General features: G+C 40.0%; 1 protein-coding gene and 2 non-coding genes across 3 annotated transcripts; 1 reads left to right on the forward strand and 2 right to left on the reverse strand.

Annotated features, from left to right (window-relative positions):
- Positions 1–21311: 21311 nt before the first annotated feature.
- On the reverse strand, positions 21312–41081 carry LOC141637236 (uncharacterized). The gene is made up of 4 exons (XM_074446801.1): positions 40884–41081; positions 22362–22698; positions 21941–22164; positions 21312–21719 (listed from the first exon to the last, which is right to left on the reverse strand). The coding sequence occupies exons 1-4, from the start codon at positions 41079–41081 to the stop codon at positions 21312–21314; spliced, it is 1167 nt and encodes a 388-aa protein (XP_074302902.1).
- On the reverse strand, positions 31641–31748 carry LOC141637338 (small nucleolar RNA R71). The gene has a single exon (XR_012541724.1). It is a non-coding gene; the product is annotated as a small nucleolar RNA R71 (small nucleolar RNA).
- Positions 41082–44429: 3348 nt separating the features above from the next.
- Positions 44430–44536, forward strand: LOC141637390 (small nucleolar RNA R71). Its single transcript, XR_012541774.1, has one exon. It is a non-coding gene; the product is annotated as a small nucleolar RNA R71 (small nucleolar RNA).
- The last annotated feature ends 27553 nt before the right edge of the window (positions 44537–72089 follow it).

Genomic DNA, 72089 nt, shown 5'->3' on the forward strand with positions numbered 1-72089 from the left:
TAGTTACCTTTACTATTGACTCCTTTAATCTCACACCTCGTCATGTTCATGTATCCCCTTGAAATTTCCTATCATTTCTTGACCTAGTTATTACTCTTTGTCTCTTTAGTGGAGTGATGGCATTGTTGGCTATGTTGTAGAGTGAGTGAGATGCTCTTCGAGGATTCTTTGTGAACCTTGATTTCGTCAAAATTGGTTTAGTGGAACTTGAGTTGAGTTGAGTTGAGTAGGAAAAATCGTATAACAAACCTATTTACTTTTGGTTGGTGGTCTTTATGATTTGGAGAAATGTGATAATCTATGCTTGTGAATTCGGGTGTGAATAAGATTTTGGTTTGGAGTGTTAGAAAGTATAAAGACCTTGAGATTTTGACCTTTGATTTAGGATTTTACCATAGTGAGAACTCCTAGTAGTCGATAGTTGGTTATGTGTGTAACTCTTTTAGTAGTTTGGATCTTTCGTGGAAATCGTTTATAGATGATTTATATTTGAGAGTTATGGAATATAATCACAATTGTGGTGGAGTGACTTGACCGACGGGGTAGCTTAGGAGTAAAGTGTGAGTATTTTGAGGAAATTATTGGAAGTTATGTGGTTATGAGTTTTGTGGTTAGGAAGTTTTCGGAACCGTTCAGGATGACTTTGTTGTTCGAGATTTAAGTATCTGGCGTTTCCTTGTTGCCAAATTTCCCGTCCCCTTTGACCATAAGTGTTACCGTTCATACCTCTCTTTCTCGTTTATGCTTGCTCCTCCTTTATAATTTGATGTTAACCTATGAAATTCAATCTTTGATATCCTTGTGGATTCGATTTCAACTCTTCTCCTAGGAAGTTTATCATAGCTCTTTTGTTGGTTAAGTTTGAACCCTCTTAGCGTACCTTGTTTTCATGATATCTCAGTTCTCTTCATTTCGTACTATTTCTAAACATTTCAAGCTACCACTTTTGACCCATTGCTAAAAGTTTATGTTACTTTTACAAAACCCTACCTATTTTAAAGGTTTGAAAATGGGAATTTGATTTAGTTCTCCTTTTGTTCTATAAGTATGACTTCTTTTTATTGATTTTTAATTACTAAACCCGAGTTACTTTTAATTTGCTTAATTTCTAACTAACTTTGATCTACTTATGATTTCCTTGTCAGAGTTTAATATTATGTTTTCAGGAATTTGACTTCCTTTTGAATTTAGAAATGAAACCTCTATTTCTATTTTGACCTTTGCAAAAGAAAATTTGAATGAATTGCCTTTCCTTTTGATTTTGACGTTGATCGGATGTTAGAACTCGTTATTTGAAACGTTTAATAACTTGTTCTATGCTTGTCGACGAGTGACTTTTGTCTTAGATTTGTCTTTGACTTGGAAAGTTAGCGTTCTTGTGTGCACGACAAGAGCAATTTCGTTCCATGAATGAGACTTATACCTTTGAAAACTCTTCATTAATGTTTTTGAAAGTATTTTAATTTTCGATTTATACAAATGATTTGCTTTTGACCATATCTTCGATTTGGAATGTGATGTTCTTGAATGCGCAACGAGAGCATTTTCGTTCCTTTGATGAGAATCAGTTTCGGAAAATTTTATTTGAGACTTCTGAAAGGATTTTGATTCTTACGATAAGTAGCCTTTTATTGTTTTGGTTACCAATTTTAAAAGTTCAGTTTTACTTTTTATAACCTTTCTTTTCTACCTTCAAGTTTCGAGGACGAAACTTTTTAAAAGATGGGGTGATTGTAACACCCGCGAATTTTCCATTTTAACATTTATAATTTAATTAACCATTCTATGTCTTATTTATATTTTAAATTATTTAATTTAATTAATTTCATTATTAAACATGATTTTTATAAATATTATATTTTTAAAGCTTAAGTTATACAAAATAAATATTTTGGTCGGATAATAATGATAATAATAATAATAATATTTCCCGTCTTGAGTTATAGTAAGCTTGAGACGAAAATTCTAGTGGAAACCGACTCAATTTGAATTGTTGGGCTTTATATAACTCATGGGCTTTTCCCTTCTCTTTTCCCTTCACAAAACCTCCAACTAAACCCTCACAACTCCATCTCCCTCACTCCTAAATTCTGAAATTTCCCAACAAACACACAACTACAACACCATTGTTACACAACTTCCACCTTCTTCACCAAATTGGCCATAAAACCTTCATTTCTCATCGGTTTTCAACGATTTTCGCGTCTATCTCTTCCTCTCATCGCCCTCCATCTTTCTAGGTAAGAAAAGAACCATCTTTCCTCCATTAATGGGGCTGTCGAGCCATTCTCTACATGGTACCCTTTTTCTAGTTTCGATTCTTAGTCTTATTTTGTGTTTTCTTATGTTTAGGAGAAAGTTTAGTTGACCCGGAAGTGGATTCTTGAAAGGTAGACGAGTATATTGTGGATTTAAGTGCAAAAAGGTAACGGTGATGGGTTACTCGACTTACATGTCAAATTTGTGTGTTTTATGTGTGGTTGGATGCATATAGATGTTAAAGTTGGTAACTTTCATGTTTCATCCCATTGTTGTGTTGAATGAAGTAGTTTATGAGGATCTTCATATGTTTGAGTGGAATGCTATCTTATTTTAAGGTTCATGGTTGATGTCATATGTTTAAATTACCCTAACATGCCAAATTTCTTTGAGTATTCATCATATTAGAAAGAGTATGAAGTGATTAAATGAAAGATAGTTGAATTTGAAGGACTTTGGATGTCGTTTAATGGAATTTGCGTGTATAAAGTAATCCGCCGGTGGGGTGGCAGCCGGCCTACCCAACCGGCAGCGAGTATATGCGAGTTTGATGTCTTTTATTATAGGGTGTACTCCTGTAGGTGGGGTAATCAACAGTCGGTCAACCGGCAGAGAATACATAATGTGCAAAGTTGAGCTTGTTTGGCTATAGGGTGTATTCCTGGTGGGTGGCAAGGCCGGTGGACCGGCAGAGAATACACATTGAGCATTGTTGACCTTGTTTACCTTGACCTGTATTCCCTGCCGGTGGGCCGGCAGCCGGTGGACCGGCAGAGAATACACTTCCAACTATTTTGGCTTTGTTTTACCTTGGCTTGAATCCTCCGCTGGGGCAGGTGGGCGGCAGCCGCCACCCGGCAGAGAATACACCTACTTCTATTTTTGGCCTTGTTTCACCTAGCATGAATCCTCGCCGGTGGGGCGGCAAATGGTGTGCCCACGCCCAGAGAGCACCGGTAATCATTATACTCTTATGTTCATACATGCTTCACATGAATTGTTTACGTTATGTTTGTGCAATCATTGTTACTCGTATTTGTGACCGGAGTGTGACGGTTTACATTGTGTGACTACTCGACATTCCTTATTTATTTGCCCTCGGACATTGGGTCACGATTATGTGCCATTGTTTCCGAGTTGGGCTATCTTCCTTCCGCCCCTTCGGACCTTGGGGTACGGATAGGTACCATGGTTCCGATTTGGGGTTACTCGACCTTGGGGCACGGCTAGGTGTCATGGATCGAGTCTTGGATACGATTTGGGATTGTATGTCGAATCGGGTGTCGTCCATCCCGAGAGTCTGGCCAGATTTAGACTAGGACCGTATTATGATCGTCGTCCTACCAGGAGGTTGGAGTCTACGGATTTGTCTTGTTTGATTCAAAGCCTTTGTAAAGGTCTTGCTTGTTACGGTCATTGGCTTGTTCTTATATACGAGAGTGCACGTCTTTTATGATTGTTTGTGAGAGTCTTGGTCCTATCGGATACTAGTGGTGAGATGCAAGCCCCTAGTTGCGATATGATTGCCGGGATTGATGTTCCCATCCGTTCTTATGGTGAGATGCAAGCCATAAGTATGAATGTGACATTAGTAGCCACGTCCCGTGCTATGATTGTTAAGAGATTTTCAAAGTAATGGCTATTGGTTTCCATCCATATATTTTCTATTTAATTGATCCGTTATTTACCCTCTTCATATGATTCGATGCCTAATCTCATATCCATGTTTTGTTCCCTTGAATGCATGTTTAATATAAGGTACCATGCCTATCTCATTATGATTATCATTTATATCCCCTTGTTCATTATTATTCAAGTATGATGTATGATCTATATGTTCAAATAAGTTCTTGCTTACGTGTATTTTGACATATAGTGGCTGGGAGAACCCTGAGTTACTCCCCACTGACTGTGGCGTTCATGTTTACATGAATGACAGGTTTGTGATGCAGATTATGGGGAAGACGTGTGAGCTAGCGAGAACGTTGACCCTTGGACCTTAGTTATAGGTTGCTTAGACTCACCTATCGTTAGACTTGTGTTTATTCGTGGGATATCTTTTCCCCAACGCACTTGTTTTAATTGTAAAACTTAATTATCTTTCTTTTCATTTTGTTTGATCACTTATGGTGGATTTCGCACTTTAAACTTTTAAAGGTTTTAAAAATCTCGTATTTTCCGCTTTGAATTAATAGTTCTTTTGATGCCCTATCGAGGGGTGTCACAGAGTGGGCCTGGTGAGACTAGTGGCTCACAGGGCAAGGCAAAGAGAAAGGGCGGTGACATTGAATGCCACCATTGTCACAAGACTGGGCATTGGAGGAGGAACTGTCCCGTGTACCGTGAGGACATAAAAGCAGGCCCGTCGTTCCTGTTGGTATGTCATCTTATATTCATATGATTGAGACTAACCATGCAAGTTTCGGAACTTGGGTACTTGATACTGGTTGTGGTTCTCATCCGTGTAATCATTTGGAGGGCCTAAAAACCATCACACCTCTCGGAAAGGGTGATGTGGACCTGCGAGTCGGGAATGGAGCTAGAGTTGCGGCAGTCTCGAAGGGAACATACATAATCCAACTCCCTAGTGGTTTTGAGTTATTTTTATATAACTGTTGCTATGTACCCAGTTTGTCTAAGAACATTATTTCAGTTTCCGTACTTGATAAGGACGGTTTTTAATTTTTAATAAAGGATAATAGCTGTATTTTCTATTTCAATGAAATGATTTATGGCAAAGCAGTTTCCATGAATGGAATTTACATCTTAGATCAAACCACGGAAATATTACACGTGAATAATAAGAAATTAAAGGTTGGTGACAAAGATCAAACCTATCTATGGCATTGTCGAATGGGACATATAAATGAAAAACGTGTAAAGAAACTCGTCGATAATGGGACTATTCCCGCATTCGATTTTTCTACAGTTGGCACGTGTGAATCATGTCTTATCAGCAAAATGACTCGAATTTCCTTCAAAGGTGTTGGAATACGCGCTAGTGACCTATTAGGACTCATACATACTGATGTTTGTGGACCTATGTCAATTACAGCTAGAGATGGCTATAGATATTTTATCACTTTCACAGACGATTTAAGTAGATACGGATATGTCTACTTGATGAACCATAAAAGTGAGTCCTTTGAGAAATTCAAGGAATACCAGAACATGGTTGAGTACCAACTGGGTAGAAAGGTTAAAGCACTCCGTTCGGATCGGAGTTGCGAATATTTTTCAAATGAGTTTGATCAACACCATAAAGACTGTGGAATCGTTTTACAGTTAACTCCACCTGGAACACCTCAATTAAATGGTGTGTCCGAACGGAGAAATCGAATCTTACTTGATATGGTTCGATCCATGATAAGTCACACGGTAGTACCTGATTCATTATGGGGTTTTGCTCTTTTGTCGGTTGCTCTTATACTTAACCGAAGTCCGACTAAAGCTCTCGACAAGACTCCATATGAAATGTGGAAGGGAACGGTCCCTAACTTGTCCTTTATTCGGGTTTGGGGCTGCGAGGCTTATGTCAAGTGGAGACACGAGGATAAGCTCGGCCCGCGATCGGTCAAGACATACTTTATTGGTTATCCAAAAGGAACGTTTGGTCATTACTTTTATTCGTCTATCGAACATCGAGTTTTTATTGCGGCTAGTGCGACGTTCTTAGAGAAAGAATTTCCCGAGAACAAGACAAGTAATAGAATCTTCGAGCCGTCGGAGATTCCAGAACCAACAACCGAGGAACAGATGGAGGAAGTTGTTCCTCCAACTGATGATACGGTTAATATTCCTCAGGAACCTAGGAGGTCGGGTAGAGTCTCTAATCCTCCGGACAGATACATTGGTATGGTCGAGGAAAGTGACGTTTTGCTCCTACAGAGTAATGAACCCGCTATCTATAAAGGTGCCATGACCTGTTCCAACTCAAAGCTATGGCTTGAAGCCATGCAATACAAGATGGACTCCATGTATGAGACTGACGTATGGGATCTTGTTGATTTACCTAATAAGGTAAAACCTCTACAGTGCAAATGGCTTTACAAAATAAAGCGTTCTGTAGACGGGCAACGAGATACCTACAAGGCACGACTAGTGGCAAAAGGTTTCAATCAAGTGCACGGATTGCATTATGATGAAATTTTGCACCAGTAGTTATGCTGCGTTCCATTCGGATTATCTTAGCGATTGCAGCTTTTCATGACTATGAAATTTGGCAAATGGATGTGAAAACCGCCTTCTTAAATGGTTATTTGGAGGAAGAGTTGTACATGGTGCAACCCGAAGGTTTCATAGATCCTGAGAATCCTAAGAAAGTGTGCAACCTTAAGCGTTCCATTTATGGACTTAAGCAAGCTTCTCGGAGTTTCCATCGCTTCGACCAGGTGATAAAAGAGGATGGTTTCACTCGATCGGTCGAAGAACCATGCTTATATATCAAGTCGAGTGGGAGCAAGATTGTATTCTTGATATTGTATGTCGATAACATACTCTTGATTGGGAATGACATTCCTCTCTTATCTTCGGTTAAAGGATGGTTGATGAACCATTTCCAGATGAAAGATCTGGGTGAGGCACAACGCATATTGGGAATCCGTATCTACCGAGATAGATCACAATGGACGTTATCACTTAGTCAGAAGTCTTATTTGGATAAGATTCTTAAAAGGTTCAGCATGACCAACTCCAAGAAGGGGAACCTTCCAATGACGTCTGGGATGCAGTTGAGCAAGTCTCAGTCACCCACGATGCCTGATGGGATTGAGCGCATGAGTCGTGTTCCTTATGCATCTGCAATAGGATCAATCAAGTATGCCATGATATACACACATCCAGACGTGGCATATGCATTGAGTATGACGTGTCGATACCAAAAGAATCCAGGTGAAACACACTGGATAGCTGTTAAAAACATCCTCAGGTACCTACGGAGGACTAAGGATAGGGTATTGACTTATGGAGGAGATACTAAGCTATGCGCAATCGGTTACGCAGATGCTAGCTTCCAAACGGATCGAGATGATTCAAAATCTCAGTCCGGGTTCGTCTTCACTCTTAATGGTGCTGCGGTCAGCTGGAAGAGTTCCAAACAGGCTGTTGTAGCAGATTCTACCACTGAATCCGAGTACTATGCCGCTTCGAAAGCAGCAAAGGAAGCTATATGGATGCATCAATTCCTACAAGGACTTACGATAGTTCCTACTTCGAATGACCCGATCACCATCTATTGTGATAATAGAGGTGCCATCTTCCAGGCTAAGGAGCCACAGTCTAGCAACAAATCTAGACATGTACATCGGAAAGCTCACCTGATCCGTGATTACGTGGAGCAAGAAGAGATAGTGATTGACAAGATAGCTTCGGATGATAACATCGCGGACCCTCTCACTAAACCATTGAATTTTGATAAGCATGAAGGGCACGTTATTTCCATGGGAATTAAATGTGTTCCTGAGTTGTTGTAGTTGATTATGGATTTGATACATTATCTTTTTCGTATACTATTTATAACTTCATCGTTTTTATAATATTTTGTTTTTCATGTGGATTGTACCGACAACATTGAACGCCACAAAGTGAACTGAATTACATTATATTTGTTTTGGTCCGTAATCGCCTTAATGAGCTGATAACTCTGGCTATTATATTGTGCAGTCGATTGATGGTGGGTTCAACGAGCCATAAGTCAAACGGTTGACTGATCGATCACAGATGCGAGATTATAATGAAACCTCGTAGGACAAATTTTTGGTGACAACGTAATGGAGTCCTAAATGTTTAAAAACATTCGGTGCCAGGTCGTGGATTGGACGTCCATTGTGTTCCTAGGGTCGATTCTTTTGACTATCGACTGTCTCTTGAGATTAAGACAGTTTTTGGGAGACTTTGGTTTCTTTCTCATGGTCTGCCGTACCTGGAGACTAAGTAGATTTTTTCTGGGTCATTTCATACTGTGCTTACATCTGTAGGATTCGAGTTGAAGAAAATATCCAACCCTTATCAGGTATAGTTATTTCTCAGGGCCACTTGAGGAGTTGTAACTGAAATGCATGGCCATGCTCGAATGATGATTCATTTATCAGTTAAGTTACTCTCTAGTCGGGGAAACCACTCTTGATATTGATCACTTGTAAAATACGACCTTTGTGAATACGGATTTTACAAATTGTTTTACATTGAGTGGGAGAAATTTTAGGATATGAGAATCGGTTATCGCAAATACACTTGTGAGGACAAGTGGGAGTTTGTTAGAGCTTGTGTCCTCCACAAGTTAGTGTGATAACATTTATAAATTTATTATAGGTTCACAGGGGTATACTTCGTATTTTATCAATTGATTAACGATTACCTAACAACGGTTGGCTTGCTAGAAAGTTTGACGTTATTATCATACAGATGGCGGTGATCAACTGGTCCCTAAAAGTCACACCTAAAGAATGTGTTTGAGAGATGTGGTTATGGAAATATAATCACATTGATGCCTTATATGACTAAACAGTTAGTTAATGTGATGATGAGACGATTATTTAATGCCGATTAAACAATATTAGCTGAGACGAATTAACTGTCAATTCATAAATTGAATATAATATGTTGTATTTAATTAATGTATATAATGTTAGCTTGGACGAATTAATATGTTAATTCGTAATTAAATGTAATCGGTTATATTTAATTAGCAAATTATAAATATGCGATATTTATAGTTAAAGTATATATTATACGATATTGTCATAATAAATTATTACAGACCGGCATTAATAAATCGACTGCAAGCTATTGTATGTAGACTTATTAATACCGAATAAAATAAATGACTATTTATAAAGTATACACTTTATATACATTTTGTAAGCTACCAAAAATAAGAAGATTTAATCACCTTATCCTGGTAGGTAGGAAAACCGAAAGTAAGGAGAGAATACTCCTTATTATTTCGGTGATAAATAAAAGAAAAAGAAAGAAAAATATCTCCCCTTTTCCTCTAATATTTCGGTTATATTAGGGTTCAAAGGAGATCATTTTCCTAACTCTCTTTTGACCTAGCATTTCTCTCATCAAAGAAAAAAACACAAAACCCTAAAAATTAATCAGTTAATTGGGGGATCTATTCTAGCAAGAACAAAGGCATATCTCATATCATCTTGGGTGCAACGATTAGGCGAATATCATTGTGATATTGTTCTTAGGCCGATTTTGTTAGGACCAAAGGTTGATTTCTTAATCTCTTTATTTTGTTTATGCAAATTTCATTTATGACTAGTTTTCATATTAATAATTTCGTTATAATTCTTATAATGTTAATGGAAGTATACCGATATTTCCTACACGTTCGTGTACCAAAAAAAGACGGGAGAATTCGGGTTTGCGTCGACTTCAAGAATCTGAATAAGGCGAGTCAAAGGACGACTTCCCTTTGCGACATGTTGACATTCAACAAATGCCTCGGCCTAAGAACGAGAAGGAGATTCGGGGATTTCTCGGTCATGTTCAATACATCAGCCGCTTCATAGCCAAGCTCACCATGATTTGTGAACCAATATTCAAGAAACTCCGCACCTCCGATCACACCGATTGGGACGACGACTGCCAAAAGGCCTTCGACAGGATAAAGGAAATCCTATCCAAACCTCCTGTCCTCATTCCACCTCAATAAGGGATTCCTTTATCCCTATACCTGACTGTCACCGACACAGCCATGGGAGCAATGCTAGCACAAACAGTCGAGGTTGAAGAACGAGCCATCTACTACATCAACAAGAAGTTCATCGAGTATAAGACAAGGTACACCCAACTGGAAAAGACATGCCTTGCCCTTGTATGGTCAACAAAGAAGCTGCGACATTACATGCTCAGCTACATGGTCCACATCTATTCCAAGATGGACACGGTCAAGAATATCTTCGAAAAACCCATACTAAACGGAAGGCTGTCTAGGTGGACACTCATGCTGTCCGAGTTTGACCTCAAGTTTGTACCCCTCAAGGTTATCAAGGGAAGGGCAGTTGCCGATTTCCTAGCAGAAAATCCCGTCAACGAGGATCCAACGACCGACACATGGTCACTTCCTGACAAGGACATCCTTTATGCCGACACCGACGTATGGGATCTATACTTCGACGACGCATCTAACCTGAGAGGCTTCGGGGTAAGAATCCTTCTAATATCACCAGAGGCAGAACATGTTCTGATCTCAGACAAGCTAGATTTTGCCTTTACCAACAATGCCGCCGAATATGAAGCATGCCTCATCGGCCTACAAGCAGCCATAACACTTGGCATCAAGAGACTGAGGGTCCATGGCGATTCCTCAATCATCATCAATCAGGTGTCCGGATCATGGATAATCCGGAGTGGCAGCTTAGCTCCCTACCGAGCAAAGATCAATCAGGAGGCCGAGTTCTTCGACCAAGTCGACTACTTCCACTTGCCACGAGAGGAAAATAGATTTGCTGATGCCCTGGCAAAACTTGCCGCGCTCGTCAATACACCTAACGACATGACATCGACGCCCCTATGTGTCCAGAGAAGGAGCGAGCCAGCTCACATTTGCGCCATTAACAACGACGAGGAAAAGCATGATGAGCCCTGGTACCAAGCCATCCTCAACTAGAAAACCAAAACCGAATTCCCTCCTAACTCTGATCAAAGAGGACAAAGAGACATCCGTTTACTTGCATCACAATTCGTGATAAACCAAGATCAACTATACAAAAGGACACCCCAAGAGATTCTCCTCCTTTGCATCGACCATCACAAAGCCAAAAAAGTCATAGGAGAGGTCCACGACGGAGAATGTTGCCCTCACATGAGCGCAATGATACTTACCCGGAAGATCATGTGCCTAGGCTACTATTGGACGACCATGGAAGCCGATTGTCGTAACTACGTCAAACATTGCAACAATTGAAAAATCTTCGCCAACATACAACATATACCACCATCCCTTTTATACACCATGACATCACCCTCGCCTTTCTCAACCTGGGGCATCAACATCATCGGGATAGTCAACCCGATAGGCACCAAGGGGCATTGCTTCGTCCTCGTCGTCATCGACTATTTCACCAAATGGGTGGAAGCACATTCATATGCAGTCTTGACCGCCAAACAAGTGGCCAAGTTCATCCAGAACAGCATCATCTGCCGATATGGGGTACCTCATGAGATCATCAGCGATCAAGGCTCTCACTTTCGGGCGGAAACACAAACCTTGCTGGACAAATACAAGATCAAACGACATCGATCATCCCCCTACCGTCCCTAAACAACGGAGCGGTGGAGGCAGCTAATAAAACTCTTGTCACCATTATCAAGAAAATGCAATACAACTACCGCGATTGGCCTAGCAAACTCCCATTCGCACTCTAGGGATACCGAACCTCCATTCGAACACCGACAGGCACCACACCCTTCTACCTAGCATACTGTATGGAGGCGGTTCAACCGACAGAGTTAGAGGTCCCTTCTCTATGCATCCAACTGGAGAGTCATGTCCCTGAGGCGGAATGGACCCGTCGAAGGTACGAACAACTCACTCTTCTAGACGAGCGGTGGCTCAACGCCTTGCACAATGTCCAGCTATACTAACGACGTATACAATGGGCATTCAACAAGAAGTTTAAACCCAGGAACATCCAGGAGGGCGACTTGGTCCTCAAGTCGGTTTGAGCACCACTAGCCGTCGATCCGAGGGGAAAATTAAAACCCAACTAGGTCGGGTCATACCTGGTCAAGAAAATACTTTCGGGGGCGCAGTGAGACTCAGTGACCTAGACTGGGAGGAATTTACAAACCCGACCAACCTAGACCAACTCGAGAAATACTACTCTTGAACCGTAGAAACCAACGACCTCACCCTAGTTTTACAACTAGAAACCACCTTAACCCTTTCAAGTCAAGTTCCTCAACGCATTCTGATTTGAAATTACATGTTTTATCGACTCTAAGTTGCGACACCTTGCCCGTTTTGAATGCCCTTTGATCTGTCAAAGGCAACATCCATTTGCACTTAACAAAAACCCCTGAACTACGAGCATGGTTTGATTTCACCTCTTCTGGTGGATACGTAAGCAGTCCCTTTCATTAATGAGGGATACAACCACAAAACCCAATCAAATTTACAAAACATTTCGAACTACGATCATGGTTTGATTTCACCTCTTCAGGTGGATACGTAGGCAGTCCTTTCTTACACAAGAAGGATACAACCATCCCCATAATAAAATAAAAACATTCCCATCAAAAAAAGGAGAAAAGAAAGAACATTCCCTTTCCCCACAAAATACAAAAAAGAAGGCCTTCTCCCTTCCTATAAAGATCCCGCTTTTCCAAGTGCAAATGTTTAGGAAGATTCAAACCGAATTGCCTTTAAAAAATGGATGGAAGAAACAAGCATTCACAATTTTGACACGAGCAATCCTCTTATTTAATTAATAACGGGAGGGATTACAATTTCAACAACAAATAAAGCTCGGCGAGTCTACAACTTGTCAAAGCTAAGGGGTCGACTAAAACACCTCACATAGTAAAACTAGCACAAAACACACAAAACATAGCTAGTACAACATAATAAAAACTTACAACGCTAATACAACATAATAATAAAATGGGTAATGGAGGTCTTCATTCTTCCATTCTACCCTTGCCTTTTCCCTCGGGGTACATCTTCCCCTTGTTCTTCCTGTTGGCCCGCCTAGCATGGACTTCCTCCTCAGAACGGATCCTTAACGGATCTACAATGGCGACGACCTCCAGTCTATTGCAAGACCCCATGTTAGCCCAAAATGTGCCCATGCACGACCCACTGCATTTTTGCGACCCAAGCTTCTTCTCTTTAGTGGCCTCATAACATCCGGGGTAAATCCATCAACATAATCCTCAAAGAAGGCACGGTTGGCCTTGCCAACCTCTCGATAATTCAAGTCGACGACCTCGTCCTTACGGTATTTGGACCTCTTCGCCAAGGATGAAGCTCTTGACCACTTGACAAAAGCGGGAGTCACCCATGTCGTGGTAACGGGGTTTGGTACCTCCTAAAGAGGCCGAGTGGCCCACCAACTTTCGAAGACCTCCACAAGCTTGGAGTTCCGGAAAACATTCTCTTGGACAAGGGTATCTTGAGCAGGGCACCTTTTGTTGACGCCCCATTTGCCTCATGAGCCTTTCGGGATAAATGAATGAAGCAACCTTCAAACCCACCACCATCAAAGAACGAGGACTAACACCCGAAGCGGGCAACCCCGTGAAGGACCTCAAGTGCCACCATTGTACCACTCAACGGATATGAGGACCACCCTCCTCCGCCAATCTTGCGGCCCAATAGGCCTCAGTGGAAGCAAAACTATCCAAGTACAACTTCTTCCTCATAGTAAGGTGGCGGAAGGAATAAGAAGAAGTATCAACCGGAGACTCTACATACCTTAGCCTCTCCAATAGCCACACTTGGAGGATCCTTGGAGATCCAAACGAGGGAGCTTCTCCACAAGAGCCCTTATTGTCCAAGGATTGGATGAGCTCGCGCCTCTTTGGGCCTGTTCTCAGGATTCCCACCTTGAATTATCCCTTTCAAGTTGTGTTTTCTCCTGACAACTCAAACCTCCCGCCGGAATGCTCGGGCCTCTTCGGGATGGCCCAGGACATTTTGTGTTTTCTCACACTCACATTTCCTTGTTTTCGCGTTTTACGAAATCCAACACGAATTCCATGACACAGCTTTAAACATACGGATTTTTCTTTCTTTTTTTAAAAGGGGAAGGGCTAGTCGCCCCGATCCGCGACGGATCGTTTCCATGTCAATCGAAATTCCGAAATTTGTTCACTTTTTCGCACTTTTTCCAGCAAAAAATAAAATCGAAAATTGATAACATGACATCAGTTTTCCTCAAAAATTCAAGCACTCACAAATCCGCGTCTTGATCTCACAAAAATCAAAAAATCAAATACACTCGCGAAAAAAAATCTATTCTAAAATTCACCCCTGGCGGTTTGAGTTTGAATTTTTTCGAGTCACAAATCAATTTCAACAATTTCTATGCAATTTAATTCATGACACGAGTTAATTGCTCAATTTTCAAATAACTGTGATTAACGCGGTGGGGTTGAAGCGATCGTCTTGAAGTATCATGGTAATGATCTCATCCTGCGCGGCCTTAACGAATCGATCTTCTCCAAACAATAGGCTAACGACTTGCTCGTCTAAGCAAGGTGCTTGACGGGTTTTGACGGTAGGAACCGTTTCTGGAGGGATAAAGTAGCAATCGTGAAAGATCTCGATTACGGCTAGCTTCCTCTTGAGATAATGCCAAGGTTCGGGAAATCCGTGAAAGAGTTCCAGACTTCCTTCTTGAACAAAATACCCATTTAAAGTAGGGCGATAGGTTCGCATTTTGACTCCTACGTGCTTACGGTTTTGGACTTGGGCAAGAATTTCGAGAACCTCCTCTTTTGTGGGTTTGTACCCTAGTCCCAGTGGTATCCTCGTTGAGTTGCCTTCCTTGTATGGTGCGAAGGTGTTTCTTCGAGTAAGGTTTAAAGGCATTCCAGGGAAGTATCCCTGGGTTTTGAGTATGTGGTTGACCACCAAGTTGGAGTAGGGATTATAGTATAAGGGTGCCAGTTCGCTTTCTATGACACTTACACTTTGGAAGCCCCAAAGTTCGTACACGGGATCCGCAAGGACTTGATTGTTTGACTGTTTTTCGATTATTGCCTTGATGGGTGACGAAGTGATCGTCACTACTTTGCCATTTAGTGGGATCTTGATCTTTTGATGAAGGGTGGATGTTACCGCTTTGGAAGCGTGAATCCACGGCCTTCCCAGAAGTATGTTGAAGGAAGCTTCGATGTCCACTATTTGGAAGTTAACCTTTCGTTCGATTGGCCCTGTCGCTATGGTTAAGTTAGTAAGTCCTACCACCTTTCGTCGTGTACCGTCATATTCACGCACACCTTGATTGGTAGGGGTCCAATCCGACTCTTTCATGCCTAGCTTGTATGCCGTTTTGAGAGGTATGACGTTGACTGCAGAGCCATCGTCCACCAAGGTCATTGGCACATTCTTCTTTAGACAAATGACAGTGATGTATAGAGCAAGGTTGTGACCAGCGCAAAAAGGTGGCAAATCTTCGTCCGAGAAAGTAATAATATTACTTAACTTTGGTGATTCTTGGAAGACTAAGTTGACTACATCTTCAGGAGTGGAGTTATGTGCTACATTTAGTTTGGCCAAAGCTTGCAGTTAATTGCCAGACTGAAAGATCAGCCTTTGTCTTCTGTAATTGCTTGAGCAAATGATCAGTGGAGTCCTCTTCGTTGTCACTTGGTGTGATGACGTTGGTTGGACTATTTTGAGTAGTGCTTTGATATGGACGACCCGAACGAGTTAGGTGGTCCCCATCTTGGTCTTCGCCATTTTGGACTATTTCTTTGACTAGGGAGTTTTCAATGAGATACTCGTCCTCGTCATCGTCGGCCCAAAATCCATTGATTGCAGTTAGTTCCCTCATTCTCATGATATCACTTTCTAGTCGTATGATTTGGTCAACTAGTTTGTCAACCACGGCGATTACTTCTTGCATAGTAGCATTATGAGAGAAGATTAGTGGCACATATTCTTCGGGTGTTGCATTGGGATCGCATAAGGTTGTCACCACATTTTCTAATTCCCAAACTTGTCTATCCACGCTCCTTGCCCATGTGATGAAGTCGGAAATGGTAGGGGAGATAGTAGAGTAGAGCCCTTCATTCTCGATTGCATAAATTTCATCTTCACATGGAGAAATGAGGTGTGATCAATCTAAGGTAGATTCATCACTTGTGATCACTTGAACTCCAAGAGGATTATGAGTGTTGTTGGGCTTTCCTCCTGGTGGTATTGGTAGTCGACCGTCCTCAATCATGTCTTGAAGCACGTTTTTCAACTTGTTGCATTTTCCTATGTCGTGCCCCTTGCCCCTATGGTATTCACAGTACGAGCTCTCGTCCCAGAATTTGGACTTTCTTTCGGGTTCGGGAGTAGGTCCAATGGGTTGGAGTTTACCTTGCTTCATTAACCTTTTTAGAGCGTTAGAGTAAGTGTCCCCAAGATTTGTGAATTTTCTTGGTGGGGTACTTTTCTTGGATGGCTCGAGAAGATTAACTTCATCGGTTTTGCTAGTAGAGCCGTATGAATGACTTGTGGACCCTTGATATCCTCGACCTACCGTTTTGGACAAGAGTCCTTTACGGATGTCATCTTCAATCCTTGTCTCTAGTACGGTTAAGTCCTTGAAAGTTTTGATGTTTTGGTATCTCAAATGATTGGCATAGATGGGTTTGAGATTTTCCACAAACTTTTCCACAAGGGTAGCCTCATCCGGGCGTTCAACTAGTTGGGTGCTAGTATTCCTCCACCTACGTAGGAAGTCGGTGAATCCTTCTTTGTCATTTTGGGTAAGAACCTCTAGAGTACGCATGTTGACTTGGATCTCGGCATTATCCGCATATTGTTTAGAGAACTCGATTGCGGCGTCTTCCCAAGTAGCGACCTTCTTGTGATCTAAGGAGTAGAACCATTGCTTTGGGATAGTGTCAAGAGATGAAGGAAAGATCCTTAAGAACATCTCGGGTTTGATGCCTTTGATAGACATGTAATCCTTGAAGGCACGGATGTGGTTCAAAGGGTTCTCGTGTCCCTTGAACTTAGGGATATCCGTCATATTGAAGTTAGTTGGCAATTTGGAATTGACGGCCGCATACTTGCGATTGTTCTCCCTATAAATGTCATCCCCCTTAAGGTACATCAATTGCTCCTCTAAGTATTGGAGTCTTTTCTTAGCTACAGTCATCCCCATGGGAGTATTTTCATCCTTGGATTCATTGTCAGAGTCACGTAGTACTTCACTTTTATGAGGAGGCAACCTTCCCTCTACGGTATAGATACGGCCTTCAATGAGTTCAAGGCGGTCATAGACTTGGTCTTGGGTGACTTGCGTTTGGGCTAGCGTGGCTAGGATTCGATCATTACCATCTTGAAGTTGGTGGAGGTTTGTTTCATCACTTGATCCGGGCATCTTGAAAACTGGATAAGAGATCGGCGACGAATCAAAACACGATCGACCTTTCTAACACACTTGCTAAAAGAAGAAATGTTTTGACTCGTGAAGTGGGTGTGTGCCACTTGTGTTGAGTGAGCTTTGAAGAAAGACAAAGGTTTTTTGAAAATGTGTGTCCTAGCCAACTGTAGTGTAGTTGTAGGAGTGGACTCGAAGTGAGGTTTTGAAATGGGCTTGTGGCCCGAATTTTGACACGACAAACGGACAGAGTTTTGACCGGATCTTGCGCTAATTGAAAGTCTATTTCGAAATTTTTGTTTGAAAATGGGTTTTGATTTTTGAAAAAATCGTCATGGTTTTTTTTTAGAAGCGGTGATCACGTAAGGTAAAAACATTTATACAAGCATTATAACGGGATGCTGAGTGCATTTAAAAGGGTTTTGGTTTAAAGGGTGGGTTGCCATACCGAACCATCAAACCCGAAGTCTGTGGAGAGGCTCGTACCAAACAAGAGTAAGGCCGATTCCTAGTCCATTTCCTCAAGTAGTGAAGGCCCTTGATACAAACAAGAGTAAGCATCATGGTATGGATGACGTCAATCGCTATCCATCCTTAGGCCCAAATAAGAATTAGGACCGTTTAGACGGGACGATTGGTCGAATGGGTTGGGTTGGGCCTAGGAAGGCCGAATAAAACGTTCTAGGAAGACCGAGTTATGAAAACCGACAATTGTCTTGTACAAACTATTCCCTAACCTTGTTCAAGTTTCACCCTTGCTACACGTAAGTGTATTATCCCCAGCGGAGTCGCCAAACTGTGGACAGCGGGCCGCCCACGGGGGCGCTTGGGAGGAAAAGAGAAACAAGCGTTTGCATTTTTTGTATGGAGTCGCCACCAATTTTTATGGGAAATCGGAACCGTTCGTATACCTCGTGTCATGTCTAGACACAAAGTAAAGACATGAACACTAAGCAATCGTTACCCTTAGCATTCTATGTCTAGAATGACTCTCGTGGATGCCAATGAACACGGGTGTTCACAGATATCTGGAGTAAGGGGTGAGGGTACGTATTAGGAAGCTCTTTTGATCGAACACCTAATCCCGCCCGCCTCGATAGCGGCCTCTACTAATGATTAGGGAAGTTATTCATACTTGATATATCGTCGGCTATATGCATGCAATGCAACATCCAAGTTTTTATCCTAGCATGTGAGAATTAATACTAAGTCGGTTGACACGTAATTAGCATACAATTGGGTCGAAGTAGGATTTAATGCTCATTTACATGTGAAAACATTCAAGCAAATAAAAGAAACACAATAATTATGAATTACAATAATGAAAATTAAATTAATTACTAAGGAATAGGTGATTTATGTCGAAAATACCTTTAAAAAATGGATAATTTGGGAAAAAGAAACAAAAGAAAGAATCAAATAAACTAACGAACATGAATTAGCGTGATATTACGGATAATAGTTGATTAATACGTAAACTAATTAAACTAGGTCAAGGCAACAATGGAGTTCAGAGACAGAACTCAGCCAGGAACAGGCGCAGCAGAGCTGCGTCCCTTGGAATAGGCGCAGCAGTTGCTGCGTCTGTTCCTTGGCTCAGTTCTGGCTGTGAAGCCGTAATTGCAAGCCGTTAATGTTAATTGGTGAATTTAATGATCGATTGATGATATTTACTCGGATGAAAGTGATTAATAGGTTATTTAACATATAAATGAGTCATAAAAGCAATAAACATGGATGAGACGGAATTAAACGAATTAACATAAGATGGATTAATGATAGAAGTGAAAAATATTAACAAACTAAACAAATTAAATCAATCAATTAAGTTAGATACGGTGGATTAATGACGAATACGCGGTAAATGTGACAAATAACAGATGAAAACTATATCAAAGACGAATTCCAGAAACCCAATATTGATGAATTGAATCTCTACAACCCGGAATTGAATTTAATGACGAAAACCCGCAAATATTGGATTATAAGGGATTTAAGTCGGATTTGTGATGATTAAAACATACTAATGATGATGAATAATATACATGTGAAATGATAAACTATCATGACGAAGAATTAACAAACAAACGAAACAAAAGAAAGAAACTTGACGAATAACAGAGGACGAACGAAGAAGAAAGGAAGCAGGAACTGCGGCAGCCTCACGAAGAGGCGCAGCAGGAACTGCGCTCCTTCGAAGAGGCGCAACAGTTGCTGCGTCCTTTCTCGACGGTTATCTACTGGAAATCCGTAAAAAAGAGGTTTTTAAAGCATGGTTTTAGAAATCGGTTTTAATGGTATTTTCGACTTACATGTTGACGAAACGATAAGGACTAAGATATCGATTAGTGATGCTCGACGCGAATGCAAAGAAAGTGCCCTCGTAAGAGGAAAACGATTAGATTAATTAAGTTGATTGATGTGGATTTGGTCAAATTGGTCGGTCATGCAAACGGGGAGGCTGGTACTCAGAAGGATCCGAGCTTACGTGGTCGAAAGTTCAAGCACGTAGACGCCAAAAAGTAAGAACAAAGTCTAGAATGCAAAGGGAGAAGAGAAGGGCGGACACTCGCGTGAGAAATATGAGGAGTGAAGGCTCTTATTTATACTAATCACGTGAAGGAATTAGGGTTTCGGAGACTCTTTGGAAGTGAATCTCGGAAAGATATGAAAAAGATACGATAAATACGCAGAAAAGGGCCTGGGAAGAGGCGCAGCAGCCACTGCGTCTCTTGGAAGAGGCGCAGCACCTGCTGCGCCTGGGAAGAGGCGCAGCACCTGCTGCGTCTGTTCCCAAGGGGTTTCCGTGTTTGAGTTATGGTAGGACGAAAATAATTCGGTTTTCCTTAATATCTTATGTGAATATTACGGGAAATTGTTTGCCAAAAGATAAAATTTATGAAATATGGAATAGAAATATCCGGAACATTTCGTAACATTCGATTTCGGGATTTAACGGTTATCAGAAAATGGAGACGGTTTTAGGCCCGGACTCCGAATGTACTCTAATTACTGTCAAAACGACCGCATCGGGACGTAGATGACAACTAAGAGGTAGACATTAATATTTGAGCAATCACTTGACGATAATCTTACGAATTGTCACAAATCGTTCCGCGTAGCAAACATGCGGCCCAATCATCACCGGGTGGTTTGCAAGAGGTGCAGAAATGAGGTATCTACCCTTTATATAAAATAAATAGGTCAATATATGATAAAAATATTTTTTTATAAATTTATATAATATATGTCTACACATGAAAATATGTAAATGTATTTAACCCGTGCAACTTTGCACGGGTTCTAAACTAGTATGTGATATAAACCCACAAATTCGGTGTTGTGACATGAAACATAGTATATAAAATATAATAAATGTAATGTATGAGAAATAATAAAAAGCAAACAAAATAAATATCGCTATAAAATGGAAATAGTTATCAAATTTGAAAAGCATTTACAATCAAATTGAAGAAACATAACTATAAAATAAACGAAAATAGTCTATTGGAAAATTTCATGGTAGACTACATTAGTTGTTGTATTTGATGTAACCTTATTACTATCACAAATCAAAAGTTTCAAACCTTCTTTTCTTGTAACTCTGGAAATCGCTACGTAAAGCTGTCCATGACTAAAAACTAGTCTTGGAAGGTAGATGCTGACCTGAGATAATGATTATCCTTGACTTTTGTTTATAGTCATGGCAAAACAGACCACGATGGGGAATTGCCTTCTGCTAAAACGTAACGGGAATTTACTGGAGTCCGACGGAGTTAGTGTTAGTCGAGCAATATGCACGTGATCACCTTTATGACTACCTGTTAAAACCGTACATCTAATCACGTGCGACGCTAAATCAATCACAATTAATCGTGTTCTATTACACAAACCGCGTGATTGATCAATGTTCCTGAGAAGCATCACCATAGCACAGAACTTCAACTTCGGCTGATGATTTGGGAGTCCAGAACATTTAATACTATTGATGTATTAAGTAGAATGAAGGTCAGGGTCACCTATGCCTCTATCATCATTAGAAACTTCATCGGTGCTTAGAAATATAACCTCTTCCTCATCGATTTTCGACAACACGTAGTCATTTACCGCTTCAACTATCTCATGAGTAGGGCCGAGAATTGCCCTTTCTTGGAGGTAATCTGGGTTCCACAACTGATTTTGTAGATCTGGATATGTGACATTTACTATTGATGCAATCGGATCTGCCACATGTTGAATGAGTAAGTCGTCTGGGAATTGAAGATCGACTTCCCCATCATTTTCACCGCCCGCTAAACCATCTCCAATTTCCGAGATCCACTCTGAGAATTTCCTTATATCGTCAACATTGTCGCTTGTCCTTTCACCTTGCAAACTCATGTTCTTTGTCAGTCTAAGCACCTACACAAATTCAAATGTTAGCATATTTATATATTTACTTTTTAAGAACCGTAGTAACTAATAACGTTGGTAGACATATATATTGCTATGGTAATTAAGGAAGAATACCTTGCAGGAACGCCACAAATACGATGAACGAAGAGATGCACGCACAACGTGTCCTCTATTTCCTTTGGAGACAACCGGTAGAGTTTGGCGAAAATCTCCCCAAATACTACCACCTTAGCACCAAACGGTAGTTCAACATTTCTCGCGTTCACAACGCTCATTACATCTTTCAAACTTTTGTCAACAGCCTCAAAGCTTTGTTTGTGAGTCATAGGTGCTTCATCCCATATTATGAGTTTGGCCCTTATCAAAAGTTCAGTTAAATAACTACCAGGCTTAATTCGAGAGCAAGTAGAGTCCTCATTCACGTTGAACGGAATACTTAATCTCGAATGAGCTATTACACCACCAGGTATCAGTCAGTTGTAAGGTTGATATAGGGAAAAAAGGTGCATATATTATTGATAGACAAATCGATGTTGCAGAAGAATAAATATAATGAGACATAGAGTGGAAAACTAAAGAAATCACCCGTTATTTAAAACTTATTATAATCAAGGGAGCCATAAATATATAGTGATATAAAAGACAAACCTGGATTTTTAAGAAGTTTGCGTTGCCTATAAAGTATATCGTCAGAAAGAAGCTGCCAGGTTTCTTCCCAAACTGTAGTCGGCATACACAAAGTACCAGACTGTAATAAAGTAGAAAAAAGGTTCCGAAGGTAGAATCCAGACCCCCAATCTGCAGCTTGTTTTATCGCATCAATATACTCTCTGTCATCACCAATTAAGCCCAATTTGTAACACGCTTCAATAAATGTCGGATATACATTTTCGTCGACGGTCCTGATGTCCTCAAAACACTTGGGGCCTTTAACATGATTCTCATAAAATACATCTCTCCGCAGTTCGGTTGGATGTGAACCAGCCTACCAATCGTAAACCCTTTTTTTTAAGCCTCCAATGACGCACCTTCTTCTTCCAAAAAAAATTAGTTGGGAATTTATAATATAACAATTCTTTTGCAACCTGCATATCCCGTTGTTCGGAACTATTGCGGGACATCCAATTCAAAAACCGCGATACTCCCATTAATGATTTATCTACAACATCATCAATGAAATCATCATCATAAAAAAAACAGACTGCTCATCCGGAAGGTGGTACTGCATCATCTGAAAGATTTGAAGGATTTGATTTATATATAAGGGTCAGCAGGACGTTGGGAGAAACTGCTGGAGAATCTGCTTGAGTCGGTCTCAAGCGAACTCTGCTTCCGAGAAATTCGTGGGATGTAAATGGCAACGAAATATCGCTTGGGGAAACATATAATGTCTTGATTTTCAACAGCAACACTGCAAAATATCGCTGGAGAAGTATATATTGACGACTAGGAACATCTTGATCGTCATGAGCAACCCTGCAAAATATTGCCAGGGGAATATATGGATGACTCTGTCGGGATTGAATCATTCTTGGGGGAATGTGCCTGTGTCTGTTCTCAAACAAACTCTACTTCTCGAGAAGTACATTTGTTACAATTAACTCTCGCGAGGAATATAAATGTATTTGACAAAGGTGCGTCTTAAGCACTGTCGAGGAAAATGAAGAGGCTTGACTGATAGTGGCACGTCCTAAGCACCGTTGGAAATCCGCTCGGTTGTTGCAAGCGAAATCCTGATAATAAAAGATGAGCCCGTGAACTGTGTTTAAAGGATCCTTGCTGGAAAATAAAATACTGTGACGGTTTTACAGTCTGTTAAAAATGCGGGCCTAGACGAAAAGAATGCCCAAGAGAGCTAAGTGTATGATATAAGATGTCGGAGAAGAGGCGCACAAAACTTGGGCCCAAAATAACAAACTTATAAATAATAACTTTCATATTCTGAGCTGAAGACTCCCTAGGGAATAGGCGCAGCAAAAGCTGCGACTTTTGGAAGGGGCGCAGCAAGTGCTGCGTCTTTTCTTGGGCTTGTCCCTGTATGGGTAAAAACCCGATTAAAACCGTTTTTCATTTCTTAAACACAAAACATAATTTTCTCTTAAATCGTCTCAAATTCCCACAAATCTTGGCAAAATTTGATTGAATTGCGCCATAAACCATGACTAATCGAGGAATGTTTCTTATTCTTGCTTTAAATTTGTGTTTTTGCTTGAATTTGATTGAAGAAAATTAGGGGTTTAACTTCCCTTATTTCAAAAATTTGGGGCTTTTGCCTCAAATGGATTTATCTTGCAAAATTAACATTAAAAATGGGTAATTGGCAATGTTAGGAACATAACCATGTATTTTTTTTGAATTTTCGTCAAGTATGCATTTGGGCGAAAAATGAGACGATTTCTCGCTGGTTCGAAAATTGCATCGAAAATGACCATAGGATTGTCCATTTTTTATGAAACTTGGTGTTTTGGAACCCTTGTGTAATGGGTAAACTTGCTATCATGTCGAATTTTCAATTTGTGACAACTCTTTCAGGACACTTTTTAGGGCATAATCGCTATTGTAGCGAAATGCTGCCGAAATTTCGACTCAAACCCGCAATTAGGCTTGAACTTAGACTTGAATTGCCTCAACCTAGCACATGTGTGGTCGGGCTTTGAAAGAAACGGCCAAAGATGGGGAGAAAAACCACTTTTAATGTTCGAAAAATGCTTGAAACGGCATCAAAGAGGCTTGTCGTGGCTTGACATGGCCTTGTTTATCTTGACTTTGCAGGTGACTTGCCCTCTACGTCGGGGAAAGACCCCATGGATGTGGACTTCAACCCTTCCCGTGCTGTCGTGGCTGGGGAGAGTGGTCGTACTCTCTTGGAGCTTAATTTCGGTTACTTGTCGTTAGGAGCACCTAGACCAAAAAATTATTTATATCTCCACAAACAACTCTACTATTAGTAAAGAGGTAAGTAAAGGTCGGATCCCAAGGGACGGGTATTGAAGTAAGATTTTCAATTGTAAGTAACGGTGTTTAGGGGTGTCACAATTTGAGGTTTGAAGTAGAAGATCACTAACCTAAATAGCAATAAAAGTAAACAAGCAAGATGATTAAAAAGGGATGTAAATAATTGATAAAAGGCACTAGGGTGTCATGGGGTCATAGAGGATTCATGGGAATAGATCATACAAACATATTCTCAAATTATAAGCAAGCAATTATTGTTGTGATGGATCGAGTTGGTTTATATCTTACAATCCTAGGAAGGTTTGGGTCCCGGAGCCGAATCGATTAGATTGTACAATACCTACAAGTCGGCTTAATCCTCCCGACTCAACTATATGCATGGTCTAATGAGACTCGAGTTGGTTTATGTTTTACAAGTCACATTAAAAAGGTAAGAGATGGGTAAAAAATGCAAGGATTCATTGGCTCGCATTTCATCAAACATAACATGTGCATAAGTTGAGATCACAACAAGCAAGCAAATAAACTATGAAAACATATTAAATTAGACATGAATCATTCCCCATGTTGATTTCCCCTAATTACCCATTAACCCTAGTTAAGGAAACTACTCACTCATTATCAAGTTTAGCATGTTAACAAGGTTGTCAATCACATTACCAAAGCAAGACATGATGAATAAATGAAGATGATTAACAATAATAGAAGTACTTGATGATTGATTGGAAGGTTGTCAATCTACCAATAATAACCCAAATAATCTTCAATTACCCAAAATAAAAGATGAACGAAAGAGAGATTAAGGAAATGAGATTTGTATTAAGACTTGATTAAAAGTTCATTACAAGATTAAGAAGAGATTAGAATGATATAAACTACACTAGAGATTGATAAGAAGAACATAATTATCTAATTAGACTAATGGGGTATTTATAGTGGGGATTAGGTACACAAATTAGGGTTTACTAACGGCTTAAATGATGATTAAGTCCTTGAGAAATCGCTCCTCTCAAAAGAGATGCTGGTCTCCTTTTTGCTGGTCTTTCCGAAATTTGTGCATCCTTCATAGAACAAGAAGAAAACGGAAGTTGCTGTAACAAAATCCGAGCGTCCAAGGCATTGGAACGAGCGGATTGCCTGGCTGTTGCACGAGCGGATTCCTTGGCCGGACGCTCAGATTCTGGCCGTCTTGGACGAGCGCCCCGAGGGTCAAGCCGCTCGAATTCTAGGTCAGTTTTCTTCTTTTCTTCCTCCTTCTTCCAACAATCCTCGGGGATCTTGTCGGAGATGCAAGGATCTTTCCTCATCATTGCCCATATACTATAATATGTACAAAGGCCTTCTAGTCTTGTCTTCTCTTTGATGCTTGGTCATTGGATTCAATCAATTTAGCTCTATTTTGCCATGAAAAGGCAAGGTTTGCACTCCTTTCCTACCAAGGTAACAAAACCTCAAAGAATATGCAAAACAAAGCACTAAAGATAATAAATAACCTAAATATGCACTAAAAAGCATGGGATCAAGGCTAATTCGGGGACTAAATATGCTCAAATAATGGTCACATCAAATATCCCCAAACCGAACCTTTGCTCGTCCCGAGTAAAGAGGTGACAAAAACTAGGCCCGTTATTTAAACTAACCTAATAGCATAGCCGATATGAGACAATTAGCGGGTCTCACTCCACCCCTTCAACTCACAACAAGACAACCATGATGTAAGATGCCTTCTTGCAAGGCAAGGTGGGTCTTGCCAAAATGGCGACACATCCAAACATTAAAGCACACATAATCAAGTAATGGATGCATCTACAAAAGAATAGCCACTTTTCTCATCTAAGTGGCGGAAATTATCTACAAGGGAAGCAATTCAAGGGTACACACTCCTTCATAGATGCAATTTCTTCAAACTACTAAGCCTAGGAGGATACCAATAAATCACCTCCAAGTTGTGTCAAGCTGGGGTACCTTTGTCCTCAATCGTAAAATGCTTTTGTCAAGAATAGACTCCCTATGTTGTTAGAAACACTGGAGGATCGCGGAATTCCCCTTCTTGCCTAGACAAGAATAAGGGTCGTCCCCTCTCTACCATGCACAAAAATGGACACGATGGATAAAGAGATCGATAGTATTTGAGTTTCATTTCGGAGTTTGCATTTGTTGTTGTTTTTCCCCCCAATTCCTTGTGGCATATAATATTTGAGAACACTTTCTTTTCCCATTTCTTTTGATTTTTGGCATTTCAATACTTGACAACTTTCAACTTTTTGCATTTTTCTTTCGAACATTTTCAAAGTCACCCCAATTAGTAACGAGGGTGCCTTATATTTTAAGCATAGGAGTTTTTATTTTTGTTACTTCTCTTTTCTTTTGATGCATTTGCAAACTTTTTCTTTTCTTTTCTTTTCATTTCTTGAACTAAAATTTGAACAATTTCTTTTTCTGCCCATTCCCTTTGATGACAAAATGTATGGTAGAACATGGATGAGCAATTGCATACGGTTATCTCGGCGGCCTCATTTGGGGTGGTTTACATGGTTCAGGTGGTGACGCCGGAATGCCTGGGCCCGGGGGGGTTAAACCCCTCGTCACCAGAAAAAAAAAAAAAAAAAAAAATGTATGGTAGAACATGGATGAATGATGGTTTCATGGTTTCAAGGGTCATCTTAGAATAAACGGTAGCCAAAGAGTTATCACACCACAAGGTACTCTTGACTAGGACTTAATTCATGGATAAAAGGATACTAGCGTGACACATCCTAGGGTGTTTTACAAGTATTCTAACAAGCAAAGTCTTAAGAAGAAAAAGCATCTACTATGACCTATATACACTTGTCAACCTTCCTAAGTAGACGTTTTCACAAAATTTTTCTAACATGCAAACTACGTGCCATGATGCAACTATCTTATATACATCCTAATACATATGATTCTACAAACTAATATGCCAAATAATCTAAATGCAAGTCCTAAATTCACATTGTTTATACCGCATTAATCAAAATAAAGCCACATAGTCATTAACATAAAGAGGAAAAAGGAGATTGGAAAGATCATACCATGCAGTCTTCAATATCCTCATGTCTTGGATGTGGCGTTGTCGATCAATGTGAACAAGGATAGACAAACATAATATATACAAAATTATATACAACACTACACTACAAAGGAAATGAACTTGTTTTTGGATTTTTTCAAATTTTCAATTTTTTTGATTTTTTCAAAATTTTTTGATTTTTTTGGGATTTTTGAATAAAAGTCAAGTTAGAATTTCCCATCTCCACACTAGTATAGGCATTGTCCTCAATGGCCAATATGATAGGAAATTATGCAAGTATGACGCATGATTTCTAAACTAAATGCAAGCTGTACTAAGCTACACTACATGATGCATGGGTTTTTGTTATGGCGGAGAGCGTAATTTAGATTATCTCCCGATGCGTATGCATGTACTTCCCCATACCAAAATAGACATTATTTCTAATGTCTTAAGTTTCGGGGTAGTTCATGCACACGAAATGCAATGCATGAAACTATAAATTGTCATTTTGGATTTTTCATGTGGGAACAATAAAAAGAACACCTTAACGGAGCCAAGGTGTTAGTCCTCCGTGTTGCTAGGACTCTCAAGACTATGATCAAGATAAAAGAAAGAAAACAAAAGAAGTAGACAAACCATAAGAGTGTAGGAGCCTCCAAGGTTTGCTAATCCTCCATCATATCATCATTATCATCATTTTCCTCCATAGAAGTGGAATCATCTCCACTCCCGCTTTCACTTCCTTGATCTTCCTCACTTTCTTCTCCTTCCTCATCTTGAGCTTCTTCTTCTTCAACGTTCTCTTGAACCTCTTGTTCGTCACCTACCTTTTCATCACCACCCTCATCATCGACAACTTCATCATCAACATTCTCCTCTCGACCCGGTCTTTCACCACTAGATGTGCTTGGAAAGAAAACCTCCCTATCCGCCCAACTAGTCAAAGGACATGATAGATCAAGTAGTCCTTGCCTAGCTAAATGAAGGAGGGGCAGATATTGGGCCTTGTAGGCATCCACTCGATCATTATATGCTTGTTGGTGCATTTATCTCATGAGTAGGGTCAAGTAATCATTTCCTACTTCAACATCCTTGGGTTTGAACTCTTGAAATTTGAATGGGTAGGGTGGTGTGACTATGGAGGAGGAGGGCTCTTCGATTTCGCCTCTTTGTTGATGAATGATATACTCGGCTTCCTCGGAGAGTGGAATAAGGTAGTTTGTTCGGTGAACACTCAATCGGCAAATCTTTGAAAGCAAGGTGAAGGATCTAGCTTCATTGGTTAGCCACCCATAGTTGGTGTCAAGAGGATCACGCTTGACCCACTTAAACTTGTTAACCATGGCGTCCATATCAATGAGATGGCCTCATTTGACCGCTACATAAGTTTTGTCTTTTTTGAAATTTGGGTCAAAGTGCTTGGCCAAATAGGTAATTGATGTGACCGTTATTTGAGCATATTTAGTCCCCGAATTAGCCTTGTTCCCATGCTTTTTAGTGCATATTTAGGTCATTTATTGTCTTTTGTCCTTTGTTTTGCATATTCTTTGAGGTTTTGATCCCTTGGTAGGAAAGGAGTGCAAACCTTGCATTTTCATGGCAAAATGGAGCTAAATTGATTGAATTCAATGACAAAGCATCAAAGAGAAGACAAAACTAGAAGGCCCTTGTACATATTATAGTAGTTGGGCAATGATGAGAAAAGATCATTGCATCTTCGACGAAATCCGCAAGGATTGTATGAAGAAGAAGGAAGAAAATAAGAAAGGAAGAAGCTGACTCAGAATCCGAGCGGATTGCCCCCTAGACGCCCGTCCAAGACAAGGAATCCGAGCGTCTTCCTTCGAGGGACGCTCATCCAAAAGCCAGAGAATCCGCCCATCCAGCCCAAGAATCCGCTCATCCCAAAGCCAGACAATCCGCTCGTCCCGTGCCCTGGACGCTCGGATTGTGTTACAGCTATTTCGTTTTCTTCTTGTTCTATGAAGGATGCGCATACCTCGGAAAGATTAGCAAAAAGGAGACTCGCATATTTTTCTGAGAGGAGCGATTCCTCAAAGACTTAATCGTCATTTAAGCCCTTAGTAAACCCTAATTTTTGTACCTAATCCCCACTATAAATACCCCATTAGTCTAATTAGATAATCATGTTCTTCTTATCAATCTCTAGTGTATTTTATATCAATCTAATCTCTCTTTAATCTTGTAATCAACTTTTAATCAAGTCTTAATACAAATCTTATTTCCTTAATCTCTATTTTGTTCATCTTTTATTTTGGGTAATTGAAGATTATTTCGGTTATTATTGGGAGATTGACAATCTTCCAATCAATTATCAAGTACTTCTATTATTCTTTGTTTTATTATTGGAATTATTAGTAGGTATAATTCTCTTAATCCATTTTTAATTATTATTAATCATCTTCATTTATTCATCATGTTTTACTTTGTTGGTATGATTGACAACCTTGCTAGCGTGTTCAACATGATAATGAGTGAGTAGTTTCCTTAACTAGGGTTAATGGGTAATTAGGGGAAACCAACATGGGGGATGATTCATGCTTAAATTAATATGTTTTCATAGTTTATTTGCTTGCTTGTTGTGATCTCAACTTATGCACATGTTATGTTTGATGAAATGCGAGCCTATGAATCCTTGCATTTTTTACCCATCACTTATCTTTTCAATGAGACTTGTAAGACATAAACCAACTCGAGTCTCATTAGACAATGCATATAGTTGAGTAGGGAAGATTAAGTCCACTTGTAGGTGTTGTACAATCTAATCGATTCGGCTCCGGGACCCAAACTTTCCTAGGATTGTAAGATATAAACCAACTCGATCCATCACAACAATAATTGCTTGCTTATAGTTTGAGAATATGTTTGTATGATAAATTCCCATGAATCCCCTATGACCCCATGACACGCTAGTGCCTTTCATCAATTGTTTACATCCCTTTTAAAATCATCTTGCTTGTTAACTTTCATTGCTATTTAGTTTAGTGATCTTATATTCCAACCTCAAATTGTGACATCCCTAGACACCGCTACTTACAATTGAAAATCTCACTTCAATACCCGTCCCTTGGGATCCGACCTTTACTTGCCTCTTTACTAATAGTAGAGTTGTTTGTGGAGTTATAAATTTTGTTTTGGTCTAGGTGCTCCTAACGACAAGTACCGAAAACTAAACCTCCCAAGTGAGTACGACCAAAAATGGCGCCGTTCCCGGGGACGGTGTTAACTTGATTTAAATTTTCTTATATTGTTATTATTTGTGTCTTTCTTTGCCTTGGGGAAGTAAAACTCCTCAAGGTTTGTTCTAATTATTTTCGAGTTGTTTGATATTTTGCATGTCTAGAAGATCACAAGGTAACTTGTTACCCTTTGATCACGAAATTGAAAGGACTTTGACAAACAATAGAAGACTTGCTAGAGGAACTTTGAGAGGTATTGGTGAGGTTTTAGATATTCAACCAAACACTATTGAGTTCGTCAACCCTTTTGCAAGAGAAGGTGAGGAGAACCCAACACAAAATCCAACACAAAATCAACCCACAATTCCTAAATTTTCATCACATTCCGTACCAACCGAGGAGAACCTACCCAATGGTACCCCCACACCACAAGACTTAACCGGAAATTTCATTGTCAAATCCGCATTTATCCAATTAGTCGAAAGAAGCCAATTTGGGGGGATGCGTAGTGAAGACCCTCACTCTCACATGGAGACGTTTTGTGACTATTGTAATGCGATTTCTCAAACCTGTGTAACTCAAGACCAAATTCGATGGGTCTTATTTCCTTTTTCTCTAATTGGCACCGCAAAACAATGGTTGAAAGGCCTTGATAAGGCTACTCTCGAAATTGACTCTTGGAAGAAATTGGCTCTAGCTTTCTACAAAAATTTCTACCCACCGGAAAAGACTAAGATGCTAAGAGCTCAAATTACGGGCTTTAAGAAAAGAGATGAAGAATCTTTGTATGAAGTTTGGGAGCAGTTCAAGGGAATTTGTCGCTCATGTCCTCATAATGGACATAGCGAGTGGTTCTTGGTCTTTATGAAGACTCAAGAAACATTCTCAACATGGGATCAAATGGTATGTTCACCGAAGTTGACGATAATCAAACTTGGAACAAGATTGAGGAAATGGCGGTCCATAATTCACAATATAGTAGACCTCGCAAGGCTACTAGAGGAGGAAAGCATGAAGTGGACATTATTACTCAATTGGGTGCTCAATTAGTGCTCATATTGATACCATCAATTTGAAGTTCGAAAAAGCTATGGCTAGACTTGAAGAAGCCTCAAAATCACCAAAGCAACATGTTAATGCCTTGACGGCATCTTCATCAATCCCAAGTGGGATATGTGAGAATTGTGGAACTTTGGGACATGACCAAAGTGAATGTAGGGGAACAAATGAACAAGTGAATGCCTTTAAAGCATGCAAGAGTGGTACCCCTTATTCAAATTATTACAATGAAAACACCAAGTTCCACCCAAATCTCTCATACAAAAGCCAAATTATTCAAAACCCTCAACCAACATACACCCCACCTCCCATGAGAAACCAAAATTAAAGACCCTTTTACAACCAAAACCAAGGTTACCAAAACCAAACTCCATACAATCAACAAAATGACCAAGGTTTTGATGTTCAAAAAGCGGTCCTTCAAATGCAAAAGAATCAACAAGAGTTTTTCACCCAAATCCAAAAGGATAGTCAAACAAAGGAAATCACCATCAACAACATTCTAGCCCACACCAAAATGTTGGAAACCCAATTGGCTCAACTAGCATCTTCAAGCTCACAAAGACAAAAGGGGCAATTACAACCTCAAAGTAATCCCCCAAGACATGAAACGGTTAGTGCCATTCACTTGAGGAGTGGTACGAGGTATGAAGCACCAAAGAAGAAAGTTGAGGATGAAGTTGTAGAAGCTAGTGACAAAGAAGAAGTTGTGCAAAACTCCAAGGATGGAGAAACATCAAAAGAAGAAGTTTCAAAGAGAAATGAAGACAAGGCCAAGGAGAAGGAACCCATAGTGATTAGACTTCCGTTTCCAAGTCGTCAAGCTAAGCCCAAATTTGATGACCAACTTTAATAATTTATAGAAATTTTGAAGAATTTTGAAGTCTCGATTCCTTTCACAGAATTAATCAATCACGTGCCGGCCTATGCAAAGTACATGATGGACATCCATACAAAAAAGAAGTCGATCCGGAAGCTTGAAACTATTGCCTTCACTAAGGTGAGAAGTGCAATCCTTCAAGGGAGTTCACCTCCGAAACTTAAAGATCCGGGAAGCTTCTCAATACCGTGTACCATTGGCGACACAACGATCAACAAGGCCCTATGTTATCTAGGGGCTAGTGTGAGTGTTATGCCGTATTCAGTAAGTAAAAGATTAGGGATGGGAGAGCTTAAATGTACCAATATCACACTCCAAATGGCCGATAGATCGACGAAGACACCATTAGGGATATGGGAAGATGTTCCCGTAAGAGTTGGGAAATTTTTCATCCCGGTGGACTTTGTCATTGTTGACATGGAAGAAGACTCCAATATTCCAATCATTCTAGGTAGACCTTTCTTGCACACCGCGGGTGCGGTGATATATGTGAAGCATGGAGAGCTCACTCTAGAGGTGGGATATGAGAGCATAACTTTCAATCTTGTCAAGACCATGAGAGCTCCCCGTTTGCATGAACCATGTTTTATGGTCGATCATTATAGCCGGAAGTCGGAATTTCAATGGAAAAAGAAAGTTGATGATGCTCCATCAAAAGAGCAAGTGAATAACAACAAAGAGAGCTTGAAAAGCTCACCCATGACAAGTGAAGAGGATGGCCTCATTGGCCAAATCAAGAAAGGAGGAGAGTTGTCTCTATCAACTCAAGAGATTTTTAATGATCAAGTAGACGAAGTTTGTGGTCTTTGGGACGATGAGTTTGAAGGGATTTTTAATCCCTATATTGGTAATGCTATCGATCAAGACCAACATGAAAGACAACAAGTGCAAAGATCTATTGAGGATCTTTATCATGATAATGAACAAGCTTTTGACTACTTTAAGGTGTTGAGCAACATCAACAACACCTTGGCCATGCCCCCATGACATCTCACTAAGGATGAGAGTTTGGTGGAGTCCTCTCCAAACCACCATTTGTAAATATTTCTAACTCCCTAACTTGCATTTTAATTCTTACATTGCATTTTTTGTCATTTATGGATTATTGTGCGTTGATCAAGATATTCATGATTTTTTGAGAGAAGTGAGGGAGGGACTAATGATTTTATTCATGTGCAGTGCTTTAACTTAGTGTGGGGATAGAAATTGCCTAGGCTATTCATGCCTTTGTAGTGCCCCTACAATGAAGAATACGGGATTTGAAGAATTAAAATGACACGGGTTGTGCAAGTGAACGGATGGACCTGAATCCGGGTAGACCAGGAGGAATCCGAGCGGCTTAAGGGTAATCCGCTCATCTTACAGGAATCCTGTGGAGGAATCTGTCCGTCCAAATGAGTTGCAAAATGAAAAAATTTGGTCTGTAAGAGAATCCGAGCGTCCAAGATGAGAAGACGCTCGTCTAAAACTGGTCGCTCATCTTTGTAGAAAGACGCTCGTCTTTTTGCCAGTGTAGATTAAGCAAAGTTCCTGTAAGATAATCCGCTCGTCTTTGAGGAAAGCCGCTCATCCTACATTCATAATCCGCTCGTCTTCACTGAAAGACGCTCGTCTTTAGGCAAGTTTTCCTGAAGCCCATTTGAGCAGAATCTGAGCATCCCGACGGGAATTCGCTCGTCTTCCCCTATTGTTTTGAATTTTTCGGGTGTTTTAATACAGCTTCCCACATTCATTTCATTCATTCATTCATTCATTCAAACACTACCCATAAACCCCAAAACCCCGAAACCCTCATCCTCTCCATCACCAAAAACAAGATTTCCTCAACCAAATTCAACAAAATCAAATTCAAACTTCCTTACAACAACAATTAATTACTCCTTTTGCAACAATAATCAATTCAAGCACCAAAATCTTCAACCTTTATGTCGATTTTTGAAATACAAAGCAAAATCCTTCTATCTTAAATCGATTTGGGTATAATTAGAAATTGAAGATTTTCAATATTTTCTTGGTATAATCAACAATGGCAAGGACAAAAGGAGCAACAAAGGCACTCAAGGCAAAGACACTTTCGAAAAGGCAAGAAAGCCTTCAAGCAAAGAAAGCTTCAATGGCTATGGTGGTTTCTAGTGCAAACTTGGAAGTTCAACAACAACAAGATCCTCCCTTGGAAGCAACAACAATAACAACTCCGGAAATCGCTCAATTATCCAACTATCCGGAGGTAATTTTCATTTCCAACTCCCATAGGGATACATTTGCCAAGTATGCTAAGAAAGCCATTTTGCCCACCAAATTCATTTGTGAAGATGCCTTGAACAAATTGGGTGTCCTTGAACAAACAAAAGCCTTCTTTGAAGCCATGGGTTCGGGTAAATTGTTCACCATAAGAGAATTGACATACCCCTCCCTTACCTTGGAATTCTTAAGTTCATTGAAAGTGACTAAGGTAGAGACTAGAGAATACATCGAGTTTCGTCTTGCGAATATGAATAGGCGCATCACCTTTGATGTTCTGGGTAAGATATTAGGCCTTAGTGATACACCATATTATCACAAGATGCCCGAAAAGTATGACCCCGCTCCTCTCTGGGAGGCAATTACCGGGAAGAAATTTGTGAGCTTTCATGCTTGTCGCGCTCTATTAGTCCACCATCCGGGTATTAGAGTATGGCACAAGGTCATCGGGAATACTATAATAGCAAGAAAAGGCAATAATCACTTTACCAAGCTCGATTGTGTTCTACTTGAGTCGGCCTTAAATGTAGGAAGGGAATTCACTAAGCCCTACAATTCTCTAAGGCTTTTGATGGAAAGATGGCTTAATGTTGATTGTGGTAAAGAAGGCACCGCTCATATTGTAAATGGAGGTCTAGTTACTCTCTTGGCCAAGCACTTTGACGCAAATTTTAACAAGGATAACATCTATGTGGCGATCAAAGGGGGTCATCTCATTGACATGGATGCCATGATTAACAAGTACAAGTGGGTCAAGCATAATTCTCTTGACACCAACTATGGGTGGCTAATCAATAATGCTAGATCCTTCACTTTGCCTTCCAAGATATGCCGATTAAGTGCCCACCGAAAAAACTACCTTCTTCCACTCTCCAAGGGCGCCGAGTACATCATCCGTCTACAAAGGGGTGAAATTGAAGAGCCCTCCTCCTCCATTGTCACACCACCCTACCCATTCAAATACCAAGAGTTCAAACCCAAAGATGTTGAAGTGGGTAATGATTACATGACTCTCCTCATGAGAGAGATGCATAAACAAGCTTATAATGATCGAGTAGATGCATACTTGGCCCAATATCCACCTCTCCTTCATTTAGCTAGGCAGGGACTACTTGATCCATCATGTCCTTTTCCTAGTTGGGCGGATAGGGAAGTTTTCTTTCCAAGCACATCTAGGGGTGAAAGACCGGGTGAAGATGAGAATGTCGATGATGAGGTTGTTGATGATGAGGGTGTTGATGAAGAGGTAGATGAAGAAGAAGAGGGTAATGAAGATAATGAAGGAAGTGAGCAAGATCAAGGAAGTGAAAATGAGAGTGGAGATGATTCAACTTCCATGGAGGAAAATAATGACAATGATGATATGATGAAGGATTAGCAAACTTTGGAGGCTCCTACCCTCTTGAAGTTTGTCTACTTCTTTCTTTGTTTTCTTTATTTTATCTTGATCATAGTTTGGAGAGTCCTAGCAACATGAGGACTAACACCTTGGCCCTTTGAGGTGTTCTTTTTATTGTTCCCACATGAAAAATCCAAAATGACAATATATAGTTTCATGCATTGCATCTTGTGTGCATGAACTACCCCAAAATTTAAGACATTAGAAATAATGTCTATCTCGGTTTGGGGAAGTACATGCATATGCAACGGGAGGTAATCTAAATTACGCTTTCCGTCATAAACAAAAACCCATGCATCATGTAGTGTAGATTAGTATAGCAAGCATTTAGTATAGAAATCATGCATCATACTTGCATAATTTCCTATCATATTGGCCATTGAGGGCAATGCCCATATTAGTGTGGGGATGGGAAATTCTAACTTAACTTTTATTCAAAAGTCCAAAAAAAATATATCAAAAATTTCGAAAAAATCAAAAAAATTGAAAAGTTGATAATCCAAAAACAAGTTCATTTCCTTTGTAGTTTAGTCTTGTGTATTTATTGTTTGTATATATTATGTTTGTCTATCCTTGTTCACATTGATCGACTACGCCACATCCGAGACATGAGGATATTGAAGACCGCATGGTATGATCTTTCCAATCTCCTTTTTCCTCTTTATGTTAATGACTATGTGGCTTTATTTTGATTGATGCGGTATAAATAATGTGAATCTAGGACTTGCATTTAGATTATTTGGCATATTAGTTGGTAGAATCATATGCATTAGGATGTATATATATTAGTTGCATCATGGCATGTAGTTGCATGTTAGAAAAATTTTGTGAAACCGTCTACTTGGGAAGCTTGACAAGTGTATATAGGCCCTAGTAGATGCTTTTTCTTCTTAAGACTTTGCTTTTTAGAATAATTGTAAAACACCCTAGGATGTGTCATGCTAGTATCCTTTGACCCATGGATTAAATCCTAGTCAAGAGTACCTTGTGGTGTGATAACTCCTTGGCTACCGTTTATTCCAAGGTGACCCTTGAAACCATGAAACCATCATTCATCCGTGTTCTACCATACATTTTTGTCATCAAAGGGAATGGGCACAAAAAGAAATTGATTTGAGTTCAAGAAATGAAATGAAAAGTGAAAGAAAGTTTGCAGAATGCATCAATTGAAAAGAGGAGTAACAAAAATGAAAACTACTATGCTTCAAATATAAGGCACCCTCACTACATATGGGGTGACTTTGAAAATGTTCAAAAGAAAATGTAAAAAGTTGAAAAGTTGTCAAGTGTTGAAATGCCAAAAATCAAAAGAGATGGCAAAAGAAAGTGTTCTCAAATGTTATATGCCACAAGAAATTGGCGGGAAAAACAACAACAAAAGCAAACTCCCAAATGAAACACAAATATCTATTGATCCTTTTATCCATCGTATCCATTTTTGTGCATGGTAGAGAGGGGACGACCCTTCTTCTTGTCTAGGCAAGAGGAATTCCGCGATCCTCCAGTGTTTCTAACACCATAGGGAGTCTATTCTTGACAAAAGCATTTAACGATTGAGGACAAAGGTACCCTAGCTTGACACAATTTGGAGGTGATTTATTGGTATCCTTCTAGGCTTAGTAGTTTTATGAAATTGCATCTATGAAGGAGTGTGTACCCTTGAATTGCTTCCCTTGTAGATAATTTCTGCCACTTAGATGAGGAAAGTGGCTATTCTTTTGTAGATGCATCCATTACTTGATTTTATGTGCTTTAATGCTTGGATGTGTCGCCATTTTGGCAAGACCCACCTTGCCTTGCAAGAAGGCATCCTACCTCATGGTAGTCTTGTTGTGAGTTGAAGGGGCGGAGTGAGACCCGCTAGTTGTCTCATATCGGCTATGCTATTAGGTTAGTTTAAATAACGGTCCCAGTTTTTGTCACCTCTTTACTCGGGACGAGCAAAGGTTCGGTTTGGGGATATTTGATGTGACCATTATTTGAGCATATTTAGTCCCCAAATTAGCCTTGTTCCCATGCTTTTTAGTGCATATTTAGGTCATTTATTGTCTTTAGTCCTTTGTTTTGCATATTCTTTGAGGTTTTGATCCCTTGGTAGGAAAGGAGTGCAAACCTTGCATTTTCATGGCAAAATGGAGCTAAATTGATTGAATTCAATGACCAAGCATAAAAGAGAAGACAAGACTAGAAGGCCCTTGTACATATTATAGTAGTTGGGCAATGATGAGAAAAGATCCTTACATCTCCGACAAAATCCTCAAGGATTGTATGAAGAAGACGGAAGAAAAGAAGAAAGGAAGAAGCTGACTCAGAGTCTGAGCGGATTACCCCCTAGACGCCGTCCAAGACAAGGAATCCGAGCGTCTTCCTCAGAAGGACACTCGTCCAAAATCCAGAGAATCCGCCCGTCCAGCCCAAGAATCCGCTCGTCCAAAAGCCAGACAATCCGCTCGTCCCGTGCCCTGGACGCTCGGATTGTGTTACAGCTATTTCGTTTTCTTCTTGTTCTATGATGAATGCGCATACCTCGGAAAGACTAGCAAAAATAAGACTCGCATATTTTTCTGAGAGGAGCGATTCCTCAAGGACTTAATCGTCATTTAAGCTCTTAGTAAACCCTAATTTGTGTACCTAATCCCCACTATAAATACCCCATTAGTCTAATTAGATAATCATGTTCTTCTTATCAATCTCTAGTGTAGTTTATATCAATCTAATCTCTCTTTAATCTTGTAATCAACTTTTAATCAAGTCTTAATACAAATCTCATTTCCTTAATCTCTCTTTTGTTCATCTTTCATTTTGGGTAATTGAAGATTATTTGGGTTATTATTGGGAGATTGACAACCTTGCTATCAATCATCAAGTACTTCTATTATTCTTTGCTTTATTATTGGAATCATTAGTAGGTATAATTTTCTTAATCCCTTTTTAATTATTGTTAATCATCTTCATTTATTCATCATGTTTTACTTTGTTGGTATGATTGACAACCTTGCTAGCATGTTCAACATGATAATGAGTGAGTAGTTTCCTTAAATAGGGTTAATGGGAAATTAGGAGAAACCAACATGGGGGATGATTCATGCTTAAATTAATATGTTTTCATAGTTTATTTGCTTGCTTGTTGTGATCTCAACTTATGCACATGTTTTGTGTGATGAAATGCGAGCCTATGAATCCTTGCATTTTTTACCCATCACTTATCTTTTCAATGAGACTTGTAAGACATAAACCAACTCGAGTCTCCTTAGACCATGCATATAGTTGAGTAGGGAAGATTAAGTCGAATTGTTGGTGTTGTACAATCTAATCGATTCGGCTCCGGGACCCAAACTTTTGTAGGATTGTAAGATATAAACCAACTCGATCCATCACAACAATAATTGCTTGCTTATAATTTGAGAATATGTTTGTATGATCAATTCCCATGAATCCCCTATGACCCCATGACACCCTAGTGCTTTTTATCAATTGTTTACATCCCTTTTTAATCATCTTGCTTGTTTACTTTCATTCCTATTTAGTTTAGTGATATTCTATTCCAACCCCAAATTGTGACAGCCCTAGACACCGCTACTTGCAATTGAAAATCTCACTTCAATACCTGTCGCTTGGGATCCGACCTTTACTTGCCTCTTTACTAATAATAGAGTTGTTTGTGGTGTTATAAATTTTTTTTTTTGTCTAGGTTCTCCTAACGACAAGTACCGAAAACTAAACCTCCCAAGTGAGTACGACCAGTAACTAGTCCTCCATTCACAACAAAAGCGGTGCCCTCTTTACCACAATCGACATTAAGCCATCTTTCAACCAAAAGCCTTAGAGCATTATATGGCTTAGTATACTTCCTTCCTATGTTCAAGGCCGACTCAAGAAGAACAAAATCAAACTTGGTAAGATGATTAGTGCCATTTGTTGCTATCAAAGTATTTCCAATGACCTTGTGCCACACTCTAACGCCCGTATGGTGGACTAATAAAGCACGACAAGCATGAAAGCTCACAAATTTCTTTCCGGAAATTGCCTCCCAAAGAGGAGCGGGGTCATACTTTTCGAGGAACTTATGATAGTACGGGGCATCGCTAAGGCCTAATATCTTACTCAAAACATCAAAGGTGATGCGTCTATTCACATTTGCAAGACGAAACTCGATGTATTCTCTAGTCTCCACCTTAGTAACTTTCAATGAACTTATGAATTCCAAGGTGAGGGAGGGGTATGTCAATTCTCTCATGGTAAACAATTTACTCAATCCCATGGCCTCAAAGAAGCCTTTGGTTTACTCAAGAACACCCAACTTTGTCAAGGCATTTTCACAAATAAATTTTGTAGGCATAATGGTTTTCTTAGCAAAATGGACAAATTTATCCCGATGAGAATCGGAAGTGAAAATTACCTCCGGATAGTCGGATAATTGAGCAATAACCGGAGTTGTTGATGATGTTGCTTCCATAGGGGGATATTGTTGTTGAATTTCCAAATTTACATTAGAAACTACCAAAGCCTTTGAAGCTTTCTTTGCTTGAAGAAGTTGTTGCCTTTTTGAAAGTGCCTTTGCTTTATGTGCCTTTGTGTCTCCTTTAGTTCTTGCCATTGTTGATTACACCAAAGAAACATTGAAATCTCCAATTTTTAGCTATGCTCAAATCGATTCAAGATGAAAGGATTTTTCTTTGTATCTCAAAAATCGATTCAAAAGTTGAAGATTTTGGTGTTTGAATCAATTGATTTTGTAAAAGGAGTGATTAATTTTTGTTGAAAGGAAGTTTTGATTTGTTTTTGTTGAATTTGGTTGAGGAAATCTTGTTTTTAGTGATGGAGACGATGAGGGTTTTGGGGTTTTGGGGTTTATGGGCAGTGTTTGATTGTTGAAAGAATGAAATGAATGAGGGAAGGGGGTTTAAAATACCCGAAATTTTCAAAACAACAGGGGAAGACGAGCGGATGGGGGCACGGGACGCTCGGATTCTGCATAAATAGGCTTCAGGAAAACTCGCCACAAGACGAGCGTCTTTCAGTGAAGACGAGCAGATTCTGCTATGTGGGACGAGCGTCTTTTCTTAGAGACGAGCGGATTCTGTTACAGGAACTTTTCTTAAACTGTTGCAGCAAAAAGACGAGCGGATTCTTCTTAAGACGGGCGTCCAGAATCAGACGAGCGTCTTCTCAGGTGGGACGCTTGGATTCTGTTACAGACCAAATTTTTGATTTTTGTAGCTCATTAAGACGAACGGATTCCTCCTCAGATGCTCGGATTTCTGCAAGATGAGCGGATTACCCTTTAAGCCGCTCAGATTCTTCTTGGACAACACGGATTCAGGTCCATCCGTGCACTGCATAACCCGTTTCATTTCCATTCTTCAAATCTGGTGTTCTACATTGTAGGGGCACTACAAAGGCATGAATAGCCTAAGCAATTGCTATCCCCACACTAAGTTCAAGCACTACACATCAATAAAATCATTAGTCCCTCCCTCACTTCTCTCAAAAATGATGAATATCTTGATTAAGGCACAAAAATGCAATGTAAGAATTAAAATGCAAGTTAGGGAGTTAGAATATTTACAAATGGTGGTTTGGAGAGGACTCCACCAAACTGTCATCCTTAGTGAGATGTCATGGGGGCATGTTCAAGGTGTTGTTGATGTTGCCCAACACATTGAAGAAGTAGTCAAAAGCTTGTTCATTATCATGATAAAGATCCTCAATAGATCTATGCACTTGTTGTCCTTCATGATGGTCTTGATTGATAGCGTTGCCAGTATAGGAATCGAGAATCCCTTCAAACTCATCATCCCAAAGACCGCAAACTTCGTCTACTTGATCATTAAAAATCTCTTGAGTTGATAGAGACAACTCTCCTCCTTTCTTGATTTGGCCAATGAGGCCATCCTCTTCACTTGTCATGGGTGAGCTTTTCAAGCTCTCTTTGTTGCTATTCTCTTGCTCTTTTGATGGAGCATCATCAACTTTCTTTTTCCATTGGAATTCTGACTTCTTCCTGTCATCCTTCCGGCTATAGTGATCAACCATAAAACATGGTTCATGCAAACGGGGAGCTCTCATGGTCTTATCAAGATTGAAAGTTATGCTCTCGTCTCCTACTTCTAGAGTAAGCTCTCCATGCTTCACATCTATCACCGCAGCCACGGTGTGCAAGAAAGGTCTACCTAGAATGATTGGAATATTGGAGTCTTCTTCCATGTCAACAATGACAAAGTCCACCGGGATGAAAAATTTCCCAACTCTTACGGGAACATCTTTCCATATCCCTAACGGTGTCTTCGTCGATCTATCGGCCATTTGGAGTGTGATGTTGGTACATTTAAGCTTTCCCATCCCTAAAATTTTACTCACCGAATATGGCATAACACTCACACTAGCCCCTAGATCACACAAAGCCTTCTTGATCGTGGTGTCGCCACTGGTACACGGTATTGAGAAGCTTCCCGGATCTTTAAGTTTCGGAGGTGAACTCCCTTGAAGGATTGCACTACTCACCTTAGTGAAGGCGATGGTTTCAAGCTTCCGGATCGACTTCTTTTTCGTAAGGATGTCCTTCATGTACTTCGCATAGGCCGGCACGTGATTGATTAATTCCGTAAAAGGAATCGAGACTTCCAAATTCTTCACAATTTCCATAAATTTTCCAAGTTGGTCATCAAATTTGGGCTTAGCTTGACGACTTGGAAAAGGAAGTCTAATCACAATGGGTTCCTTCTCCTTGGCCCTGTCTTCACTTTTCTTTGAAACTTCTTCTTTTGTTGGTTCTCCTTCCTTGGAGTTTTGCACAACTTCTTCTTTGTCACTAGCTTCCACAACTTCATCCTCAACTTGCTTCTTCGGTGTATAATGAGGATTGTATCCATATGATTTTACAATTCTCGACAAATATAATATGTTTCTTTATTCTAAGAAATTATTCTATTCTGGCGAATAAAGAACTTATTCTTATTAATTCTTGGGTTCAGGAATTCCTATATAACTTAAGTGACACAATAAAAGCTTTTTCTATTCTGTTATTAACGGATTTATGTATTGGATTTCATTCGCCCCACGGTTGGGAACTAATGATTGGCTCTATCTACAATGATTTTGGATTTTCTCATAATGATACCACTCCTCAAGTGAATGGCACTAACCGTTTCATGTCTTGGGGGATTACTTTGAGGTGGTAATTGCCCCTTTTGTCTTTGAGAACTTGAAGATGCTAGTTGAGTCAATTGGGTTTCCAACATTTTGGTGTGGGCTAGGATGTTGTTCATGGTGATGTCCTTTGCTTGAATATCATTTTGCATTTGAGTGAAAAAATCTTGTTGATTCTTTTGCATTTGGAGGACCGCTTTTTGAACATCAAAACCTTGGTCATTTTGTTGATTGTATGGAGTTTGGCTTTGGTAACCTTGGTTTTGGTTGTAAAAGGGTCTTTGATTTTGGTTTCTCATGGGAGGTGGGGTGTATGTTGGTTGAGGGTTTTGGATATTTTGGCTTTTGCATGAGAGATTTGGGTGGAATTTGGTGTTTTCATTGTAATAATTTGAATAAGGGGTACCACTCTTGTATGCTTGAAAAGAATTCACTTGTTCATTTGTTCCCCTACCTTCACTTTGGTCATGTCCCAAAGTACCACAATTCTCAGATATCCCACTTGGGATTGATGAAGATGCCGTCATGGCATTAACATGTTGCTTTGGTGATGGTATCAATGTGAGTACTAAGTTGAGCACCCAATTGAGTAATAGAGTCCACTTCATGCTTTCCTCCTCTAGTAGCCTTGTGAGGTCTAATATATTGTGAATTATGGACCACCATTTCCTCAATCTTGTTCCAAGTTTGATTATCGTCAACTTCAGTGAACATACCATTTGATCCCATGTTGAGAATGTTTCTTGAGTCTTCATAAAGACCATTCCAAAATTGTTGAACCAAGAACCACTCGTTAAGTCCATGATGAGGACATGAGCGACAAATTCCCTTGAACTGCTCCCAAGCTTCATACAAAGATTCTTCATCTCTTTGCTTCAGACCCGTAATTTGAGCTCTTAGCATGTTAGTCTTTTCCGGTGGGTAGAACTTTTTGTAGAAAGCTAGAGCCAACTTCTTCCAAGAGTCAATTCTGAGAGTAGCCTTATCAAGGCCCTTCAACCATTGTTTTGCGGTGCCAATTTGAGAAAAAGGGAATAAGACCCATCGAATTTGGTCTTGAGTTTTACCGGTTTATGAAATCGCATCACAATAGTCACAAAAAGTCTCCATGTGAGAATGAGGGTCTTCACTAGGCATCCCCCCAAATTGGCTTCTTTCGACTAATTGGATAAATGCGGATTTAGTAATAAAATTTCCGATTAAGTGTTGTGGTGTAGGAGTACCATTGGGTAGGTTCTCCTCAGTTGGTACGGAATGTGATGAACATTTAGGCATTGTGGGTTGATTTTGTGTTGGATTTTGTGGTGGGTTCTCTTCACCTTCTCTTGCAAAAGGGTTGACGAACTCAATAGTGTTTGGTTGAATATCTACAACCTCACCAATACCTCTCAAAGTACCTCTAGCAAGTCTTCTATTGTTTGTCAAAGTCCTTTCAATTTCATGATATAGGTAACAAGTTACCTTGTGATCTTCTAGACATGCAAAATATCAAACAACTCGAAAGTAATTAAAACAAACCTTGACGAGTTTTACTTCCCCAAGGCAAAGAAAGACACAACTAATAACAATCTAAGAGAATCTAAATCAAGTTAACACCGTGTGAATATTACGGGAGATATTTTACCAAAGATCAAAAGATTGGAAAATATGGAATAGAAATATCCGGAACATTCCAGAACATTCTGACTCGGTTATTAGAAAATGAAGACGGTTTTTTGACCCGGACTTCAAATGTACTCTAATTACTGCCAAAACGACCGTATCGACACGTAGATGACAATTAAGAGGTAGACAAAAGTGTTTGAGCGATCACTGGACGATAAACTTACGAACTGTCACAAATCGTTCCGTATTCCAAACATGCGGCCCAATCATCACCGGGTGGTTTGCGGGAGGTGCAGAAATGAGGTATCTACAGAGCCCCCACTATGACTGAGGCTTGGACAAGGCGAAAGTCAAAGTATAGCCATCAGGTCAATCGAAGATTACAACCTGACGACTATGGCGACGCGAGGCGGCTCAAGGGGTCTGAGCCAAGGACATATCGTCGGGAACATTTTAGAGTCTGTCGACTATCGGGGAGGGTCGTTTAAAGTCCATTAGACTACGTAAGGAAGCTCGCCAGCCATAAAAAGAGACCATACCTGAATTTCCTTGAGACTCCAGGGGGGAACAAAACGCGATATTGGGAGGAGGCAGCAGGACGTAGTCAGGAACTGCTGGGAGAAATATGCTTGGGTCGGCTTCAAACAAACTTCGAAAGAGCTTGGGGTCGATGTTGATCTCCATGTCTCGAGAGGGACGATTGCCTGTCCATGAACTTTCGCCGGGGGAACATAATCGGGAACTGATCTCCATGTCTCGGGAGGGACGATTGTCTGCCGTGAACTCTCGCTGGGGGAACAGAATAGAGGCGTGTCGAAACACCTGTCAAAGAAGAATCTCTCATTGTGACAAGCAAGGTCTTGGTAAAAAAAATGACGACAGTTTGTAGTTGGCTTGGAAATACGGGTCCGGGCGAAGAATAAATGTCAAACGGACCAAATATGTGATATGACTTCAAGGAAGAGGCGCACCAAAGATGGGCGCACAAAATAACGAACTTATAACGAATCTTCGAAAATTCATATGGAGGAAAACTGAGGAAGAGGCGCAGCAAGAGCTGCGTCCCTTGGAAGAGGTGCAGCACCTGCTGCGTCTTTTCCTGGGTGTGGCATTCCTGGGTAAAAACCCGATGAAACAGAGGTTTTGTTTCATTATTTCGAAACACAAAATCCTAATTTCTCTCTCAAATTCCAACCATTTCTCGTCAAACTTTGATCAAAAGCTTGCATTTGCCATGGCTAATTGAGGTATGTGTACTATTTTTGCATTAATCTTCTATAATTGATCAAATTGGACCGACAAATTAGGGTTTTCAACCCTAGTTATGTCGAAAATTTGGGGCTTTTCCCCCAAATGATTTTGCCTTGCAAAATTGACCTTGTAAATGGCTAATTGGTAGTATAAGGATCATAACCATGTATTTGTTTCGAATTTTCGTTGAGTTTTGAGCATTTGAGTGAAATTGAGACTGTCTCACAGCTAAACAGTAAATCCCTTCGAAAATAGCCTTAGGATTACCCATTTGTAACGAAAATTGATATTTTGAATCCTTGTATAATGGGTAAACTTTCTATCATCTCGGAATTTTGATTTGTGATGGCTTTTTCAGGACACTTTTCTAGGGCATAATCGCCGTTATAACGAAATGCTGTCGAAATTCCGACTCGAACCCATGACTAGGGTTCAACTTAGGCTTGACTTGACCCAAATTACCACATGAGCGGTCTGGTTTATGGGAAAATGGCCAAAGATGGCGACAAAAGAGCGATTTCGGAGCTTTGAAAACTCGAAAATCCCCTAATTAAGGTTTGTCGTCACTTGACGCGGCCTAAATTCACTTTAATTTTGCAGGTGATGAGGCTTCTACGTCAGGGAGAGCTCCCATGGACGTGGATACTGCTATTTACCCTTCTCGTTCGCTTGAGGAGGTGTTAGAGCAGGCGTTTACCGCCGCGGTGACGGCTGTTGAGGACGAGGTCCTTGAGGTGGTTCTTGAGGAGGAAGAGGCTCCGAGACAGGCCATCGTTGGACGGGGTGGTCGCCAGCTGTGGGGAGCACCTGCGTGGGCTGAGACTTGGGACATAAGGCCCCTACTTTGGGCTGTAGAGGGTCACCTGTCTTAAAGGACGGTGAAGAGCTTGGTAAATTGAACTCATCACTCTTCACTCATCTTCTTTCACTTCTTTTTGTTATTCCTTTTCTTCTTCATTCAAGCTAAAGATAGCTTTTGTTTCGAATCCAAATAGGAGGCCGGGAACATCAAATCGTTCTCGGGCTACACGACGGCGATGGGGTGCTACGAGAGGCTCTCAGTTGAGGAGCGAGCCATCATCGAGCGGGGAGCGTTCGGTGCTTTGGTGCAGGCCTAGAGGGATATCACGAGGAGGAAGCTTCAGGCTAACCTCAGCCTGGTCCGAGCTTTCTTGGATCGATTTTGGGACACGACCTCCACATTTCACATGCCTTTTGGCGAGGTGGGGGTCACGTTGGAGGATTACGGCATGATTTCTGGTTTGCCGTGTGGGACTGAGGCGGTGGAGTGGCCGGAGACAGCCATGAGGGTAGACTCAGCTGAGGCTAGGATATTGATCGGCTGGAACTTGATGCTGAAGGCTGCTGCGGTACCCGGGTTGGTGCCTAGTTCTTACGTCCGGGACTATTTTACGGGGAAGACCCCGACGACGGTGGTGATCGAGGAGAGGGAGATGACTCCTCCTCCCTATACTGTAGAGTAAAGACTCCGCTTGTGCCTCTGGTGGTTCCTATCTTCGTTCTACCTCGGACACAAGGGAGAGAGGCTATCGATGAAGCACCTTCCCTTTCTTTCTTACCTGAGCGACCTAGGCCGTTGGGATTTGGTCACTGCCGGTTTTGCCGTCCTCATTCGCTTTATGAGGGCCATGGTTCGTCCGGAGTTGATGGAGAAGAGGACTTCTCCTGCCGATGTTGGCCCTGGACTGTTGTTGGAGGTATGAGCCTTCATTTCATGAAAGATCATTTCCTTTTCTTATCGAATCACGAAAGATCGTTGCTGACTATCTTGTTTTACAAGCGTGGGTGTACTCCTACTTTCAGAGCCTCGCGCCCAAGAGGACGGTGCCGGTGGAGAGAGCATATCCCGTTGTGAGGGATTGGGTGATGTGCCGTATGAGAAGCCGGCATTCCTGTCACGACGTCTGTCGACGGGAGGTGAACGCTCTTCAGTTGGACGGCGTGAGTATTTCACCTTGCGTTGTTTGTCCTTCTTCATTTTCTTTTTAGAACTGATCATAAGAATGACCCTTCGTTTTCTTTTCTTAGTGGGTGCCCAGGCCTTGGGTGGACTACACTGGCGCTCCTCCCTTTGTGGCTGAGGTCCTTCGACCTAAGAGCTTGAGCCGGTTGCTTCTTAGGACGTCGATGGGTCCTGTGTGGTACTTGGGCGAGCGTTTGGCTCGTCAATGCTCTCAGGATGTCTTGACGGTTCCCATCGATCCTCCTCGGACGATGTTCAGGGAGCCTTCTGAGGCTGAGAGGGAGGCTGACCTGGTAGGCGTTGGTGGTGACGCCCTCCTTCTTCCTGGTGGGGACTACTCGGCGTTCCTTTACGGAAGGTTGTTGTGCTGGCCGGTCATGGTAAGTGTTTTACTCTTACTTTTGATTATTTAGAGAACACGATGAATGATCATCGGTTAATGGAAATCATTTGACTTTGCAAGAGGTTGAGGCGGCGGGCATCGAGCCCCCAGAGTACCCCCAGACCCTTGAGTACACTGACATGACGGGGATGACGACGATCTCCGAGCTTCGCGACTTTGATGCGGCGGTGAGAGATGTTGGTCTAGAAAAGTAGCAGCATCTGATTCGGAGGGCGAGTCTCATAACTTGTATAATTTTGTGTAAGAACACATTTGCTTGAGTTTGTCCAATCGTTAAGAATCTCTTCTTTCGAGATGCAGGTTGCGCCATCCCGATTCGTGGCTTTGTGGAGGGTAGCCAACCGGCTGCGAGGTACTGCCGTCGAGGCACTTTTTGGCGGTCGAGGACATCAGGTATGAACCTTCCATTTACTTCATTTTCGAATTTTCTAACTTTCCTTATTGTTTGGAATGATTGACATGAGCCAATTCTTGTCGTTTGCAGAGGGAGCGTGACCTGGAGCGAGAGCTAGCCCAGTCTCAGGATGAGACAGTTCGCCTGCTAAGGGAGCTCGAGGTCCGTGATGCCGAGGTTGCTGCTCTCGATGCGAGAGTTGCTGAGCTAGGTGGCGACCAGCAGTAGTTTGCTTGTTGTTTTTTTGTCTTCGGCTGTATTTTGCACATTTTGTACTTTTTTAGGACCCACATTTTGGCCATTCGGACTTTGTCTTGGGGCTCGTGCCCCCAGTTTTGTGTACATATCCCCTCTTGGATGTATATATGATGGCCTGAGTGCCTTCGCTTTGTTTGTGCCTTCAGGTTAGCTTTGAACAAGTTTGGTAGATGACAGTTTATGCCGTTATGCTGCCGAAATTTACACAGAAATCACATAGAACATACATTTGTACACATGGCTTAAATTAGCGCAAAACAAAAAAATGCAAAAAAATTGCCGGAAATGACCAGTTGGCAAGAAATTTGCCGGAAATGACCGGACGGTAAGGAGGGTTACCCCCTAACAAAAGGAAAAAATAGAAACATATAAGTTCAAAATGTAATGTGGAACGGGAGTGAAATGATTCCCCAAAAAAGAAAATTAAAAAAAGAAATGTATAAGTATGAAAATGAATAAATTAAATTGGTGAAATGATTCCCCAAAAGAAAATTAAAAAAAAAAGAAAAAGAAAATGGATAAGCGTGCTAAGATGACGAAAATGTGGATATCGCCTCGAAATGTGTGCCCGTGGAATTAGAAAACACGAAACATGGCAATTTGACGAATTTACCAAAATAATAACCGTATGAATAGGAAATTATTATTTGAGGAATTAGGAAAGATCCAACGCAGAAAAAACACAGAAAAAAGGCTGAGGAAGAGGCACAAAAGGAGTTGCGTCCCTATGAAGAGGTGCAGCAAGTGCTGCGCCTGTTCCCCAGTGTATCCGTCTTGACGGATTTTAGGAATCAACTTTTAGTATAAATAGAGACGTCGAGGGAGGTTTTTTTCACATAATTCTTCCGTCTTTCCTTCGTCTTATTACATAAAGCTCTCAAAATAAGCATACATTATGAATACTCTCGAAATTCGTCTAAAAGAATGGACAAATGAGTTCTCTAATGTGGAGAAACACGACATGGGCGCTTATAATTTTGGATCACTTTTGAGCTTGAAGTTGATCAAGGTGGTCAAACCATTCCTAGATGCTTGTCTTGATTATTAGGACCCGAATTATCACGTGTTTGCCTTCCCCGGAGGCGACATTTGCCCATTTCTCGAAGAAATTGCTGCGATTGGTGGTTGGGACCCGGAACATTTGCCTGCTATTCCCTTTACTTCTCAAGTATATAAGAAAAAGTTTAGGGATTTGCTTGGGTTGACAAGGGCTGAGGTGAACCATGTTGTGACCTCAAAGGGAGTGCGAATGTTGGACTTCATTGATCGATTCATCAATAGGGCAAATCCTATTGTCTCTTATGTTGCCAGGCGAAGGGCATTCGGGTTTTGCCTACTACATGTATATGTCCCTCATGGGCATGTTGATGAGGATTTGAGGGGTGATCCTCGTTATTTGAGCCTGATTGAGCAAATGGAGTTGCGCAGGACCCCAGCTTGCCTGTGTCTAGGAGAGATCCTGTTAGGGTTAGATAACAAAGCCAATCGTGACCTTCCTTATCTGGGAAGTCCCATCGTATTGCAAGTAAAAGAACTCTTTTTTTTTGTTTTTTTCTTTTTTGTTTTTCGTTTTTTTTTTGTTTTTTTTTTTTCTAATACCTGCTTTTGGTAGGTCTGGCGTATGGAGCGTCTTCGACTGATCGAGCCCCTAGTTAATGTTCCTGCTTATCATACTCGCTCAATCGCGATGAGGACCATGCTCTACATGGTGGACTTCACTCGAGTTTGCAACTATTGGGAAACCAAATTGAAGAGTGACGATGGCCCCTTGATTAGATGGATCTTTCCATGGTGGCATCTTAAATCTGTCACTGGAGTATCACCCTTGGATCCTAGGCGGTGCGTGCGCATTCCTGGCTTGGAGTTTATGATATGCATCTTCCCGGAGAGGTTGATGAGGCAGGTTGGATTGAAGCATATGATTCCGAAGCTTGACACTGTCCCGCAGACTGTCGTGGCGCTTACTACCGAGAGTCGAAGAGAATGGGCCATCAAATGGGCTCAAATAAATATGCGGTTCTTGAACTATTCTGTTAATGCTCTATGGGTGTTGGATTTTTATTTGCGGTGGAGGAAAGCTACTACTCTGGAGGAGCGCGAGAGATTGAGGAAACGCGAGCCTATTGACTACAAGGTTCGTGATGTAGAAAAGGAGAAAGTGAAGCATCTGACTGAGGGAGAGGAAGAAGCCGGGTTTCGAGTTATTCATCCTTCGAAGAAACCGAAGACATTTCTTGCCATTGAGATGGTGGTTGATAAGAACAGCAAGGCTAGACCATGAGAGAGACCGTTGATGATTAGGTCTGAAGTGGCGCAAGAACGTCCGACTCGAGGTCGGGACAAGAAATATGATAAAAATGACAAAGGTAAAGGGAAAATGGAAGAATAGCCTAGTCTTTGTTCTTATTTATTATTATTATTATTGTAACAAGAAGGTGGGGTTTTTAGAATCCTAGCCTATTTTTATATTTTTATATTATGTGGCATATTATTATTTAAAAGGCATGGAATAAAAGAGGTTGATTGGTTATGAAACAGTTACGATTTTCTATCATTATTCTTGTCGAATTCCAAATGCATTTGCAAACGTCCTTCTATTTACATTTAAAATAATTAATGGGTTGTATCTTGTGAAGGATTGCCTACGTATTCATTTAAAAAATGAAATCAAACCCCTGCGCGTAGTTCAAGTAAATGTAAAAGAATAATTGTTCTAAGCAAGAGCTTGTAATGAACTTAGAAAATAAGCATGAGATTTCACTAACTCTAAAATGCATTTCAGTTTATTTGATGATATGAGGATGAGAAATTGTCAAAATGCAAGAGCAATATGACATTAGCTAATTTCAGCTTCGCCACGGGCCGTTTATTTCGTGCCACAAGAGCGACACATGAGGTTACGCGAGGCGCGTTTTTGCTTCTATTCTAGGCATAGTAACGTTTCAGTTGGTCGAGGTTTGTCGGGTTGGCCAAGTCATTCCCATCTAAGTCCATGATCCTAACCGCACCCCCTGGAAGTATGGACTTGACTAGAAATGGCCCGGCCCAATTGGGTTTGAATTTTCCTCGTGGATCGACAGGTAAATAAGCTCTAATTGATGTGAGGACCAAGTCTCCTTCTTTGATGTTCCTTGGCTTAACCCTTTTGTTGAAGGCTCGTTTGATACGTGCCTGATATGTTTGCACATTATGTAATGCACGCAATCTTCGTTCATCCAGGAGGATAAGTTCTTCATATCTATCCCTCTTCCAATCGGCTTCTGGGATTTGAGTTTCGAGTAAAATACGCAAGGATGGTATTTCTAGCTCGACTGGTTGTACAACTTCCATGCCGTAGGTCATATAAAAAGGGGTGGCCCCAGTGGGCAACCTAACAGATGTACGGTATCCCCATAAAGCAAAAGGTATCTTGCTTGGCCAATCTCGATAGTTGTCAATCATTTTCTTGAGAATTGTGACAACGTTTTTGTTTGCCGCCTCTACCGCGCCATTAGTTTGTGGACTATATGGCGAGGAGCGGTGATGCTTGATTTTGTACTTGGCTAGCAATTGCTCAGTCTCAGCTTGGAAATGTGATCCATTGCCACTGATGATCTCATGTGGGCAACCGTATCGACAGATGATGTTGGTTTGTATGAACTTTGCCACGTTCTTGGCTATGAGACTTGTGTAGGAAGCTGCTTTTAACAATTTGGTGAAATAGTCGATAGCCACTAGAATGAAACAGTGACCTCCTATTCCGGCTGGTGTGATCTTGTTGGAATATGTGTCCTCCGACAATAATGCGATCACGACTGTTGATCATGATGATCACATGTTTAAATCTCATTATAAAGAATACAATTGGGAAGTAATTTTGTTACTGTCAACTGGTCAACATATATCGGTAATGATTGGCTGACTAGAGTTTGACATTACTGTCGTGCGACGGTGGTGATCAGTTGACCCCCTAGGTCATACCTATAGGGCAACACTCTTAATTGATTATCTAATTAATCGTATAATGTTGCGAGTTAATTAAATTACTTGAAAATTGACGGACGATTTTGGAAGTGAAATTTACGTATCAAATTGAAATGCGATTAAATGAGATACGGTCTGAGTAATTGAATTGTATCATTACTCGGATGAAATAATTGTTTAATGTAACAATTAAATTTGAATGAATTGTTATAAATACAAACTGTTGTGATTTATAAATTGGTAAAAATTTTGGTACAAGTAATTATGATATTACTAAGTCGATTTTTGTAAGTGACGTATTTTTATTAATACGTTGATTTTTAATATGTTAAAAATACATAAAAAATTTATGTTACATGTGACATGTTACATATTGAGAAATTGACAAAAATAATATGGACTCCATATTATGATTGTACCGAAATTAATGGGGTATTAGGTTAATATTGTGTTGATTAATTTATTAAGTAAACACAATGATTACCTAATTGTCTTGCGATGCAAGCCTATTAACATTGTTAAGAGCAACAATTTCATGCATTGGCTCACCCAAAAAACCCCCCTACCACCCGGTTTTTGGATATGTTGTCACATATATTATTTTGAGATAACCTGTAAATTTTCATAATTTTTGGACTTGTTATGCTCGAAAAATGAATTTTTCATTATTAAATTCGGATTTAAGTGAAAAATAGGTTAATATGAGTTAAATTTCGAATATGGTCATAGAAAATTAATATGTTGTCACATGCAATTTTACAAGAAGTGTGTAAAATAATTGGCTATAAAGAAGTCTTTTTGCATGATTTATGAATTTTTGAAGAAAAATAGCATAAATAGTGACATTATTAGTGGAAAATTAATAAAACATAATCTATGACTTAGGAAAAACGTCTAATGTTGCATTTTATTATATTTTTCAGATCTAAAATTGAAAAGTTAATGAAAGTAAATTTTCCATGTTTTTATGATTATTTTATTAAAATCGATAAACCGCAACATTGTTTTTCCGGAAAAATTTCGAAATTTTTAACCTAAGATTTTGAACATTATGAGTGTCATGGAAATTTTTCCAGAATGTTCATGAACTTAAATTTCAAATTTTGAATTTATTTGAAATTTTGTGATTTATTTGAAGTTTAATAGCTTATTTTTGTAATTTTGGTCCATTTATGAACAATTTTGTAAATATGGGTTAATTATGGTCAAATAATTAGTGCAGACTAAATTTTGAGTCCTAAGAGGTTAGGGTAATTAACTTATGCATAAATATGAGTTTATGTATTTTTGTGATTATAAAATGTTGAAATCACGCAAATCCGTAAAAACCGAGTAATATTCGATATTGGCTAATTAAAGGCGATTTCGCATAAAATTGAGCATGATCATACATATTATAATGCTGCATTTTCTTTATGATTGTCATAATTTTAATTTATGTAATTTTTGAATTATGTAATTTTACTTAGTATGGCCTTAGATTTAATTGGTATTTCCCGAAATGTATGGGAATATCGATTCGGTTGTAATTTTATTGTGATCTCGTATCACCGTTTTGTAATTTAATAGATTTATTTTATTTTAGTTACAAATGTATAATAGGAAATTATGTAATTTATTATGTAATTTTATTCATTCCGGAGTTCCAAAAGACGGATTTCTTCAAGAATGGCGATACATAAAGACGGTGTTACCTCGAGATGCGTGCCACAACCGAAGTTCAAGGGACCAATGGAGTTGGTTTCCAAATATGTAATAGTTAAATAGTTTTTCTATTTTAGGAAAGGCCATACTAGGATTTATTTATCTTTATGCTTGCATTTTATTTTATGTCACATGCATTGCTAAATCGCCATAACTAAACATGCATTGTCATTTTATCGAGTTTATCGACCATGTCAATTAGAATTATCGTAGTTCACCGCTTTAGTTCACTTAAAACGTGATAGATAATAAATTGACATGACCTCTCGCTAAAACAATTAATTGAGACATAGCCTTACCAAATAGTAGAAACCATGAAAACCTATTTCGCGAGGGAGTGCGCTCGGCCCCACCGGGGTACAAACCTTGTTACGTAGGGGAAGTGGGTGATGAATGTTAATCCACCGAATTCATGTTGATAAGGGATGTATCGGCCACACCGTGCCCAAGTTAATGTGGGTTTAGATCATGGACACATTTATTCGAAATTTGGATTGAACTCAACAAAAGTATTTGATAAGGGATGTATCGGCCCCACCGTGCCCTTGTCAATGTGTTTTGGGCTATAGATAATTGTTAATGTAATATTATCGACCAAGAGTTCTAAAAGTAGAATCGATTAAACGTTAATCCACCGAGTTATATTGATAAAGGATGTATCGCCCCCACCGTGCCTAAGTCAATATGAATTTGGGTCTTGGAATCATTTATCTAGTTGGGTAGAGGTCACTAGAAAAATGCATAAAACTTGTTTAAATCATACATTTTTACGAGTATTATTAAAACGACAATTGTTTTACTCCTTATATTTTGTTTTGTAGACCACTTCTTTTTCATAACAAATGGCAACACCAACACCAACTCCTAATGCTACACCTCTCGCTAGTTCGTCTTGGCTCCGATCCTTTATGGATCGATGTAAACTTGAAAAGAATGGGTCAAATTTCTCCGAATGGGATGCCCAACTCAAATTAGCCGCCGAAGGTGACGACAAGCTTCGTTACCTTACCGAGGCCTCTCCACCCGAACCCTCCACTAGGTCCACCGCGGCCACTAGGGAAGCATATGAGGCTCACCAAAAGGAGTCCGCCGCAATGAAAAATGTCTTAATATTTGCAATGGAGGCGGACCTCCAAAGGAGAGCCTTTAAAATGGGCAATGCTAATGAGATTTACTCCAAACTTGTGACCATGTTTTCACAAACTCCGCGGATCGTCCAATATGAGGCGGCCGCGGCATTCTTTGATCTCGACTTCAAAGAGGGCCAAAAGGTTAGACCTCATGTGCTCAAACTCATGGAGCTTGTCGAGACCTTGAAAATTCAAAAGGTTGAAATCCCCAAAGAACTCATCGTAGAAAGGATTCTACACTCCTTGTCCAAAGTCAAGGCATATGTGCAATTCCGGGTGAATTTCATCATGCAAGACAAGGATGTGTCTCTTGAGGAGTTGCACAAGTTACTTGTGCAAGCCGAGAGGGACATGGGGTTAAATGTGAACCCTGCCAAGGATGTGCTTAACATAAGCACTAAGAGTAAGGGGAAATTCAAGAAGAGTGGAAGGAAGGGTAAAAAGCAAGCTCCCACATTCACCAAAGCTAAGTCTTGTGAAGCTAGCACATCCAAAGTCAAGAAGGGTCCTCTTGATAAATGCCATTATTGTAATGGCATGGGACATTGGAAAAGAAATTGTTCCAAATACCTTGGTGATATCAAAGCTGGAAAGATCACTCCAGTAGGTAAATGACTATCCTTCTTTTATGTTTCTAATTCAACTATGGTAATATGATGCAAAGTTGTGATAATGTATCTCCCTTTTTATTGTAAATAGGGCCTCCACCAAGCAAAGACAAGGGAAAAGAAAAGCAAGCATGAGAAACCATGGAGAAGCTAAGGATAGCTTTTATGGAGCTTTGCTTTTCGTTGTCTTAATTTAAGATTATGTTTTGGATTTTTAGAACTTTAAGTTTCCATGTTTGACATGGAAAAGTATTTTGGATAATTGTTTGTATTTTGGATGATGGTGACTTGGTTTGCAACCCAAGTCGCCCGTTTTATCATTAATCCTTTTATGTTCTAAAATTCATCTTTAAATGCTTGCACTTTGAAACATAAGATTAGTCACGTAAAGTGATCTAATAGACAAATATAATGACGGGTTTCATTATATGTCCACATGCTTAAGGCTTGTGTATGATCATTTATGAAGCGATTTTGAGTCTATGAACTCTCTTAAAGGAATGTCAATCACCAAGAACACATATGAAATCAATAACTATTAGTCTATGTATGAGATAGTTCTCCTTATACTTCAACATCATTAATTTGTGTCTCATATGCTATCTTTGAATGTTTAGTGTATTTATTCTAAAGATAGAGTGGGAGAAAAATGAGGACACAACACACAAGGCAAGATAAAATTGTGTACTTGTGTAAATGAAGATCTACGCAAGAGAAAATGATTTGAATGAAGGTATATCTATTTACATAGTATGCCGAATAGATGAGATCTATGTATTGGTCTCAAGCTAGTTCTATATGACTAACGAGACCAAGTGTAGTAAACATAAGAGAATATTCTCAAGATAACTACACGAGGAGACCAAAAGAAAGTTTTGGAAGAAAAATGACTAATGTAAAGTCTTAACAAGGACTAATGTAAAGTCTTAACAAGTTTTTGACTAAGTTTATGAAACATTTGACCAATAGCTTCAACCTTAAGATTTACTTAAGAGCCTAAATGAATCATAGTAACACACTAGTTATGATCGAGTTGCAAAGATTGATATACCGATATCTTCAATGGCCAAAGTTTTAACCACGTAAATGTCATTACTTAACCTCACTATGAAATGGTTAAACCTCCTTCCAAAAGGGTATTTGCGAAGAATGTATTCTAAATATTGTTTATATTTGAAAATGACATTACTACACATCATTATGACATGAGTGTGTTGGAGATTTAAAATCTCTTTACGTAAGGTTGTGATGAGACCACTTCAAAATAGGTATTTTGAAAGGATATGATGGGAACATATATGGTTTTATCCTAATAACTTGGCAATGCAATTTATATTTCAATTCTTGATAAATTTCGATTGAGAAGTCAATTTCGAAATGTGTAGAATTGAGTGGGAGTTAGGAAATTCTCATGTGAAGACATGGAATTTAGTGGGAGCTATCATCCTTTGAATGTTTACAAGTCATCACTCATTAAAGAATGACGATCTAATACCTTCTTTCATAAAGAAGCTTTTGAGTTTTCAATTCTGGATGAAAATGGACAATGATGAATCCAATTACATTGAGGGATCTTGGATTAGTATTAAGAGATACAGATAGTATCAACATTCACAAAGGTTATTCATGTAGATGAAAATGGAATTGCCATTAGCAGTCATGGTCGTTCATTGAACCTATGAACGGTTGATCTCATGATTATTAGTAACTAATGTTTCCGCCATTAGAATAATCATGTACATGTCCAATTATGAATCATATGCATAAGAGCATGATGATTGATTGGTGAGCCATAATAGAAACGTCATGAATTCTCAAGTAGAATCCGATGAGCGATTTCGGTGCTTGACGGAATGTTCCATTGTGTGTTAAGAGGTTGCACATATTGTAGAAAATCCGAGGACATATAAGGATTTATGAGAATCCCAAATCTTTCAAGCCTAGAAAGAGAAATGAGAAGTTTTGGAAAGATGCTTGGTTGGATAAGAGGTTATTCAAGATAATCTTACCTAGTTAAGCTAGGACTTGTGAGAAGTACTAAGCTAATAATCTTGACAAATTGTCACAAGATTCTACAAAACATATACCTAGTGCATTGTGTGTGGATGGAATACTTGATCAGTACAAGTTATATTATACATCACAAATTCGTTCGTTATGTGATAATCGATAAGAAAGTTCTTTCAAGTTAAAGAACCGAAACCGAGGTCGGGAACCTTGATGTGTACTTGGTAAGATTCATGCTATGAGAGAGAACATGAATGTAAAGGAAATTGCAAGTATAAGAAGTTTGAACACATGGACACATGGGATGTTAAACTTCTATTGCAATCAATAAGTGTTTACACTGACGATATACATCACAAGGTTGTAATATGATATTGACTACCCGAGTGTGATGTCGACATTTGTCGTTTGAGTTATTATTAACTCACCTTGTACATTGTTATATCCAAACGGGTTGTAGAGACCATTGAACCCCGTTAAAGTGAACATGGATTAACATTGTTTTTGCCCATAGTTACTTGTATGAGGTGACCTCTCGAAGTGACTAGAGTGTGATGCGATTGATGGCAAGTTCAAGTGCCATAGAGTCATGTGAGATGACTAGTCGATCACATAGGCAGACTGTTAGGAACATTATGTCGGGCCTAATGACCGCTTATAGAGTTCTGGCAAATTTATATAGCCTGGTCGTGGCGAGAGCTACTATAGTATTCAAATGAGTCGATTCTTTTGACTAAAGACTATTCGCCTAAGATGGCACAGTTTCAGATTAACTTTGATTTGTGTTACTACGACCTTCGTAAATGGGGTCAAATGGGCATATTTTGGGTTATGATGGCTGTGGCTAGTCGAAGGGAATGAGTGCGATAGGAATTGTCCACCCCTAGTCAGGGTTATAACAATATCTCAGGGCCACTCGAGGAGTAATGAACTGGAAATGCGTGGCCACGCTCGGAAAGTATCTATGATAGATAAGTCCGGTCAATCAGTTATTCTCCAGATCGAGGAAACCACTCTCGATATGATCACTTGCAAGTACGACCTGAAATACACCTTGCATTGAGTGGGAGATAGTAATAGGACAAGAGAATTGGTGACGCACACTTGTCGAAGACAAGTGGGAGATTGTTGGAATATGTGTCCTCCGACAATAATGCGATCACGACTGTTGATCATGATGATCACATGTTTAAATCTCATTATAAAGAATACAATTGGGAAGTAATTTTGTTACTGTCATCTGGTCAACATATATCGGTAATGATTGGCTGACTAGAGTTTGACATTACTGTCGTGCGACGGTGGTGATCAGTTGACCCCCTAGGTCATACCTAAAGGCAACACTCTTAATTGATTATCTAATTAATCGTATAATGTTGCGAGTTAATTAAATTACTTGAAAATTGACGGACGATTTTGGAAGTGAAATTTACGTATCAAATTGAAATGTGATTAAATGAGATACGGTCTGAGTAATTGAATTGTATCATTACTCGGATGAAATAATTGTTTAATGTAACAATTAAATTTGAATGAATTGTTATAAATACAAACTGTTGTGATTTATAAATTGGTAAAATTTTTGGTACAAGTAATTATGATATTACTAAGTCGATTTTTGTAAGTGACATATTTTTATTAATACGTTGATTTTTAATATGTTAAAAATACATAACAAATTTATGTTACATGTGACATGTTACATATTGAGAAATTGACAAAAATAATATGGACTCCATATTATGATTGTACCAAAATTAATGGGGTATTAGGTTAATATTGTGTTGATTAATTTATTAAGTAAACACAATGATTACCTAATTGTCTAGCCATGCAAGCCTATTAACATTGTTAAGAGCAACAATTTCATGCATTGGCTCACCCAAAAAGCCCCCCTACCACCCGGTTTTTGAGAAGAGAAAACCATCATGGTTTTCTCATATTTTTACCTAATAATATACAAAATGTTTTGTATCATTATTCATTCACTTGCTCATCCAAAAATACAATCCTAGAGAGAATAAAATCCTCCTCTTCTTCTCTCATCAAAACCGAAATATTCAAGTGTTTTATAAATATTTTGGTTCAATTTTCTACTTGATTAATATTATACTAGTATTTGTAATATTAATTAAATTAAGAGAAAGCTTTGGGTATTAATCCTAAGGAGAGATCCTACACTTGGATCTTTGTTCTTCCATAAGGGAAAGCTCAAGAACAAGAGAGAAAGGTGATCTCTCTTGTGTCCAATAAACCGAAATCATCAATGTAAGGATATGATTTCTCCTCTATTTTCATATTGTTTGCATGCATAAAATCCACATTTAATTTTATGACAAATTAATTTCGACATATATGAGTATGTTAGTATGTATATGAATCTTCATTTCCTTCAGATCTTTCCGATGATGTCGATTCCCCAAGTAGAAAATGGCCAAGGAGATGTCATGGTGTAAAGAAATGAAGGAGGGACATGTTGCACATTCCCGAATATCTGGCAATTGTGGCAATGTCTTACATATTTGATGCAATCGGATTCCATTGTGGTCTAATAATACCACAAACGTGTGATTTTCTTTGCCATCATGGGTCCACTCATGTGTGGGCCACATTCTCCATCATGGACTTCTTCCATCACTTTCCGTGCTTGTGAATGATCAAGACAGCGTAGGATTACACCAAGAAGTGTTCTTTTGTATAACTCTCCTTGCATGAGAACGTATTGGAAAGCTAGTAAGCGTATAGCGCGTTGTCCCCTTTTGTCCATCTCCGGTGGATAGGTGCCGTTGAGTTTGAAGTTTAGGATCGCTTGAAACCAAGGTTCCTCTGTGATTTCCTCTTCATCGGTGATTTGGTGCACATAAGCTGGCTCTGACTGTCGTTCGATGCATAAAGGCATCTATACCATGCTATCCGGCATATTAATCAAAGATGCATGTTTTGAAAGAGCATCTGCAAATTGATTATCCTCTCGAGGTAGGTGTATGTAGGTTACTTGATCGAAGAATTGGGCACCTTGGTCTATTCTGGCTTGATAAGGTGCTAAGCTTTCACTTCGGATTTTCCAAGATCCCGTAATTTGGTTGATGATCAAAGATGAATCCCCATGCATTCGAAGATTCTTGATGCCTAAACCTACTGCTGCTTGTAATCCAATGAGACAAGCCTCGTATTCTGCAGCGTTATTTGTCACCTCGAAGTCGAGTTTGACTGTGATTGGTGTATGCTCGCCTTCAGGAGAAATGATCAACACTCCTATTCCAAATCCTCTTAAGTTCGATGCTCCATCAAAATAAAGGTCCCAGGAGTCTACATCGATTTGGAGTGTATCCTCATCCGGAAACGACCATGTGTCTTTCGTTTGTGTATCATTAATAGGATTTTCTGCGAAGAATTCGGCAACGGCGCTAACCTTTATAACTTTCAGAGGTACATACTTGAGATCGAACTCTGAGAGCATCAAAGTCCATCTTGCTAAGCGTCCATTGAGAACGGGTTTCTCGAAGAGGTATTTGACAAGATCCATTTTGGAGTATATTTTGACGGAGTAGCTAAGCATGTAATGGCGTAGCTTCTTCGTTGCCCACACAAGAGCGAGGCATGTCTTCTCGAGTGGTGTGTATTTGCACTCGTATTCCAAGAACTTCTTACTAAGGCAGTAGATATCTCTTTCTTCTTTTCCTACGGTTTGAGCTAGCATGGCGCCCATGTCCGTTTCAGTTACCGTGAGATATAAACTAAGAGGTTGATCTCGTTGAGGTGGCATGAGCACTGGTGGTTTGGCTAGTATTTCCTTGATTCTGTCGAAAGCCTTCTGACAGTCATCATCCCACATGGTGTGATCTGTTTTCTTTAGCTTTTTGAAGATAGGTTCACAAATCATAGTGAGTTTAGATATGAATCGACTTATGTATTTCACCTTACCTAAGAATCCTCTAACTTCTTTCTCTGTTTGAGGTTGCAGCATTTCAATTAGAGCTTTGATCTTGGAAGGGTCCATTTCTACTCCTCGTTAGCTAACAACGTATCCCAGGAGTTTACCAGATGTTACCCCAAATGCGCATTTCTGAGGATTAAGCCTCATGTTGTACTTCTGTAGCCTTGTGGAGACTTTGCGACGGTTCGCAATGTGCCCCTCTCTATCCTTGGATTTGACAATCATGTCATCTACGTATACCTCAACTTCTTTATGCATCATGTCATATAAGAGCGTAGTTGCGGTGCGTTGGTATGTAGCTCCGACGTTAATTAACCCAAACGGCATAACCGTGTAGCCTTGGGTTCCCCATTGAGTGACGAAGGCGGTATTATGCATATCTTCTATGGCCATCTTGATCTGGTTATACCCTGCGTATCCATCCATGAAGGATAGTAGCGTGTGATCTGCTGTATTGTCAACCAACATGTCAATATGTGGTAGTGGAAAGTCATCCTTAGGACATGCTTTGTTTAAGTCTCTAAAATCAACACAAACACGGATTCTCCCACCCTTTTTGGGTACGGGTACTATGTTTGCTACCCAGTCTGAGTACTCGGAAACTTTGATGAACTCGGCTTTGAATTTCTTATCGACTTCTTCTTTGATCTTAATAGCCCATTCTGTCCTCATACGACGAAGCTTCTATTTCACGGGTTTGAAACCCGGTTTGATTGGGATTCTGTGCTCTGCGATATCCCTGTCGATCCCTGGCATGTCTTTATAAGACCAAGCAAAAACGTCTTTGAACTCGTGTAAGATGTCTATAAAATTGGCCCTTTCAGTAGAGCTCAAGGTCGTCCCTATCCTAAGTTCTTAGGGTTCTAGTTCGGTACCTACGTTGATGGGTTCAGTGTTTTCTATTACTGCTCCCCCTTCCCCCTCTTGTAGTATTTCTTTGGCTATGTAGGGAGGTATTTCGGTTGAGTCTGGGTCTGGGTCATCCTCATTATCATCGTAAACAGAATTGCATTCAAAATAACACGAAGAGTAAGCAGAACCTGATTTATTCATATTAAAGTTTGAGAAAAGTTGAAACAAAGAAGCCATCTGATCTGTAGTCAGTGGCGGTAAAGGGACAACCGTTGGGACATTTCCCAAACTACTGTTACTACTTGATACTAACCTAGAAGAAACAAGGGGAGTGGGAATGACGACATGAGGAGACTCTCTTGGAACTTCTCTAGACTCTGACTCTGACTCCAACTATGACTCTGACTCGAATTCATCGTCTTCTGGTTCTCCTTTGAACATATCTCCTTCTCCAGTGGTGAGCTTGAAGAGTCTTCCTTGATTATTTGTCCACTTGAGCGACTTTCTCCATCCTTTATGCTGATTGGTGTTGGTTTCTGTGTTTAACGTGGTAGGGTTGAAGTGATCGTCTTAAAGTATCATGGTAATGATCTCATCCTGTGCGGCTCTAACAAATCGGTCTTCTCCAAATAGTAGACTAACAGCTTGTTCGTCTAAGCAAGGTGCTTGACGAGTCTTGACGGTAGGAACCGTTTCTGGACGAATGAAGTAGCAATCGTGAAAGATCTTGATTCCGGCTAGCTTCCTTTCGAGATAGTCCCAAGGTTCGGGAAATCCGTGAAAGATATCTTGACTTCCTTCCCTAACGAACTATCCATTTAGGGTAGGGAGGTAGGGTCGCATTTGGATTCCCACATTCTTACGGTTTTGAACTTGAGCGAGCATCTCGAGAACTTCCTCTTTAGCGGGTTTGTATCCTAGTCCAAGTGGTATTCTTTGTGAGTTGCCTTCTTTGTAGGGTGCAAAGGTGTTCCTTCGGATAGGATTCAAAGGCATTCCCGGGAAGTATCCCTAGGATTTGAGAACGTGGTTGACCACTAAATTAGAGTAGGGATTGAATTATAAGGGTGCCAACTCACTTTCTATGACATTTATGCTGTGGAATCCCCCAAGTTCATATACTTGATCCGCAAGGACTTGATTACTTGACTTCTTTTCGATTATTGCCTTGATGGGTGACGATGTGATCGTCACCACTTTACCATTTAGTGGGATTTTTATTTTCTGGTGGAGGGTGGATGTTACTGCTTTGGAAGCGTGAATCCAAGGTCTTCCCAGAAGTATGTTAAAGGATGCTTCAATGTGCACTATTTGGAAGTTAACCTTTCGCCCAATCGGCCATGTGGCTATGGTTAGGTTAACAAGTCCTATTACCTTTCGTCGTGTACCATCATATGCGCGAACACCTTGGTTGGTAGGGGTCCAATCAGACTCTTTCATGTCCAATTTGTATGCCGTTTTCAAGGGTATGACATTGACTGCGGAGCCATCATCTACCAAAGTTATTGGCACATTCTTCTTTAAGAAAATGACAGTGATATAAAGAGCCAAGTTATGACTAGCACCAAAGGGTGGCAAATCTTCATCCGAGAAAGTAATAGGATTACTTAGATTTGGTGATTCTTGGAAGACCAAGTTGACTACGTCATCAGGTGTGGAGTTATGTGCCACATTTAGTTTGGCCAGGGCTTGCAGTAAAGCTTGGCGATGTGGGAATGAGCTTGCCACTAGTTGCCAGACTGAAAGATCAGCCTTTGTCTTTCGTAGTTGCTTTAGCAAATGGTCGGTAGAGTCATCTTCATTATCATTTGGTATCACCACATTGGTTAGACCATTCTCTATGGGACCATTTTGAGAAGTGTTTTGGTATGGGCGTCCTGAATGAGTAAGGTGGTCTACATCTTGATCTTTACAATTTTGGACTATTTGCTCACTGATTTTGACTAGGTAGTGTTCAGTGAGATACTCATCTTCATCATGATCGGCCTATATTCCATTGACAGTAGCAAGTTCCCTTATTCTTATGATTTCGGCCACCAATTGGATAATTTGGTCGACTAGTTCATCAACCACGGCTACCAGTTCTTGCATCGTAGTGTTTTGAGAGAAGATTAGCGGTGCACGTTCTTTAGGTGTTGCGTTGGGATCACGTAGGGTTGCCACTACACTCTCTAGTTCCATTACTTGCCTATTCACACTTTTTGCCCATGCAATGAAATCGGTGATGGTTGGGGAAATGGTAGAGTAGTTCCCTTCATTCTCTATTGCATGAATTTCATCTTCGACTGGAGAAATGAGGTGTGAACAATCTATGGTAGATTCTTCACTTGTAATCACTAGAATTCCAAGAGGATTCTGAGTGTTGTTAGGCTTACCTCCAGGTGGTATTGGTAGGCGACCGTCTTCAATCATGTCTTGAAGTACATTTTTCAGTTTGTAGCACTTTTCTGTATCACGTCCCTTGCCTCTATGGTATTCGCAGTACGAATTCTCATCCCAAAACTTGGATTTCTTTTCTAGTTCGGGTGTAGGGCCTATGGGTTGAAGTTTACCCAGTTTCATCAACCTTTTTAGAGCATTGGAATATGTGACACCAATATTTGTGAATTTCCTTGGTGGGATACTCTTCTTAGATGTCTCGAGAAGGTTAACTTCATCAGTTTTGCTAGTAGAGCTGTAAGAACGACTTGTTGAGCCCTGATATCCATGACCTACCGTTTTGTACAGGAGCCCTTTACGGATGTCATCTTCGATCCTTGTTCTTGGTACGGTTAAGTCTTTGAAGGTCTTAATGTTTTGGTACCTCAAATGACTTGCATAGATGGGCTTTAGGTTGTCCACAAACTTCTCCACAAGGGTAACTTCATCTGGACGTTCAACAAGTTGAGTACTAGTCTTCCTCCACCTACTTAGGAAGTCGGTGAAACCTTCTTTGTCATTTTGGGTAAGAACCTCTAAAGTGCGCATGTTGATTTGGATTTCAGCATTATCCGCATATTGCTTGGCGAACTCAATTGCGGCATAGTCCTAGGTAGCAATTTTCTTATGCTCAAGAGAATAGAACCATTGTTTTGGGATGATGTCAAGAGATGAAGGAAAGATCCTTAAGAACATCTCGGGTTTAATGACTTTGATGGACATGTAATCCTTAAAAGCACGGATATGGTTCAAAGGGTTTTTATGCCCCTTGAATTTAGGGATATCCGTCATGTTGAAGTTGGTTGGCAACTTGGAACTCACGGCTTCATATTTGCGATTATTTTCCCTATAAATGTCATCCCCTTTGAGATACATCAATTGTTCATCCAAGTATTGGAGTCGTTTCTCAGCTGTAGTCATACCTATGGGAGGGTTTTCGTCCCCTAAGTTATTCACAAATTCATCAGACACTTCACTTTCTCGAGGAGGCATCCTCGTTTCCACGGCATATATTCGACCCTCGATTGTGTCAAGGCGATCACACACTTGGTCTTGAGTGACTTGGAGACGAGGTAGTGCGGCTAGGATTTGATCATTATCATTTTGGTGTTGGTTGTGGCTCACGTCGCTTGTTTCAGACATCTTGGAAACTAGATAAGAGATCGACGACGTATCAAAACAGGATCGGCCATTCTAGCACACTTACTCGAAAAAGGGAATGTTTTGACTCGTGAAGTGGGAGTGTGCCACTTGTGTCAAGTGAGTTTTGAGGAAATGACAAAGTTTGAAAATGTTGGTCCTAGTCAACTTTAGTGTAGTTGTAGGAGTGGACTCGAAGTGAGGTTTTGAAATGGGTTTTGAGGCCCGAATTTTGACTCGATAATTGGACAGAGTTTTGACTGGTTTTGCCCTAATATTAGGCCTATGTTTCGAAAAATTTTACATTTTAAAAGGGATTTTTATTTTACAAAAATTGTCATGGTTTTGTTTAGAAATGGTGATCACATATGGTACAAACATTATACAAGCATTATAACGGGATGTTGAGTGCATTTAGAAGGGTTTTGGTTTTAAAGGGTGGGTTGCCATACCGAACAATCAAACCCGAGGTCTGTGGAGAGGCTCGTACTAAAAAAGAGTAAGGCCGATTGCTAGTCCATTTCCTCAAGTAGTGAAAGTCCTTGATACAAAAAAGAGTAAGTATCATGGTATGGATGACGTCAATCCCTATCCATTCTTAGGCCCAAATAAGAATTAGGACCGTTTAGACGGGACGATTGGTCGAATGGGTTGGGTTGGGCCTAGGAAGGCCGAATGAAACGATCTAGGAAGATCGAGTTATGAAAAACGACAATTGTCTTATACAAACGATTCCCTAACCTTGTTCAAGTTTCACCCTTTTGGCTACACGTAAGTGTATTATCCCCAGCGGAGTCGCCAAACTGTGGACGCGGGCCCACGAGGGTGAAAAGCGAAGCAAGCTTTTCCTCTTTGTTTGTTTTGCATTTGTGGAGTCGCCACCAATTTATTGTGGAAAATTGGAAACCGTTCGAATACCTCGTGCATGTCAAGACACAAAGTATTGACATGAACACTAAGCTCTCGTTACCCTTAGCATTCCATGTCTAGAATGACTCTCGTGGATGCCAATGAACACGCATGTTCACAGAGATCTGGAGTAAGGGGTGGGATACGTATTAGGAAGCTCTTTTGATCGAACACCTAATCCCGCCCGCCTCGATAGCGGCCTTTACTAATGATTAGGGAAATTGTCTATACTTGATATACTGCCGATTTATATGCATGCAATGCAACATCCAATAAATTAATCCTAGCATGTGAGAATTAACTAAGTCGGTAAACACGTAATTTAACATACAATTAATGTCGAGGTAGAAATTTAGGTTAATTTCATGTAAGAGCATACAAGCAATTACAATAAAAGAAATACAATAAAAATACAATAAAGAAAAATTACAATAATTACATCGGATTTATTGATTTGTGTCGAAAATACATCTAAAACGGATAGTTTAAGAAAAGAAAGAATAAATGAATAAACAAACAGATTATGTGATAATACCATTAATAGTTAATTAAATACGTAATTAATAAACTAGGTCAAGGCAGAAATGGGAGTTCGGGACGTAATCAATCGGAACAAAGCAGAGTCGCTGCGTCTTTCTGGTTGAGTTCGCCTAAGTTTGAATCGCATCTCGTTAATGTTCGTTGGTGATTTTAATGCTTGATTATATTATTTGACTCGGATTAAAGTGATTAACAGATTATTTACATATGATTGAGGTCATAAAAACGATAAAACACGGATAAAAACAAATTGAAACGGATATATACAAGATTAATGAGGTTATTAATTACAAATACAAATTAATTAGGTTAAACAAGTTATTAACGATGAATTAATGATGACAACGATAAATAACAGATGAAATATATCAAAAGTGAATTCCAGAGATTCAATATTGAGGAATCGAACCTCTAAAAACCCGAATTGATTTGGATGACGAAAACCCGCAAATATGAATTATAAGGGATTTAAGTCGGGGATTTTAATGATGGATTAATTAATGATGAATTACATGTTAAAATTATCATACTAGAATTATCCTGTTAAAAGAACAATGAAGAATTGAAGACGAAACAAAACAATAGGACGAACAGAAGATGAAAGAAGAAGAAAGGAAGCAGGAACTGCGACAGCCTCAGGAGGAGGCGCAGCAGTTGCCGCATCCTTTCTCGACGTCTGTCTCTTGATAATCCGTAAAAGGGGTTTAAATCAAGGTTTTATAAATCGGTTTTTAACATATTTTCGACATAAATCTTACAATTGTGATTACAAAAATAAATAGCAATAATAAAATAAGGATTATACACCCTCAGACTTACATGTTTGACGAAACGAGATGAACTAAGTTAAAGTTGAGTGATGCTCGACTCGAATGTACGACGAAAGTGCCCTCTTAGAGGAATTAAACAGATAAGATTGATTAAGTTGATTGATTGTGGAGTTGGTCAAATTGGTCGGTCATACAAAACGAGGCTGGTACTCAGAAGGATCCGAGCTTACATGGTCGAAAGTTCAAGCACGTAGACGCTAAGAAGTAAGAACGGGGTCTAGAATGCAAAGGGAGAAGAGAAGGGCGGACACTCGCGTCAGAAATATGTGAGACCGAAGGTCTCTATTGATGCTAATCCCACGGAGGAACTAGGGTTTTCGGAGAAAATTTTGAAGTGAATCTCGAAACGATATGAAAAAATACGCAGAAAAGGACTGAGGAAAAGGCGCAGCAGGCACTGCGTCCCTTGGAAGAGGCGCAACACTTGCTGCGTCCTTTCCTTATTGGTTTCCTCCTGCGGAAGAAAGATTTTCGCGTTTCTATTATGGAATAGCGGATTAATCTCGTTTCCTTAATATTTTGTGTGAATATTATGGGAGATATTTTACCAAAGATCAAAAGATTGGAAAATATGGAATAGAAATATCCAGAACATTCCAGAACATTCTGACTCGGTTATTAGAAAATGAAGACGGTTGTTTTGACCCGGACTCCAAATTTACTATAATTACTGCCAAAACGACCGTATCTGCACGTAGATGACAATTAAAAAGTAGGCACAAGTGTTTAAGCGATCACTTGACGATAAACTTACGAACTGTCACAAATCGTTCCGTATACCAAACATGCGGCCCAATCATCACCGGGTGGTTTGCGGGAGGTGCAGAAATGAGGTATCAACAAATGCGCGCAACCTTCGTTCATCCAAGAGGATTAGTTCCTCATATCTATCCCTATTCCATTCTACTTCTGGGATTTGACTTTCGAGCAAAATGCGTAGGGATGGGATTTCTAATTCAACTGGTTGCATAGCTTCCATGCCGTAAGTTAAAAAGAAAGGAGTAGCCCCAGTGGGTGTCCTAACTGATGTGCAGTATCCCCATAGTGCAAAAGGTATTTTGCTAGGTCAATCTCGATAATTTTCCATTATTTTCTTGAGGATCATGACGACATTTTTGTTAGCTGCCTCTACCACGCCGTTGGTTTGGGGTCTATATGGCGAGGAATGGTGATCTTTGATTTTTTATTTGGCTAGCAATTGTGCAGCATCAGCCTGGAAATATGACCCATTGTCACTAATGATTTCATCTGGGCAACCATATCGACAGATGATATTGGTTTGAATGAACTTTGCCACATGTTTAGCTGTAAGACTAGTGTAGGATGTTTCTTCGACCCATTTAGTAAAATAGTCGATAGCTACCAAAATGAAGCAGTGACCTCTTGTTCCAGCTGGAGTGATTTTCCCAATGATGTCTATTCCCCAAGCAGAAAATGGCCAAAGAGATGTCATGGTGTAAAGCATTGAGGGAGGGACATGTTGCACATTTCTAAAGATCTGGCAATTGTGGCAATGCCTGATGTATTTAATACAATATGACTCCATTGTTTTCCAGTAATATCCTAAACGCGTGATTTTCTTTGCCATCATGGGTCCATTCATGTGAGGACCGCATTCTGCAGCGTGAACTTCTTCCATTACTTTATGTGCCTGTTAATGATCAAGGCAACGCAGGATGACACCGAGCGGAGTTCTTTTGTATAATTCTCCTTGCATAAGGAGGTACTGAGAATGGCTTGGAACCATATCTGGTGGGTATGTACCATTAAGTTTGAAGTTTAGAATGGCTTGGAACCAAGGTTCCTCTGCGCTTTCTTCTTCATCTGTAAGGAGGTGTACGTAGGCTGGTTCTGACCACCGTTCGATGCATAAAGGCATTTCAACCACGTTGTCTCGCATAATTATAAAAGATGCAAGTTTTACAAGAGCGTCTGCAAATTGATTTTCTTCACGAGGTAGGTGTAGGTAAGTGACCTAATCGAAGAATTGGGCAACTTGATCTATCCTAGCTTGATAGGGTGCTAGACTTTCACTTCAGGTTTTCCTAGATCCTGTAATTGTGTTAATGATCAAGGATGAGTCTCCGTGAACTCGAAGATTCTTAATGCCTATGCTCACTGCTGCTTGTAGACCAATGAGGCAAGCTTCATATTCTGCTGCATTATTTGTCACCTCGAAGTGGAGTTTGACAGAAAGTGGTGTATGCTCGCCTTCAGGAAAAATGAGCAACACTCCTATTCCAAATCCTCTTAAATTTGATGCCCCATCAAAATAAAGATCCCAAGAGTCTATATTGGTCTGTAGGATGTCCTCGTTTGGAAATGACCACATGTCTATTTCTTGGGTATCGTCGATTGGATTATCCGCGAAGAATTCAGCAACAGCGCGTCCCTTTATGAATTTCAATGGTACGTACTTGAGATCAAACTCTGAGAGCATTAAGGTCCTGCAGCAGTCTTTTGAAAGCGCGTCTCGGTCTATGGATTTGGGCCACCTACTGGTCCGTAGACACGGGCCACCTG

This window comes from Silene latifolia, unplaced genomic scaffold (genome assembly GCF_048544455.1).
Source record: "Silene latifolia isolate original U9 population unplaced genomic scaffold, ASM4854445v1 chrun_scaffold_16, whole genome shotgun sequence".
NCBI lineage: Eukaryota > Viridiplantae > Streptophyta > Magnoliopsida > Caryophyllales > Caryophyllaceae > Silene > Silene latifolia.

Bases quoted from the DNA above. Each gene is read 5' to 3' on its own strand.
- LOC141637236 (XM_074446801.1), bottom strand. From the start codon at position 41,081: ATGGCAAGAACTAAAGGAGACACAAAGGCACATAAAGCAAAGGCACTT. The intron at 22,699-40,883 runs GTAATTTTCACT...TACGATTGGTAG, and splicing joins AATTATCCGACTATCCGGAG to GCTGGTTCACATCCAACCGA. The intron at 21,720-21,940 runs GTGGTAGTATTT...GAATTTGTGTAG, and splicing joins AACTACCGTTTGGTGCTAAG to GTGCTTAGACTGACAAAGAA.